Source organism: Mesoplodon mirus, assembly GCF_964341445.2.
Source record: "Mesoplodon mirus genome assembly, chromosome: 9".
NCBI classification, from domain to species: domain Eukaryota; kingdom Metazoa; phylum Chordata; class Mammalia; order Artiodactyla; family Ziphiidae; genus Mesoplodon; species Mesoplodon mirus.
The window spans coordinates 21,844,641-21,916,729 of record NC_138985.1 but is presented as its reverse complement, the minus strand read 5'-3'; the positions used below and the strand labels follow the sequence as shown (position 1 = coordinate 21,916,729).

Below are 72,089 nucleotides of genomic sequence, written 5' to 3'. Positions count from 1 at the left end.
CTCCTATTCCCCTACAAGCCAGAGACAAGATGAGATTTGTGCTAAGAGATGAGAAGAATTTCTATCCTGTTTGGATTATGCTGAGATGCTTTTGGAAGACGCGTAAGAGAAGAAAACAGAGAGACAGGGAAGCACAATTCCCTATCTACTTCTTTTCTGGATACACATTTATAAACCCTCAGCACCATACCCCAAGAAGGCAGGATTTCCAATCTGAAGCAAGCAGAAGCAGTAGCTTTTAAAATAGAACAGCAGGATTGCCTGGGAGGGGATCCTAGCTAGCGATAATGGCTGCCGTTTCCATGGCAATTGCAAGCACAAGTCAGATTCACCTGCAACACCGGCATCTCTGCTCCTTTTGTTCAGGGCAAACTACCATTTAACAGCAGACTGCACTGTTAGCAAGACAGACATTTAAGTGAATTGGATGTCACCTTTCTGTGTACAGATCCTTTGTCCTCTAATGAATCTGCAGCTCCTGTTTGCATAGTAACAGGAGGGGGCTTGAAAAAAATACTGTTCTGAAAATGTTTGTAGTCTCACCTGGGCCAAATTTTTCTAAGAGTTTGTCTTTAATTCTCAAATCCAGTGATTCCCAAACGCTACCATTCCTCAGAATCCCCTACATCTGCAAAATGCAAATTCCCAGGTGCCACCGCCCAGAAAATCTGATTTAGTAAGTCTGAGATGGGGCCCAGGACTCTGAATTCTTAATAGGTTCCCTAGCTGATTCAGATACAGATGGGGGCTTGGTTCATTACAGCTCGGTGGCAGGGCTCCCTCAGAGGGTACCCTATGCCTGCTGTTTTCATCCAGAGAAGAGACAAGGAACACTCTTCTGCAGCACCTGGCCAGCCAGCTTCAGAGAACAGGCAGGGGGAACTGTTATTTGCAAGTTCAAGGCAAAGAGATGAAGTTCGAATCGCGTTCCGCCCTCCTCATAACAGTCAGTGTGGGCTTCATCTTTAGGAAGGCCACAGCTTCACAGCTTTACGAAGGGAGAAAGTGTCCCTTTGATTTCCTGTTCTTGCTGATGCTAGGTCCCCACACCTTGGAGAAGTCTTCCTGTAGCAACCTCTTCCTTCATCCTTCTATTTTTCTAGGCTCTAGGCTTTAGATGGGCTAAGACAGTCTCTCCCCATTGCTTTCTTTCAGTTTCTAGGTTGCCCTAGAACCTCCTTTGAACCATATTCTGTTTGTTAAATAGACAAAGGATCTCCACAAGCACCCGCCTCCAGGGACAGCCTCGGCAAAGAGTCTGTCATGGCTGGGCAGCCTTTCTGCAGAGCCGGCATTGAAGGTAGACAGGAGTCACAGGCAGTGGCTCAGGTTGAAATCCAGAACATCCCAAGTGAAACTTTGCAGGGAGATGCTTCCCTTGCCCCAAGCCCGCAGTCCTCAGTTTCAGACATAACTTCATGTGCACGTGCCGAAGCGCTGCAGGTGGTATTGATGATTTTATTCAAATGCAGTTTCTCTTTGAAGGAGAACAAAGTAGATGTGAATAAAAGTCCTGTTTTTGGAAAGGAGAAGTAAGTGATGCACTGATAGATGCACTGATGCATTGATAGATATTTGGAATGTGAGAACTCTTTCCTAAGGCTTTATCCTCAATGACTTAACTTTTCTTACAGCAGGAGGAGGCCAAATCACAGAGAGGAAGGACCTGGAGACCGCTGTGTCACTGACACTTCGTGGCTTTTCTCGTTTTCACAAAATGGGAACAACAGGACTGGTTTCCAATGCGATGAAAATTCAAAATAAAATGTCACGTAGGCAGTTGTTGACAACTGCTTTATTTTTTAATCTACTAACTTTTGTGAACTGGAACCTCCCTTGTCGATAAGTGCAGGGCCAGCTTTGTAAACAAGTCCCAGTTGAGGTCAGAGCACAGGGTTGCTGGGCTATTAGCCTTGTCAAGGGAACTCCGTGGAGTTCTACTAAGAAGGCGACGGTAGCAGGGAGCAGTAAGATGTGGTGGTTAAGCCTGCAAAGCTTTGACACCAGGCTGCCTGAGTACTAATCCATACTCCCCACATACTCAACAGACTCCTTGTCTGTAAACTGGGAATCGTGAGAGCTACATCCTGTGATTATGGTGAGAGGCAGACAAGGGGATGCATGTTAAGTCTCTAGCGGAGGGTGGGCACTTAGCCAGGTTTGCTATCCTGAATGTGGAGAATCAAATGTGTGCATTTGATATCACTTCGTGGAATGCTTGAATTTATTTGGAAGATCAGGGAGACGGAGCTATCACCACTTAGACTGGAAGAGTTAGCTCTCTGGTTGCCATCTGTGTCCATGGGATGCAATTAGCCACCATGAATCCCTTCATCAAGCAAATAGGAGAGAGCATGTCAATAGCCTTGGACTTGACTCTAATCATTCCTGTTTCCGGTGGCCCAGGACTCCCCTTTTATCCACACCCAACTTCCATTATCAGATTCTCTTTAGCAGATCTTGTGCCTCACCCCTTTAATATCCGAAAGTCCCATTTCTTCTCAAGGTCTGCTCACTGCGTCTAAGGTAGAAAGAGGGGACACTATGCCTCAGTGGAGCCGTGTCCTCCTGTGCAGCTGAATGAGGTGGAGCGTTTTGAGTTAACAAGGACAAATCCAGCTCTCCTTGATGCTCCAGCTCTTCATCTCTCTCCCTCGGCCTCAGGTTGCTTGACTGCTGTCCTGCATGCTCAGTGCAACACGGTGGTGAGGAAGACAGGGACAGTCCCCGTCCTCGTGGAGCTTACAATCTAGAGGGAGAACGATCACAAACAGGTAAAGGACAAATAAATAATTTCATGTTATCGAAAATAGTCCCGTGAAACACACAATTACCTTCTGGCTCTAGACTTGCTCCTCATACTTTCTGGACTACAGAATAAATATGGGCTATTTTAAAATAGAACATTATCATTTCCTTTATAGATCATCTATTTTTATTTCTCTAATTACCATGTAAATGACCATCTCTAAGACGTTGAGCTACACAAACGAATATCAAAGATTTAATAAACTCTCAACATTTGAAAAAAGCTTAAAATATGTGTCACAACAGAAAAGGAAAGTTATATTATCCAATAACAGATATACATTATTTAGCATAGGCAATCATTAAAGATACAGATGTAACTGTAATTTTAACCTTTTAAGTGGACAAGTGGAATCATTGTGTGATTGTAAACATTAGTTGCTACACTATTCAGCAGCAGCAAAGATAAAGTATTTTATCTCATTGCTAATGTTTATATTATTGCAGAAAAATGCTAAACATGATAATATTACAGTTATTACTAAAGAAAAGAATTATTGCAACAAAAGATGAATATCTATTTAAATTAATATATATATTAATTGTAAAATGTAGAGAATATGAGGTAATTTTTAAATTATTATAAGACTAAAATATTCCATTAACATGTTTTAGTTAAAAATAATCATTCAGGGCTTCCCTGGTGGCGCAGTGGTTGAGAGTCCGCCTGCCGATGCAGGGGACACGGGTTTGTGCCCCGGTCTGGGAAGATCCCACATGCCGCGGAGCGGCTGGGCCCGTGAGCCATGGCCGCTGAGCCTGCGCGTCCGGAGCCTGTGCTCCGCACCGGGAGAGGCCACAACAGTGAGAGGCCCGCGTACTGCAAAAAATAATAATAATAATAATTCATGTTGTAACCAGAGCTTCAAAGGAAAGGTATTGGGATCATGTAAAGACCTTGTTCCCTCTGTGGCTCTGAGCTCCCCGGAACCCTGGTCCATAGCAGCACCACTGGGCTCCCCCAACCTCCCAAAGGGCGGCTCAGGCCCACGGTGCCCGTCCTCTTTCACTGCTGTGGCGTCCTAACCCGGACACCGACTCCTCAGGACAGAGGGCCTGTGTGAGATGTTAGGAGGAGAGCAGCCGGCCTGAGCTAAGGAGCATTGCTGCTGAGTTAGGGGACTGACTGAACTTGACCTTGGACGGAAGAAAAGCAGGCTATTCAGTCAGACAAACTTTGGCTTATGCTTTGCCTTTGCCACTTGTTAGCTGAGACACCTTGTACAGGGGATTCTCAGGCTCCCCTGAAAGCCTCAGGGAACCCTAGGCGCCTTTCAAATTTTGAAGCCCATCACCCTTGGATTTTTTTTTTTTTTTGAGATATAATTCACATACCATGAAAAGTGTACAGTTCAGTGGCTCTTAATAAATGCACTAGGTTGTGCAACCATCACCACTATCTAATTCCAGAACGTTTTTTTCACCCCAAAAAAGAGCCCCGTACCTATTAGCATTCACACAGCATTCCTCCCCACCCCACCCCCGGCCCCAGCCATAGCCCGCAGGAATCTACCTTCCGTCTCCACAGACTTGCCTATTGCAGACATTTCATATAAATGGCATCCTACAATATGTGGTCCTTTCGGACTGGCTTTTTTCCCTTAGCATAATGTTTACAAGGGTCATCATGTTGTAACATGACTCAGTACTTCATTCTTTTTATGGAATAATATTCTCCCTTGGGTTGAGTTAGCACCAGGGGTTGGCGAATTTCTATAGCGCCTACTTCTCTGCACAGATTTGCTATTGACAAGCAGTCAATACCCACCTTCCCCTGAACCTGAGGCCTGTGTATGAAGGCTTTTGCTTTTAGTGACTCCTAGGTTCTGGAGATGGGTCTTTCTTGGGCTTCTGTCAAGATGTAAAACAGAGATCATAGTTATTATCTCACAGGTTATTGTCAGGATAATTGAAACAGGTGATAGGAGCATCTACCCTCTCCCTTTGTATTGCCTATGCCTCATAGAGAACCCTCTGTTCCCACCTTAAATAAGACCACATCTAGCCTCCCTGCTCCTGTGACCTGGTCTGGTGCATGGGGCTCTCTGAGGTGGTGGGACTTATGATTAAGCTGCGTCCTAGGTTCTGGGGGTGCTTCTGACTCTGGTGCTGGAGATTATATATATATATATATATATATATATATATATATATATATATATATATATATATGGTGCTACTTGCTTTAGCTCCAGGGAGGCAGTGAGCAGTGGGTGTCTGGGAGAAGCTTGATTCAGAGAGTTTGTTAGATAAATGCCTGAAAGGAAAGCTAGCGAGTGTAAGTGACTCTGTGAGGCCCCCGTGTCTCCACTGAAAGTGCTGAGTGGTAGCTGGTATCTCTGTGCAGACACTTCCTCGTCTTACGCTGTGGGTCCTTGGCCAGCCAGTCACCCTTCTCCTTGGCACTCCTTTCCATCAGGGAGTGACACTTTGGAATTGTCTTTAGAATAGATGGGGGACACTTCTTGGGCACTGAGACTCCTGGCTGGGCATTGGGATTTGGCAGAAAGTTAGAGCCTCGAACAAACCAGCACTGTGGGACTCAGAAATTCAAGTTAAAAGGGAATGGTTTGGGGAAAGAGTGGAGAGGTGACAGTACACTGGTTCAATTTTGGGGTACCCCTCTTCTGTGAGCCACCCTTCGCATCATCTCACTTATCAGCCTCACTCATTCGTATCAGCTGGGGCAGTGATTCTACATCATCCCTGCGCAGCAGAATGGCCTGGGGAGATTTAAATCACCTGGGGGCCAGACAATCAGTAGGTCTAACAAGGCTTCCAGGTGTTTCTAGTGAGGCCCACGTTGAGGGGCACGGAGTTGGAGTTTCTCCTCACTCACCTCCGAGGAAGCCTCCTACAGGCTGCCGTTCGACAGGCAGCAAGATGCAGTCTTCTGTACATCTGGGAGAAAGCCAGCTCCAGGAGCAGAAGGGACCTCTGACCGAGCGGGCCTTCGTCGGGGGCATTCGTGGGACTCCATTCTCACCCTTTCGGTCCCTGTTACTGCTCAGCGGGCTCTGCAGCTACGGGCAGCCTCTCCTGGGGCGGGAGAGTCTTTACCCCAGAGCCGTCCTCGGTTCCAGTACTCGTGGAGGGCAAGTAGTCAGAAGCAGAGGACTTAGGCTCCAGGACCATCTCTAATCAGCTCAGATGTTTGATGGGCAAGTTATGTGACCTTTGCGAGGTCCACATTTCTAACCTGAACAGCCTCCCTTATATAGCTGTCGTGAGGCTCCAACAAAATAACGTAGTCACGAAAGGACATTGTAAATTGTGAAGTGCACTAAAAAAAGTGTTCATTCTATCATCATGGACCTCCAAGCCCCCTTTCCCTCTCAAGTCCTTCAACATCTCGCCAGTGGATCGAAACTCATCTCTGTCCCTGGAGTTGGGGGCTCAAACACCAAGGAGTTGGGAGCAAACCTGTTGGTGAGTAAACCTTGGTAAACAAGGTACCGCCAAACTGGATGGTGGGCACAGAGGTTTTGTTGTTGTTTTTCTGACAAAGGGGAAAAGGAAAGAAAACACGGTGAGCTCTGTGTGACTGAATTTGTCAGAGACCTCGGTTCCAATTTGGGCTGAAAAGATGGGAGAGGGGGAAACCAGGAAAAGGTGAAGACAGCAGGAGGGGTGGGCCAGTGCACTGGGGCCCATGGAGGCAAGGGCCTGGGGAGAGCCCTTCCAGGGTTGTGCCAGGTAACAGCGTGGTGCCGGGGGGCTGCAGCCTGAGTGCATGGAGAGGGAATGAAGCCAGGACCACAGCCTCCTCTGAGACCCTCCATAACCCCCCAGCTGCCTCAGTGCCCCTAAGGGAGCTCCAAGAGGGCCCCCAGCATTCCCTCTGGGCCTGGGGTGCCAGTGTAGCCCATCACAGGGAATCCCCACTGTTATCCCTGAGACCTCTTGGCCAAGGCAAACACGATTCCCACACTGGCAGGAGAAAGGGGCATCATTTGTTGCATCAAAGGTAGAGGCAAGTGGAGGGTGCAGTGGATCCGGCAGCAGGCCTGGTCCTCGTGAGTAATGCCCTTGATGGGGAAGTGGGGACATGAGGAATCCGAGCAGGGGGAAGTGGGTGGGGAGTGCGGGAGTCTGGAGGGCTTGTAGTTTGCTGTTGCTGGGCAGGGCTCTGAGGAAAGAGAGGAGGGAGAGAAAAGAGAGCCCTGGGCAGCATTACCACAGCCACCATGGCTTCTGCTGTGCCACAGCTCCAGCTCGCCAGAAAGCAAGTGGCACTCCTCAGAATGAACATTGCTGAGGCCCCCAGAGAGCTTGTATGTAAGCTCGCGTGTGCTCAAGTCCCAGGGATGCGGCTCTGCAGAAATACCTATATCCAACCCCACTCGTGTGTGATTCCTTCCCATTTATGAAATGCTTCCTCTTATAAATTTCTGATTCTCACAACAATCCTGGAAGTCCAGTCAAGCCACTTTTATCAACCCATTTTATAGAAGAGAAAACTGGGGTCCTGAAATGTGTAGTAAATTATCACCGAGTCCGGATTTGGAAGTGGTAGAGCTGGGAGTGCAGCACGCGTGTGCTGACCTGGAGTTGTTTGTCTCGTGCACTTCTTGGTTTTGCGTCTGCAGTGATTTGGAGGTGGCCTTACCGAGTGTGTGACGCTGCCAGGCCCTCTGGTGCGGCATCCCTTCATCCCGCCCTGCTGGGCAGGTGCTCCGCCCGACCACTTTTGTGTCTGGGCTGCTCTGGTGAGAGACTGTGGTTTGGCTGATGTGTGAACTTGAGCTCCTGCTTTTGCTCTAGGCATTGTGTGTATTTAATCATGTTTGACGGAATTTATTTTAGTCCAAGTTCAGGCCATTTGCTTTCTTCCTCTCATCGTTGCTTTCATTTTTACTCACGCTCCGTGCAAGTGATTTGTCTTCTCTTAGGCCTCAAGTACACACTTCCCTCCCCTTGTTACCGAGTCCAAGATTGAGTGCTTGCCTCACGGCAGGCCGATAAATCGAGAGATGAGCTGTTGAGGCAAGGAATAGCGACTTTATTTGGAAAGCCAGCAGACTGAGAAGATGGTGGACTAGTGTCCCAAAGAACCATTTTGCCCAAGTTTGGTTGCTAGTTTCTTTTCTAGAACAAAGAGGAGGAGGTGAGGACGTAAAGTAAAAAGGCAATAAGTGGTCGTAAATAGTTTTTGGTTCCGGCCAGACTCTGGAGGGGCTGTGTTATTTTTTTTCTTTCCTGCAGCCTTTCACAGGTGGGCCTGGTCAGGATGTTTCCCCTGTGCTAAATAAAGGTATTTTAGCTTAACACGCAGGCATGGGAGATGGGGTTCCTGGAGATGCGCCACTGTGTATACTTGAAGCTATAGGCACCATCCCTTTAGTGAGTAACTTGTAGCAAAAGCAATAGAATACAAAGGTTAAAGAAAAAGAAACAGATCCAGTATGGAGTCAGATTTGTTCTTCCTGATTACACCCTCACCAGCCCCGACAGCCAGAGAAGATGCTCTCCCTCTTCCCCTTGGAAGGGCCTTTGCTTGTGAGACAGACTGTTGCCTTGGGAAAAGAAGCCAGAGTTCTCTTAGCTTCTTGGCTCTTTTTCTTCTTTAACCTGAAATTTGTTTTACTCTTCCTTTCTCTGGCTCAGGTTTTCCCAGGTTCCCTCTTGGACTGTCTTGAGACTTCCCTGGTAGAGACCGCCTGAAGTTTTCCTGCCTCTGGACACTTTCCCATTTAATTATTCAAACTAAGAATTTTAATAACTGCTTGCTCTGGGTTAAAAAGGAAACTAGGAGCCAACATTCATAACGTGCAGCTCCCTTCTGAGCTCTAGAGGTTGCCAGGGGCCCGATTGCATGATGCTTGCATTTCCTGGTGCGTCCAGGTTTGCTGAGTGTGTTCGCGTGATTGCCACAGCAATGACGTGAAGCTGCCAGAGAAGGAACTCTCATACCTGTTTTACAGAGGAGGAGACAGAGGATAACAGAGTCAAGTGTCATCTGACTTCATGTTTTGACCTTAAACCTATGTATCTGAATTTTGCATAAGAAAACCCATTGTTTCAGAGTAGAGTATAAAAGTTCAAATAGAGAGCCTAGGTTAATACTGGGTGTTGTCTCAGTCTGCTTGGGCTACCATAACAAAATAGCACAGACTGGGTGGCTTAAACAACAGAAATTCTAGGGAATAATTAAACTCAAGGTGTGGTCTTGAGAGCTCAAGGTATTAGGGGACTAAGGTAGTTTATGAATGGTCTTCTGCAAAGTGCTCCAGAAAGAAAGTGGTGACACAAGTGACTGAGTTTGAGGTGAACGTGTAGTGAGGTCAGAGTCAAGAATGACAATGAGAGACTAAAGGCAGTATTAAAATTTGGAAGTGGAAATGGTAGGATTTTGCACACAAGCAGAGCTTGAAAATACAGCACAGCTTCTACCCCAGATGACTGCAGAGAAGTGGGAGCCTCTGCGAGACTGGAGACTGGAGTTTCCTTCTCTGCAAGGATAGCAGAGGACATAGAGGGCAGGGAACATCTTTGAATAATAAAAGTGTTTGTTTACCATCAAACAAGGAATGACAGCTGACAGTAGGTCTTAAGATGGAGGCGAATAGTGGGAACTTGGGCTTGAGGAACAGAGTGGGGAAGGGAATAGATGATTAGAGGGTTTTGCAATGTTGATAATGTCCAAGGATGGTGGTAGTGGGGTTGCTGGAACTCAGATGCAAGTTGGGTTAACGTTGGTGCCGCAAGCCTGGTTGTTCTCCATGCATAGGGCCCTTTGCTGTTCTTTGTCCTTCTGTGGGCAAAAGTGAAGTCGATGGGGACACAGGAAACTCTGGGACTTTTGTTTCCTCCTAAGGGAGTAATTTTCCACTCTAATCTAAAGAAGCAACTCTCCTGATAGGGATATCCACCGAGGGATTAAGTGTTAATCTGAAATTTTAATGCCATAAATACTTTAAACATTAAGCATTTCTCAACTGTTTGCCTTTGCTACACTCTATAAACTGAGGTCAGATAAAAATGTGCACCTGTGAAAATGGTTTTCTGAAGAGTGTTTCTCAATTATAATTTAAATTTATATAAGGAAAAATTTCCCCTGAAAATATACATATTGTGGTTTTGTAACAAGGAGGAAGAATTCTGCTGGTGTGAATAGAGGGCCTATTTGGTCTAAGTTGGCAAAGCAGAAAGGAACATTCTTCTTTGCTAAAGGATTAGGGAAGACTTAAAATAGTCATCAAAATTGTCAGATCAGGAATGTTTTTGTGCAATATACAAAACGTTCATTAGCTTACTCACCATGATTTTGACATCATCTTCTCTCTGTCATTCAGACCTACTCCTATATCACCAGGTGATGAGGAGTCAAAAATTATTTGGGGAAAGCCCCAATTCTCTCACAACAGAAAAGTGATTACTCTCCAGGGAAACAGAGCTGAGGGTTCTTGAGCTAATGATCAAACCCCTGAGTCCACAGCTAGTTTGTTCATTCTGACCCCTGGGGGTCGGCTTCTGCAAATGCATCTACACGCTGGGACAGTATACACGTGACTACACTTTGGCTGGCACTGCCTTTAAAAAGAACTTTCATTGAACTGGAGCATGAATGTGGAGCCATTTATTACCAAACTGAAGAGAAAAGGGGTATTAAAAGGCACCTACATGCAAAAGTGAGCTCATTGAAAAAATAAAACCAAACAAAGGACTCTGGAATTTACTGGCAATTATGATTCCCCAGAAAAGGATGTATTATTTTATAGGGTGGTTAGGGAAGGCTCTATGATGAGGTGACTACGTCTCAGCTTTTCAAAACAGAAAAAAAAGATAACCCAATGGCCAGTAAGGTGTTAGTTGATTGGCCTAAGATGTCGCCTGTCACTAGAGCATTTTATTCAATATTTGACACAAAGGGCATTGGGATAATCCACTTGCTCTCTACATGTGTCTGGAAAGCAGGCAGGGGGTGAATACGTGTGAGATGTAGAGGAGGATTCTTGGAGAAGACGGGCTTTGAGCTGAGCTTTAGGGAATGTGTAAGGTTTTGACAGAAAGACAAGGGAAAGAATGACATTCCAGGCTGAGGGAAAGAATGACATTCCAGGCTGAGGGAATGACTTCAACAAAAGCCCAGAGGTACTGGAGTACTTACTGTGCTTATTGCTGTTAGGTACAACAGACGGTGTTCGTTTTTTATGACCGTGGGAAGAGGGAAGAGGGCATCGTTCTCAGTCCGGAAAACACACGGCACCTGAGGTATCTCAAAAGGAGAAAATTTAAGGCAGAAAATTGGTTACATGGCCAGTGGAAGAGCTAAGAAGTCCAACAGAGGTGGGGAGACAGCTCCAAGTTTAGCAACAGCAGGAAGCTGCTACCTGCAGTCGGGCTGGAGGGACAAAGAGTGGTGTTACCAGAGCCTGGGATCTGGGACCATCTTGTGGGAGCAGCAACCAGAGTAGACCTGCCTACAGACGCTAGGTCCATGGAAGACCATGTCCCACGGCAGCTGGCGATACAGTCAGATGATGATCTGAGGCCAAGAGAGAGGGAGAAATACCCTGGCTTCTTCCCAGCTCCTGCCAGGGCTCCTGCTGGCCAACTCCACCCGGAAGCTGAAGGGCAAGGGAGCTTGGGAAATGTAGTTTCCTGTGACAGAGCAAAGGGAGAAGGGCAGGGAGTGGATCTGAGAGCGGACAGGCAAATTATCCCCAAGGGGGTGAGGGGAGCAAAAGAGGAAGGGCAAGGCAGTTCTGATTATAGGAGATGATAGGCTGAAAGGGAGGGGCGGATAAGAAACAAATCATGGCAGCCTTTGGTGGGCTAAGGAGTTCGGGCTTTATTTTTTTCTCCAAAAGGAGCCACAGCAGGATTAAAAAAATGAATTTCTTTGAGTTTTTAAAATTATAAAAATAATATACATTCATTATAAAAATATTCTAACAGCACAGGAATGTGTAATATAAGAGTAAAAAGGAAAGGTTCTTGGTTTCCTTTCTGAGTGCCTTGCTTCCTAGCCACCACCCCACTCCCCAGAGGTTAGGAGTTGGGGATACTACACAGACACTCTTGAAGTGTATACAAATACTACTGACACACACACCCCATTATTACTAGTACTACTGCTACTGACAGATATAGGCATAATATGCCTCATTCATGTATTTTAATATGTATGTATTTTATAGATATAGGCATAATATGCCTCATTCATGTATTTTAATATGTATGTATTTTATAGATATAGGCATAATATGCCTCATTCATGTATTTTAATATGTATGTATTTTATGTACATATGAATACATAAATAGGGCATATTTAGATTGCATATTTATATGCAATATTATAATGCATGTTTATATAGATATTGAAATGGTTAAATGGACTCATATTCAACATTCTCTTCTGTCATTTTGTTTTTTCCACTAAAAATACATCTTGGGCATTTTCTGTGTCAGTAAAGGCAATATATACATCTACCCTTGGTTTTATTAATGGCTGTATAGTATTCTACAGCATGGAATTTATTTAACCAGTGCCTTATTAACAGGCATTTAGACTGTTTCCAGTATTTTGTTCTTATGAACAATGTTGCAATGAACATCTTCATACATACTCTTGTATTTTTGTCCAAGTCTGTAGAAATACAGTTGCTGGGTAAAGGGGAAAGTACATTTCTAATTGAAAATATATGATCAAATTACCCCCACTAGCAGTGAATCAAAGAGTTTCTCCCACCTTCTCAATGCTGATTGTTATAAATGAAGTCTTAGCTAATCTGATAGCTTATGTTGATATTTAATTTTGTTTAAAATTTATACTTATTGAATTATAAAGAAATTAAATATTTTCCCTATATTTATTAGTCATTTGTATGCCCTTAGTGCATTTTTCTATTGAAAGGTCAACTCCTTTCTTACTGATTTTTAAGAGCTCTTTGTATTTTATAGAAATTAGGCCTTAGACTTTCACTTGTGTTGCAAATATTTCTCTCTATTTGTCTTTTGACTTCATGATTTTTCCACCAAACATTTGCTTCTAACTTTCCCCCCAAACATTTGCTTTCAATTATAGTCAGTAGTTTTTGAATGCCTTCAGAATTTTTTTTCATCCTAGAAAAGCATCTCCCAATACTGTAAAAATATTCATCCATATTTCCTTCTATTACTTTCATTTTTTATATTTAAATCTTTGACCTATCTAGAAGTTATTTTGATATAATGGGTGAGTTACAGATTTTATTTTACTTTTTTCCACATAGCTGCTGAATTGTTCTAAAAATAGCTATTAATAATTTATTAATAATAACATTTTTTCTTTACTAAGTTGAAATGCCACCTTTATCATACACTACATTTCCATATATATTTGGGTCAATTTCAGGAAAAAATTTTATCTGCCTCTTTCTACATGAATCCCATATCATTTTACTTAAAGTAGCCTTATTTTTTTTTAATTTTCATATCTGGTAGGGCTGGTCATCCCTCATTCCTTTTATTTTTCAGCTTATTACACATGTATTGTTACATATGCGTTCTCATGCAAGGTTTTCTGAATAGAAGACAACCACTCATGATGATGATGCTGATGATGACAATGCATTTATTGCATGCTTATTAAGTGCCAGATATTGTTCCAAGTGCTTCACTATTATTGATTAATCTCTGCCATGTTGTGAATACTAATATTATTATCATTTCCATTATGGACATGAGAAACTGAGAGGGTGAGGCCCTTATGCCCTCCTCAATATTTCTTAGTTTAAAAATTTCAAGACAAGGATTCATCTTCATCAACTTTCTATGCCAGGATAACCGATGTGTCATTAGCCAAGCTATGGACTGGCTCATATTCAACCGTCTTCGGGTGAGGTCACAGTCTCTTGGAGCAAAGCAGAGCTCCTTAGCTTGGACTGTGGTGAGACAGGCATCATGGCTGATATATTTGGTACATCCTCTGAATTACATCATTTGGGGAGTGCTTTCTCTTTTTGTTTGTTTGCTTGTTTTGTTTTTATTTGTATTTTATTGTCTGCTCTTGGAAAAGAAATCCATGTCTACTTAGGGGTTTTGAATATGAGCAAATGAACTTCAGTAAAACTTCTTGGGGGCAGAATCAACCTGCCTTACAGGAGACATAGGTGAATTCATATGGGATCAGGGTGTTTTGTCATGGCACAACTATTTAACAGGTTCACTAGAACTGCTGGGCAGTCAAACTTATTAGCGAGCTTTATCTGGTTGGCCTATCCAAGACTAAACTCTCAGGTTTAATAGTGGATATGATATTAGGTTGCAGCATTAGTAGTTGAAGCATTAGAGGAAAATGAGAAAATATAATGGATATGACACATGGTACAAATAGATGGCATTCACACTCAGAGTATTAAGAGCCTTTATAACCATCGTCTAAAAGAAAAGGTTTTTCTATAACTCTGCCAGAGAGAAACCTCACTGTTTGCTTTGAGAGAACGTTCCATTAATTCTGTAGTGCGTAAAGGGAGTTGGAGTTTTGCGTTTGTGAAAGTCTCAAATGTTTATGCATGCCATTGGTGGATATTAAGGTGTTAGTATTACCTATGTTTTTGCGGAAGCTATCTAAAGAACGATCCAACTGTTGAGAGAATCTAAAAACACCTGGATCTTTTAAGCTCATAGAGAATTAAACAGTTTTCTAATAGAGTCTCTGGCTTATTTTTGAAAGCTTCCTCTGCTTTTCTGACTTATCGTGGTTTGTTCTTTTAGAGGATGCAAATCTCCCCATGAAAAGAGATCAAAGCGCTGGCGTATCAGAGGGCTTGAGTGTTGTCTTCAACCAGGACAGCAAACTGGAGAAAATGATATATAATAGTGTGTAGAAGATCTCATTTGGGGATGATTGTTTAATATTTGCATTTTATTCAAATTTATTCAAATTCTTAGCAGCTACTGGGAATTAAACATGGAAGGAAAGCTGTAGGAAAATCATCAACTGAATACCCATGCTGATGGCTGACACTTGTCATGCTCTGCCTTGTATCCAAGTTATTTGTGCCCTTTATCCCCTCATTAGACTCTAAAAAGATCCTCGAGAGTTGTATCTAAGTCATCTTCTTAACCCCCCCAGCGATATAAAGTATTCAATAATCATTGTGCCGAAATGGAATTTCATTTAAAGACAAAAATTTCACAATTTTAAGGAAACTAGGATTCCATGAGCATAAGCATCTGAAAAAAAAGCACAACTTAAGGACAACATTATCTGGAGAAAGGGCTATCTTAGTGTGGCAAGCTCTTACTGCATTAAAATGAATTATAGTTATTCCGTGATCAAACTTTTCTAGATGAGGAATGCCTCAGCCAAAACACTCTAGGACAGCTTTGGAGACAATGCATATAAAGTATAACCTGAGGGCAGGCTACCATCTAAATATGCTGGGTAGAAGGAAAACTGATAGAACCCCAAATTAAAAGCCTCATATTAGTTTTTCCCCGCCACTCTTCTCTTTCTCTTTTCTAAATACTTAGAGAGCTCGCCTCCCGCAGGAAACGTTATTTTTTCAGCCCCTTTCCTCACACTCGCCAGTCACTGGTTTCAGATTTTCGGAAGACTGTGGTATCTTAAAAGCTGCGGATACTAAAGGCATCTGGCAAAGAGAAGTTAATAACCTTAAATTAAGGCACTTAAAAGCACCCATGGAACGAAGAAAAGGACCTTTTGAGTTTGGCAAAGCTGTAAAATAGTAATCAATATCATATCATTTTTTAAGATGACACTGTTTCTAGTAGGTAATAATTTTCCTTTTGTATGCAGTTCATTTGCCGCAGTATCCCTTGAAATTGATAGGGTCAGATCATCTCATTTTAGAAATAACAACAGGGAGAAGTGGAAACAGAGAGCAAGTAACTCATTTGTACAGCATCACTCTTGTCCTAAATTATCAATAAGATGTGAGACTTTTGCTCAGCATTTGCAGTAAAGAACCAAGCCCAAGATGAGACCAATAGAACAGAGGCATAATATGTTAGTACCAGAGTCATAGTTCTAGAATAGAAAGAGATCAATGTTAGCCTAACATCTAACGTGAGGTTGGCCTTAGGGAAGTCTCTGTTGGTTCCTGGAGTTGCTGTCAGAACTGGAGTGGTTTATTGAGGCACCTCGTGTGTGCTTTTTTTCTTAAGGGCCAGTAAACAGAACAGATTTTCATCTAGTGTCATTACACAGAGGTCACACCTGAAAACAAGATAGGTAACCTGACTTAGTAAATTGTTGACTCTTCTGATCTTAAGTTTCAATGATAGGAGCATTGATTTTCCTGGTATTATCTCCAATTTGCATTTATCTATCTATCTATCTATCTATTTATTTTTATTGAAGTATAGTTGATTTCCAATGTTGTGCCAGTCTCTGCTGTACAGCAAAGTGTCTCAGTTATACACATACAAACATTCTCTTTGATTTACCGTTTTTAAATATAAAAGTTTTATTGAGATATAATTCACATACCATACAATTCACCCATTTAAAGTATAGCAACAGAGTTGTGTAACCATCATTGCACCCAATTTTAGTACATTTTCATCGCCTCAAAAAGAAACCCCATAACCACGAATAGTCACTCCCCTACCACGCCCTGCCCCAGGCCTGGGTAACCACCAATCTACTTTCTGTCTCTATAGATTTGCCAAATCTGGACATTTAACATAAATGAAATCATACAATATGTGCCTTTTGTGACTGGCTTGTTTCACATAAACTTGGTATGATGTTTTCAAGGTTCATCCATGCTGTAGCATAAAAGTACTTTATTCTTTTCATTGCTGAATAGTATTCAGTTGTACATCACATTTTAATCCATTCACCAACTGGTGAATTTTGTGTTGTTTCTAATTTTTGCCTGTTATGAATAATGCTGTTATGAACATTTTGTACTAGTTTTTATGTGGACATAGTTTTCATTTCTCTTGATATATAACTAAGCGTGGAATTGCTGGGTCATATAGGAACTTGATGTTTAATCTTTTGAGGAACCATCAGACTGTTTTGCAAAGCAGCTGTGCCATTTTACATTCCCACCACTAGTGTACGAGGGTTTCAATTCCTCCACATCCTCACCAACGCTCATTATTCTCTTTTTGATTATCTGTCCTAGTGGGTAGGAAATGGTATTTCATTGAGTGTTTGATTTACATTCCCCTGATGGCTAATGATGTTGAGCATCTTTTCATGTGCTTATTGACTATCTCATATTTTCTTTAGAGAACTATCTATTCATATCCTTTGCTCATTCTTAAATTGGACTCTTAATTCTAGTCCGTTGATCTATGTGACTATTCTTATGTCAGTATCACATGGTATTGATTATCGTACCCTTGTAGTTAAGTTTTGAAAATGAGAAATGTTAAGTCCTCCAACCTTGTTTTTCTTTTTTGAAATTGTTTTAGCTGTTCTGAATCCCTTGCATTTCCGTAATTAGAATCAGCTTGTCAGTTTCTACAACAGAGCCAGCTGGGATTTTCCTGAACATTGTCTTGATTCTGTAGAACGTTTTGGGGGAGTATTGCCACCCTAACAACGTTATCTTCTGATCCATGAGCATGGATGCTTCTCCATTTATTTAGATATTCTTTAATTTCTTTTAATAATGTTTTTATAGTTTTCAGGGTATAAGTTTTGCACTACTTGTTAAATTTATTCCTAAGTGCTTTATTCCTTTGGATGTTATTATAAATCAAATTTTTTCTTTATTTCTTTTTCAGGTTGTTTATTGCAAATGTATAGAAATACAATTGAATCTTGTACATTAAATTTACTTTTGCTCTAAGGCAAACTTACGCTGGTAGCAGAAAATAGCTGGAAGATATATTTTTTGTTCTAAGGAGATTGTGCTAATGAAATAACACATTATAGCCCAAGCAGTGTCTTTGTTTTATCCTAACGACTGAACTATGTCATCAAAAAGCAGATGCACAATGCAAAGTCATTTAAACATATCGTATTCATCCCATAGATGGTTTCTGACGCTCAAGTACCCCGGAATAGGTGAATGGCATCATCTATTTCTACAGGTACTTAATTTTCTCCAGCAACAGTTGATAATTAACTAAGGGCTGGCGTCCTAATTCTCTTACTTCAAGTCTTGACTCTGATGTTAATTCCCCACAGGGCCCTTCCTGACCCATCTATGTATGGTTGTCCTGCTGCATTTACTTGCTAACAAATCACCTTGTTTATTTCCTTAATGACACTTACACTCTGTAATTACCTCATTTGTTTACTTTTTGTCTCTACCATACGATGCAGGTCCATGAGAACAGGGACTTGCCCTGTATTTGTTCACTGCAGAATCCCCAGTGACTAACTCATACTAATTTTTGTTGCACAAGTGAATAAATGGACTTTCCAAGTGTAAAAGCATAACATAGACAACTACTAAGCATACAAAGCAACAAACAAGTGACGCTACATCACACTTGTATACGCTTTTGATGGACACCCAAAAGGATTGTAGAGATGTGGATGTGATGGGTCAAAAAGACTCGCTCATTAGCTAAATACCTCACCTCCTTATATGAGCCTCACAGCTTGGGTTCAAAGTTGGTTTCCTACACACACACACACAAAATCAGTTAATACATACACTGGATCTTTAGAGTTGCCCATCAGTAATTGAACTCATGGATGTTAGGTCTGCTGGTGTCCACGGTGTATTTTGTGGTTGTCTAAGGAAAGTTCATGAGATGATTTTTTTAAATCTGAATACATTTAGATCCTAGTAATTCTAGTTGTCACAATATCAGCCGTTTGATTATTTAGTCCAATTAATTAGACATTCTGAAATCTTTGATTCTGTTTTGCAGTTTTTCTATCCAAAACTGCGTAAATTCAAAGTATTCTCAAGTCAATTGACATACTTGGTGAAGACAAAATATTCCAAAAATTCAAAATATGCCCTACATATTTCACTGAGATAAATATAAAATTTTAAGAGAGTTCCAGGAAATTTGAGAAAAAGGGAATGCAGCTTTTAGTTATGAATCAATAGCATATTTCACTTGTGATTCACAGAAACAGAGGATTGAACTTAGAGGGCAGGGCCTCTAAGAAAATGATGAGCCTTTATTGAATTTTGCAGGTGAGCTGATGGTGGTTCTTGCTTACACAAATCCTATGTTAATTTGGGTTGCTGGCTCTATTTTCCTTCTAAGAAGAGCAAAGGCTAGGAAGGGTAACAATCATTCATCAGTGATAAACATTTGAAGAACTTGAGCTCTTGTGTTTTAGAATATTTGAAAAGCCAACTTGCTGCAAGAAAGTTTTTCCTAAATACTACTTTATCCAGATTAATTAGGCGATGTGATTTTTTCCTAAATGTGAGCCAGGAAAAGATACAGTCAGGAGACTTAATTACTCTGTCTCTGAAGGAATTGTCTGTTATTAATTCTGAATTCCAAAGATTTTCCATGGATCCTGACACATACGTGTTTGATAATCATGTTGAAAGAGAAAGGACATTATCGTGAAAGTAAATTGGATACATTCAGCCTTGACCTCATGGCATCCTAAGTGGTGAGGATGACTTCAAGTGGAAATGGGGGACTTGCTTAGTAAGGGGTCTGGAGTAAGTGTTGTTCTGGCTAATATTTCTTTCTCTTGTCTCTCCAAGACTAGTCACTGTTATAGTTGTACTCCTGACCTGTTAAATAGAGTCATGCAGTCTCTTCCATATCTTAGAATGATACCCTCTTTCCCTGTGTGATTTGCTTGCTTTTCATTTGTTCTATTGATGTTGGACATGAAGGAGGACCCTGAAACCAAGATACTGAGCTGATGCCTTAAGATGTCAAGAGTTCCCAAAGAAGAAATAACATGGACCTCCCAAGATAAGCATCCCTAAATTAGAGGAAAAGGTTAAAGAGGCAGGCTGATTTCTTCCAGATAACAGCCCTGGTTGTTATGAAGGTGGGAAGGGGAGGAAACAGGAAGAGGACGGTGGAGTGCTGCAGTGGGAGGAGTTACTTATGTAAGTCTCCTGGTTCACATTATATCCCTTCGAGCCAAGTAGGAATCATCCTCAACCTTGCTCCTGTGGCACTTTGGGAATCAAGGTATCAATAATTTCCTAAAATTATGTAAAATCTGATAGGTTGGGTTTGTTTGTCTTTGTAACCCTACCCAAGGACTCTATAAGATCATAGCTATTGAAAAAGGTCCTGGAACTGACACTAAATATGAATGGCTCTTTTCCAGGCCATTTTAATCTAATCTGAACATGAGAGCATTGGGAATTCAGATTCAAATAACTAATGATAATCAGTGAGCTATCTCCTCTTGTTGCCTGGGGAACACCCACCGCCCATTCTGATATACACTATAGGGCTTCATCCACTTCCCTTTGGTAAGCCAGAACTGGCAAATGCTTCAAAAACTGCCAAAAGCTACCTGGGAGAATCTTTCTCATAGAACCAGCCGGTAAAGAAAGACTTGATACTACATAACCTTAAGCAAATAAGCCCAGTCACTGCTCCTACAGCTACAGCTGAGAAGCCCTGGACTTGACCCTTTAATAGATGGCCTGGGCAAGGGGTCAGGGGGAGAATTCCCAGGCTGCAGCACCTGCTTCTTGAGAAGGTGCATGTGCAAGTTTCTTTAGAAAAGGTTTCCAGGGAAACAATATAACTTCCATTCTTTTTTTCTTAAATATACTAAGCACTAAACGTGCCTGCTGGTGCTTGGAGTTCTCGTTTGAAGTCAGAAGCTGCTGAAGAAGAGTGTTTGCATGAAACACACCCACATAGTCAGAAATCGTTTTTTATGCTTCCTTCACTAAATGTCAGCTGCATACTTAGCTGGAGAGAAGTAAATGACCTGGGTTCATTTGTGCGGTGAAAGATAGAGAAGATTAACTTGACTTGGTTGAATTGCCTTTCTTCCTTGTCATTGTGATGGCTACTAATTAATGATAGTGATGTTTGCATTCAGCAGTTGTGTCCTACCAGTTAGATCCTATATTAGGCTATGTAGAAAATGTGAATACAATAGAATGTCTTTATGTATATTTTTTAATATGCAAAGATGTATTCAAGCAAGAAAATCAGAAAACTTGACCAAAATGTTTCTATACCTACATATCTCCATTCATGGCCACAGACTTTCAGAAACTTAGCCTGTTACCCTGCTCTTGTTTCCAGTGTAGTAGGGATAAATCTTGGCATCCATGTTTTCACCATGTGACCCTCACATCCCTAATCATAACTGATTGGCCCTGAGGTGGACACCTGACCAAAGCTGAGCCAGTCGTAACCTTTAATGCAATTTAATTGGACCTTAAAGATGCTGGAGGTTTAAACTAGACCATCAAACCAGAGGAGAGCTGAGAGGCAGCCCTGCTTAGTTACTGCTCAACCAACAGGAGGAAAGCTGGTTTGCAGGGAGAGAGAGTTTTTTTGTTTTTTGTTTTTGGCTCTAGAGTGAACTTCAAAATCTGACCAGAAAGTGAGCCTTCCTAAATTATATTTTATTAGGCAATATAGATGAATCTCAAAAGCATTATGCTATGTGGAAGAAGCCAGGCACAGAAGACCCCATACTGTATGTTTCCATTTATATGAAATTCTAGAAAAGACAAAACTAGTGATAGAAACATTTCAGTGGAGAGATGGGAGGGTACTGACTACAAAGAAGCATGAGAGAACATCTGGATGATGGAATGGTTCTGTATTTTGATTGTGGTGGTAGATACATGGGCATATACATCTGTCAAAACTCATCAAATTGCACATTTAAAGTGGTAAATTTTATTTTATGTAAATTAATCTTCAGTAAAGCTGGTGGAAAAAGGTAAATAGGAATTAGTAGCCTTGCCAGTTGATTCCAGTTGGTCTGACTTGCTTTAGGCTCAGAAGAACCCAGGGACTAATTTCCATTGATTAGAATAACTCATCAGAGAAAGATGCTATTTAGATTTCCTTGGTATCTGATGTTGGCATAGAATAGAAATTATTTCTCCTTTGAAGTCCTACTCAGAAGACACCATACTCAGAAAGTTGTTAAGATTTCCATCATTGTAAATACTCCTGAGTCACACTCCAAGGATGATGCCATTGAACTTTTCATTTCGATTTCTCAAGATTCTTCAGCCTTGCTTGAAAAGGAGCAGAGAAGTGGCAGCTTTCATTTATTGAGCAATAACAGTAATGTAGAGCCTGACACTCTACTTAATGCTTCACTTTCATTATTTCGTTTCATCTGCACAGTAATCCTGCAAATGAGGTACTGCTGTCCTCCCAGTTTACAGAGGAGAGGGCTGACATTTAGAGAGATTAGACAGCTTTTTCACGTGACAATCAGTGCTTGAATTTGGAATGGTCCAATGCCAAAGCCACTTAACTACTCTCTTTACTGCCGCACCTACTCCAGACTTCTCCTGCAACATCTGGCACAGACTCTCGAATGGATTACCGCCAAGGTACTGGCTAATGGTCCAGCATTTCCACTAGGAGCTCTCGAGGCTCAGACTGCTTTCAGTCTCCATAGATTAAAGGAGTCAAAACCATCTACCCAATGAAACCTGCAGAATATTCTCTGTCACCGTGAAGAATGATTGTCTAGGGCTCCCCTGGAGGCGCAGTGGTTGGGAGTCTGCCTGCCAATGCAGGGGACACGGGTTCATGCCCCGGTCCGGGAGGATCCCACATACTGCGGAGCGGCTGGGCCCGTGGGCCATGGCCACTGAGCCTGCGCGTCCGGAGCCCCGCGTACTGGAAAAACAAAAACAAAACAAAACAAAAAAAGAATGACTGTCTAAGCAAGGAGGTGCTTCCAATAATTATCTTCTCTGGTTTCCAGAACCATGAGTTGGAGAGAGGTCAGGGGTTTGGCAGTGGTTTGTGGACATGGGATTTCCCCAGTGGAAGCCCTCAGTAGCCACAGGCCGGTTGTTTTGTAGCACAGGTGCTTGGTGATGATGCAAAGGCAAGCTGCTGGGTGGGAGGCCCAAATGGTCCCTAACAGCTGGTGTTATACATCTGGCAATGGGAGGTGCTGTTCAGCCACAGACCTTGCACGTGTCTGGAAATGGTGGGGGTAATGGTGGGTGCATCTCTGCAGACAGTAGGGACCTATTTTACCTCTTCAGTGTAATCAAAAGAATTCTGAGTTTCATTCTCTGAGTATAAAACTTCTCCGATGACTGGCCATCTGCTGTGAAACACAGAGGAGTGCTGTTGAGGTGCTGCAAAGGGATTTTATGTTCCTTGGTAGGTCCCCATCCCCATTACATCCTCCAAGTTAGATCGACCCGTGCATGGTGAACTCAGACTCAGAGCCCAGCTCCCAGAAGAGAAAATTCTTACCAAAGCAGCAGGTAGTGAGATGTAAGCTGCACTAATAAGGAAAAAAAATCTGACATTCATGAGAAGTGAAAATGAGGCAGTTTGCACCTCCAAGGGGAGCCTTAACCATGAGCTAGAGAGCTCAGCATGGCCAGACGGGCTGCACAGGTTTGAAGAGCTGAGAGGAACTGAGCCGGGCAAGGCATCGCTTAATGATTGAAGAGGGCAGCCCTGGAGGCCCCCCTCCAAAAGCACTGACACTTTAGGGGATGGATGGGGCGAGCTTTAGCATAAACAGATCACAATCAGGCAGGGTCCTGTAAGACAGGAGGCTTCGCCAGTGTCATCTTTATGCTAAGAAGTTCCAACAACAGCTTTGATGTCAGTGCTTGATAATTATTGACTTTACGTGATTATTTTCCCTCTGAGAAACAAAATTTTCTGAGCTTTTAATGAGGCTCCATGTAAGCTAAAGGATAAGGTTATCATGCAGACTGCATTTTTTCCCAGAAATGAAAGACTTAATTTTTTTATCCCTTGTTAAGAAATTCAACTAATAGAAAGTCAAATTCCCCAAAATCCAAGAGAAAAAAATGAATGCAAGGTAAAAAAAATCACTACTAACAATTTGGTGTGAGTATATCCCCCAGCCTTTAATGCACATGCAAACCTACATGTTAGCTTGAACGTAACTTTGATGTAACACTGTCCTGTAACCACCTTGTTTCACTCCTCAGCAGGTCATAGATGTACCTGGTGGTCAATAGATTTTGATCTGCCTTTTCAAGGGCTTCTTTGCGGTCCAGCATATGGATGTGATTTAATCAGTGTGCTATTGAGAGGGGATTTTCAGTTGTTTCCAATTTTTGGTTATTACAAAGAGTGCTGGCAACTGTTTTTATCCATAAGTCTTTGCGTACTTGTCCAAGAATTTCTGAAGGATAAATTCTTGGATGTGGACTTGCTGGGTCAGAGAATAGATACCTTCTTCATTTTCTAAATTTTGACAAAATACCAGGCATGAATTTACCAACATACTCTGCTTTCAACAGTGTGATAGACTGCTCTTTCAAAGTATCGCAAACTCTGGGCATTACCAATATTTACTTATCTAATGGGGAAAAGGAACTTAGGTTTTAATCTGCATTTGTTTAATCAACAGTGATTTGGGGTCTGCTGTCATATGCTTAATGGCCACAATGCATTTTCTGTGTGTGAATTAAATATTTTCTAATGAGGTATTTATCTTTTACTTACTGAATTATTATAAATTTTTAATATATTAAGAACATTAGCACTGTTATGTATTTTGCTCACAATTCAATCTTGTTGGTAACAGCAGAAAATATCAAACAGTTTTACTTACCTAAACTATGTGATCCTTTAACCCCAAAAAAACACCCACAAAAATTTTCATTATTGACACTATATTAGTTTCCTAGGGATACCATAACAAAGTATCACCAACTGAGTGGCTTAAAACAATAGATATGTATTCTCTCACAGTTCTGGAGGCTAGAAAGTCTGAAACCAAGGCATTGGCAGGGCCATGCTCCCTTGGAAGCTTCTAGGGGAGGAGGCTTCCTTTCTTATTCTACCTTCTGGTAGCCACAGGAGTTCCTGGGGCTTGTAGACACATGATTATAATCTATCTCCGTTACAAGGCATTCCTCCTTCCCTTCCTTTAAGTATGCCACTCATGATGGATTAGGGCCCACCTCATCTTTTTTTTTTTTTTGCGATACTCGGGCTTCTCACTGCTGTGGCCTCTCCCGTTGCGGAGCACAGGCTCCAGACGCACAGACCCAGCGGCCATGGCCCACGGGCCCAGCCACTCCGCAGCATGCGGGATCCTCCTGGACCGGGGCACAAACCCGCGTCCCCTGCATCGGCAGGTGGACTCTCAACCACTGCACCACCAAGGAAGCCCCCACCTCATCTTTTTTATTTTTATTTAAAAATTTTTTACATTCTTTTTTTATATTCTTTTCTTTATATTCTTTTCCATTATGGTTTATCACAGGATACTGGATATAGTTCCCTGTGCTATACAGTAGGACCTTGTTGTTTATCCATTCTATATATAATAGTTTGCATCTGCTAATCCCAAATTTCCAGTCCAGCCCTCCCCTGCCCCCCTCCCCCTTGGCAACCACAAGTCTGTTCTCTATGTCTGTCAGTCTGTTTCATAGATAAGTTCATCTGTGTCATGTTTTAGGTCCCACATATAAGTGATATAATATGGTATTTGTCTTTCTCTGTCTGACTTACTTCGCTTAGTATGAGAATCTCTAGCTGCATCCGTGTTGCTGCAAATGGCCTTATTTCATTCTTTTTTGTGGCTGAGTAGTATTCCATTGTATACATGTACCATATCTTTTTTACCCATTCATCTGTCGATGGACATTTAGGTTGTTTCATGTCTTGGCTATTGTAAATAGTGCTGCTATGAACATAGGGGTGCATGTATCTTTTTGAATTACAGTTTTGTCCAGGTATATGTAAGGCCCACCTCATCTTGATTACATCTGTAGACCTTATTTCCAAACAAGTTCACATTCACAGATACCAGGGGTTAGGACTTCAACATATGTTTTGGGGAGACACAATGTAACCCACAGCAACCCCCATCGTGAAGTGTCTACTCTCACCAGCAAATTATAAACTTTTTAAGGACTGGGACTGGGTTGGTCTAGTATTGGATACGGTTGGTCATATCCAATACTTCACACAGTGTCTAGTAAGTAGTGGGCACTCAGTAAAGATTCCTTGAAAGAAAATTTGAATTTTAGGAATATCTGAACCTTCAGACATTGAAAAATGTATGCAGAGAACACACGATATCAGATTCCTTCTTTTATTTAAATTTACATTTAACAATTTGCAATGAAAATATAAATGCAAGTGGGGAGGATGGGACTGTCTGGAAGAGGGAGTGGCTAGCTCTCTGGGCTCACTTAAGCCAAGGTGTATGCTTTAGTTCCCCAGCATCTGTCCTGAAGATGAGTTTTTGGAAAATGCAGACAAGCACCCAGACTAGAACCAGATTTCATGACCGGAATTATTCGGTTGGATTAAACAGAAAATAATACAGCAGAAATTTTAAAAAGCCAAGTTTCTTTTTTCTTTACATAGTAAAATATAATTGACAATTTATTTCACAAGTCAAAGAGAGCCTCACTTACCAAATAAAGGCCAGAATTTGCTGTAGAAACTTACTTTCTAAATTATTTTTCAGACTCATTTCAAAAAATAACTAATTTCCATTTATATAGCACTAACAGCCTCCAAATTATGCAGAATTCCGACATCTAACCTTTCTTTAAAAAATAATTCGACTCTTGTAAACGATATATTTAACAAAGTTAATTTTTTAAAATTAAGAGTTTGCTCTAGGAGTTGATATATTTTATTACAGTTTCCACTTCCCCCTACTCTCACCAAAGTATCACCAAAGCCAGTCAAATGCAGTCATGTGGGACGGGCTAGAACAGCCCCTTTGCTTTACTTTAGTGGCCATAGTTCCAGTTCCAAAGCCATGGGCCTGTGTTTTAGGACTTCATGTACAGCCGTAGAGATGAGGTATTTCAATTAGAGCAGAAGCAACATTTTGATCTGGAACGTTAACCTGCACTCATACAGGTGTGGTCTAAATGTAAGCTGAGCACCGAAGCCATTGTTCAGATGCGCCCAGTGTCAGCTCTATGGGCTTGTGAGCTGGGCAGTGACGCACGCTCAGAAGGTTTAGTTCTCTGCTGTTGCTGTCTTGAGTTTTGTAATGATTGGTGAACCACGGCCCCTGTGTTTTCATTTTGCCCTGGGCTTGCAAATTATGTAACCCATCCTAGATACACATATAAGCTGCTTCGGCCTGAACCATCTGACTTGTGATCTCTGTTTTCATCTGGCACTGAAGATAGCGTAGGCGTAGTTCCCCAACATCTCCTCCCAATAGCAAGATGACCCAGGTTCTAGCACATTTTCAAAGGTATAAAAGTTGTGGGTCATCGGGGACGATGAAGGAAGCACACAAAGGTGGTTTTTGTTTATTTGTATGTCTACAGAGTTAAAATTGTACCTTCAGTGGAATATGGATGAATCAACCCCAATGTGATACATATATATACAAAAACAGCGTAACAAAAGAACTTGTTCTTTGGAAGAGCAAATTTGTACACACGTGCACCAATAGGCTAAATATAAATACATTCCTCTGTCATTCTTCTATCATTAAGATGATTTCTTGAGCAATTCAAATAAAAAGTGGAATTTGTGCAAGGTCTGAGCTTGACTACACTATATAAGAATAAAGAAACATCCTCTTCTGAATGAGAAAGCAGCATTCTTTTTGTTCTTCAAAAGAATGGTGGGGAATTGTTGGTTTAAAAATGCTATAAAATGTCGATTCTCTATTAACACAGAGGAATAAATATTTCGTTACAGGCATGGTCCTCTGTACAGAGTGCTAAGTGTGATTTTAAAAGGATGAGTTGTCAAGGAAGAGGAGCTTTTTCTGGATACCTTAGGAGCTGGGAAAAGGATCAGGAGACAAGGAAGCAGTGTCACCTGCACCTTCAAGGGTCATGCAGGGCTTTTGAACCCTGCTTGCATATTAGAATCACCTGGAGTACTTAGACAAACACTGATGTCTGGGCCTCATCCCAAACTAATTGATTACAAGCAGAGGTGGATGCTCAGGCAGAGTACTTTTTTTTTTGTGTGTGGTACGCGGGCCTCTCACTGTTGCGGCCTCTCCCGCTGCAGAGCACAGGCTCCGGACACGCAGGCGCAGTGGCCATGGCTCACGGGCCCAGCCGCTCCACGGCATGTGGGATCTTCCCGGACCGGGGCACGAACCCGTGTCCCCTGCATTGGCAGGCGGACTCTCAGCCACTGCGCCACCAGGAAACCTCAGGCAGAGTACATTTTTAAAGTAACCCTGGTGATTCTGATTTGCAGCCAGAGTTAAGAACCACTGGGCTTTTGCATACTCAAAAGGAAAGGTTTGGGCTACACCAAAGTCCAACAGGTATCTATTTAGAAAACTTAAAAATTAAATATATATTTATATCTCATTAAACTTAAACATAGACACCATTAACAGAGTTATTTCTATGTCAACTATTAACTATAGGTCATTTAAAAATATTTTATAAATAATTTAATGATCTTTCTCTGTTAACACTTCCAATAAATAGAAAATATTTAAGAGATGAAAATAGTTTTTAAAGAAGACATTTGAATTATTTTTAGAAAATCTGAAGAATGTGTTGGAGTGTACAAGTCCTTTAAACTGCAGGATGCATAGGGCAAGTAGTGTTCTTCCTAACTTGGAGAACTGTTTTAGATATTAAATATCTTCTTCCATTAAAAAAGAAAGAAAAAACTGCTGAGACCAAAATTTGAAATGAAGGCATTTGGAAACATCCATAAATTCAGGAATGTCTCCTTTAATAATGTACTTTTTAAAAACTCCACCAAACATCTTTACAAATAAGTACCTAAAATTCTAGTATCCCTAGAGGAGAAATTCTTTTCAACTAATTTTGAGTTCTAGGGTAAAGGTATTCTTGAAGATTTCACAACTCTGCATAAAGAGCTGTGAGAATGTGGAAAGTGAGGAAGAGAGGCAGGGAGAAAGGCAGTGGGGGTGTGTGTGTGGAAATATAAAGGCCCCAAATGAGTCCCTTTAGTTATTTCCTGTTTCTATGCTGAGAAGGCTATCATAATTGCACTTGAGAGTTTGCCCTGTGGGCAGAGTTGAGACAAATTTTGCTCTTCTTAACCCTGGAACCAGACCAGCAGAGAAGGGCCAGGGTACAAAGGTTCAGATGTTCCATTTTGTGTTTGTTGAGTCTCAATGGTAAGAGAACCTAATTACAAAAGACCCTGAAAAGACTAGCTCGCTTTGCTTGCTTTTAGCACATCACTAACATCTACAGCCATGGAGGGGATGTTTGGATGTGTCATTTACGGAATGAGACAAAGGTTACAATGCTCGTATTTTTTTCTTCTGAAAAGAGTCTGAGAAACACAAGGATAACCCAAATTGAGAAGAAGCCCAGATGAAAAGAGATGCTACCCATTATTCTAAAGAATTTCCAGAAGTACTCAATAGTATGATAGTCAAACCATCAGCCACAGTGAGGGAGGGATTAGGCTGTTTAAACTTAGAATGTTCTCCAACATCATGGAGACAAATGAGAAAAAAACAAACCTGCAAATAAGGCTGAAATTGAACATCACCTAAACAATCAGACATGCCAATATTTTTCTCCAGTGAAGAGTTCAGCTAGAGAAAGAGCTATATTTCTCAAGTGGCAGCTTTCATAATGTCCTATGACATTTTAAATCAAGTTTGAGGACCGCCGTACAGATTTAAAGCTTTTAAATTCTAGCCCAACGTATTAGGCAGAATGTTTCTCCCCTTGTTTGATGCCAAGGACAAGATGTAGGAACCAGTTAAACTGCACAGTCCATCCTTTGTCTCTGCAAACTTCAATCTGATCCAGAAAATACTTCTTAGCATCCTCTTCATTCTTCCCCACTGTCAGGGCATCACGAATGTATTCGATATCTTCTTTGCTGGTTAGCTGGGGCATCCCTGTCATCAGCATCATGGAGAAGAGGATGATGAGTAGGTTTGTGTGATGACGAAGGGCTAGGTAAGCCTTGACGCAGACATCCTGGATAAAGGGAAAGAAAACGCTGTTAGCTGTTGTTATGGCATCGAAGTAGGCTGAAGACCAGCAGGCTGTTTTGGAATTTACATGGCATTATCCTGTCCCTGCGAGGAAATCATCACAAGCAAGGCAGGTCTCCTGCCTCAGATGAAAAGCTTGAGAACATAGACTGCTTTTATAATCTCTGAAGCAATGTAGTGTGGTTGCACACACCCAGGGTGTGCTCAAGGAAAACTAACTGATACAGTAAGTTTCATCTTATTTCTTACTCTTTTCACTTCAATCTCTTTTCTAGGCAAATGAGGGTGGAAATTTCTATAGTCTCTGAAGAGGAATGAGTCAGTTTTTGAACACCATCCAGGAATCACATAACTTTATGTAAGCGTAAATAATGTTTGCCAAGAGCTAACGGAATCCAAAGAAGGGACGGAAATGTGGTGTTTGAGATTTAGGTAGTTTTCATCTTTATTTTCCAATGTGTCCTATACTAAGAAAGCAGATGAACTAGTTTTTCATTGTCTGACTCTCAAAATTGTTGAATGACCTTTGGAAATTTAAAATAAATTCTGAATACTGAGTGAGAGAGGGCTTTCAACAATGCTATGGCTGGTGCCTTCTCTAAAAGCCTTGGAGTAGGTGACAGGTGAGTTAAGCCCACTTCTGAAGCAACAGGCATGCTCGTGCCAATTAAATTGTTCCAACATGAAGAAAAAGTTGCAAGCTTCCCAATTTTACAAAATCAGAATAGTCCAACCTTAATATCATAATTTGGCAAAGATGACATATTAAAGAAAACTGAAATGAATGATTACAGGTTTAAATATTTCAAATAAAATACTGAGTAAAATGTTAAGAGAATAACACTCCATAGGCAACTAGGGTTTATCAGAAACTTGCAAGAGTAGTTCATCATAAGGTACTGGATTAAAACCCACTTTTGATTTTTATAAAAGTAACCTGTAATTTAACATGTGACAAAAATGAAATGATGTGAAGAATGATCTGAAATTACCAGTCACAGTCATTCTGAATAATGAGTCTGGGAAAAAGAAATGTATAAGATCAGAAAAGTGAAGGTAAAATCATTAGTATTTGCAAATAACCATTGTGTTCTAGGAACACTGAAGGGGAAGAAAACTAAAATACTATTGTAACTAGTTTTTATTAAACTAGCTTTCTATAAAATTAATAAATAGAATGCTATAGGTAGGAGCCACCAGTTAGAAAGTAAAAAGACAGATGCTGTGAATAACAGTAACAAAACCCCCATGATTCCTGAGATAAACACCTACACAAAACATGCAGAACCCATTTTTTAAAAACTGTAAACATTTACTGAAGTAAGTAAAAGAAAACTTGAACATGTTGAGTGACATGGCATGTTCCTCGGTGATAAAACTGTTTATTATAAAGATAAAAATTTTTCTCCAATTAATCTATAAATATAATGAAATTGAATAAAAATTCCTATTGGCTATTTAAACCCAGATATGTTTTTAAGTTCATCTGGGATAATTAGGGCCTGAGAGAACATTCTGAAAAAGTATAGTAACGAAAAACAGTGCTTGCCATCCTAGATATTAAAGCACATTATAAAACTACAATATTTAAAACTGTGTGATATAGTACCTATTCTTCTCCAAAAAAGATAAGAAATTTTGTGGAACACAATGGAAAGTTCAGAGACATATCTAAGTACATATTAAATATATAATAAAGGTGACTCAGATTAGTTGGGGAACAGATTATTTGATCAACAGGGGTGGTACAATTGGCTCATAATTTGGGGGGAAAATAAAGTTTCTCCCATGTGATATACCAAAATAAATTCCAAAAGAATTAAACATTTAAATGGAAGAAGGGAAAATATTTAAACAATCATGGAATGAGAAAGGAAGGGCTTTCTGAAGCTGATTTCCAAGGTGGAATCCATAAGGAAAAGATGGAGAGATTACGGAAACTTCAAAATTTGGACAAAAAAAAGCTATAAACAATATTAAAAGAATCAAATGACAAGAGAAAACATATTTGCAACATGACAGATCACTTCTTCATCCCTAGCCCCTGATAGCTCTTACAAAGCAATAAGAAAGAGATAAACAGTCGGCTAGAAATGTAGGCCAAAGATATAGTATATCATACTATAAGACATAAAGCCAGATAACAAACATATGAAAAAATATGCAACCTCATTAGTAATCAAATAAATGTAGCTGAACATGAGATGGAAACATTCACATACCAAATTGAAAAATCTTTTTTTTTTTTTTTTAATTTTTAAGGATAATCTCTAATGTTCACCTTTCATAGCCTGATGATAGATGGGACTAGATGGCAGATGGTATACTTTTCCTAGCAGACGACTGACAACATGCATCAAAAGCTTTAAAATACTTATAAATGTTATATAACTTAATTGTGGTGGTGGTTACATAACTGATACATTTGTCAAAATTCAAAGAACTGTACACCTGAAAAGGCTGAATTCCGCTCTCTCTGAATTATGCTTCAATAAACTTGACTTAAAAAATGTCAGAATCCTTTTACCCAGCAATTTCCAGGCTAGGTATTTATCTTTTAAAAATTTGGATAATTTTGCAGTGATTTATCTACAAGAATGTTCATTAGAACATTGTTTAACATTGTGGAAACTTGAAAGCAACTTAAATATCCTACACTCGGAGACTGATAAAAAGGGTTTATAAAAGTATCTACATAGCTCTCTGTAACTATTAGAATGATCCTGTAGAAGAGTATTTAATAAGCATGTAAAAGCGAGTTTTAAAAAGCAGGTATGAAACATCACATTTAGTACAATCCCATTTTGGTAAATGGACACAAAATACTTACATAGAAATAAAGAATATAAGTTTACTGGTCAAAATTTTAATAGTGATTTTTCTTTTTGCTTTTAGACGATCTTGTCTGTGTCACCTGAACGTGGCAGGGTAACCCCAATGATAGTGGGGGTCAGGCCTGTGTCATTCTGTATGTCAAGGCTGGATTGTGTATGCATCACCCTGTCCAGGTACAAAAACCCATGGACTATTCTGGCATTTTTAAAGTCAGACAATATATATAAAATGCTCAACATAGAGGGTGGTACGTAAGGAGCATTCAGTAAATGTTAGTCCTCTCCCTTCCCTACCTGGAGGGGAGATGAACTCTGCATCTCCTCCCTGCTTACTTAACACAAAGCAGGAGACTCAACACTATTTGGGCTGTTCCTGCCTTGGTCCAGGCACCTCTTGCGCCCTGGAAGCGGCTGTGATGCATTAGCGCTTTTGCATTCTTAATGATTCCACTTACGTCCGGAAATCATTTTCTTTTGCTCATGCCTAGGACCCACTGAGGTCTCTCTCATTTCTTGGCAATTACACAGGCTAGGGGCAGACTTCACCCCAGGCAACAGTCTCATTAATTGGCCAACTCGTACAATTTTCACAAGGGCAGATATGGGGATGCCTTTTGATTTTGAATTAGAGGACATTCTGATTTTTAATTATTTTCTAGCCTTCTGTACAATGGGGGCTCCGGGCAAATCCCCTGCTCTCTGAGCCTACTGTGTGGTCAAACTCTTGAACAAGAAAATTTTGAGGAGGAAAATTAATCTGGGGTCAAGTCATTATAACACCAATCCATGGGTGCTTAGTAAATATTTAAGTTGCAATGCACCGATTCACCAATCACTGTAGCCACAGAGAGACATATGAAAGGGAAGAAACTGTCCTGTTGTTCTCCAAGGCCACCTCTCCTATATAAGGAATTTCTGCTGGCTTGAATTTATTCGGTTAATTCTAATTTTCATACCCAAGGGTCACTTCTATGAGAACGAAATTTCATCTCCAAATTTAACCACAAGCTCCCTACTGGTCAGACACACTGTGTAAATTCTGTTTGGCGGCGCAGACTTAGAGGTGTGGTACAGACTTAATTATCTTTTGCTTAAAGGTGTGTGGAGCAGGGGTTAAAAGCGCACAGTCACACCTCACTGCCTGGACTCAACTCGTGGCTTTATTATCGACAAGCTGTTTGTCATCAGAGAAGTTACTTAACCTCCTGGACCTTGGTTTCCTCATCTTAGAATCAGAATAATAATAACAACAGTACCCGTGTCACGGGATTGTGGGGAGATTCAAGTGCTATGTAAAGGGTTGGCTGTTATTACTGACAGTGTAAGAAGTCACACACTTCTCTCATCACTGAGGAGGTCACATTGCCATCTAGACCACCTGTCCAAAAAGTCCCCTCCGACAGCAGAGACCTAGGGGTGGGCTGGGCCAGGGCAGGAAGGAGATGAGCCCCACTCCCACCAGAGTCAATGGAGGGGGTGTCTTGGCGCTGGCCCCAGGAGGTGAGGGGGATGATGGAAGCATATAGCACACTGGATACATAGCAGATGGTTCTCTTGCTAGGAGGGGCCCAGGTGGGCCCTTGCTCTGCCTGCTCAAGCCCCAGGGGTTTCATTTCTGCCCTTGGACTCAGCCATAGGGTCTGTCTGAGCTTCCTGACCATGCTGCCTCAGCAGAGGCCTGTGGTTTGAGGGGCTGTGAGGATATGGCTTGGGGAGCTTGGGGGGAAGCACAGCACACAGAAGTTATTGGCTGTAGCAACAGAATTTTCCCTTCTGCCGGGGCTGCTGGCCACTGACCACATGCATCCTCATCCTGTCCTTCTCAGCTGAGGCTTCGTACTATGGAGCAGAGAAGAAGGGGGAAAGGAGGAACCTGATGTCCAGGACTTGGTTTAAGATACTTGTTAACTAGTGTGAATGTGGAGAACAGTGTAACATTGTTACTGCCATTGGCTGGACCACTACCCATTAGTAGCTAATAAGTAGATTGAGCCTATATAGTAGGCAATCTGCTCTTTATTTCAGAGTTGATTCAGATGCCTTAATTACAGCAACCAGTACCAAAGGAAAGGTTGCTTTTTACAGAGCCACCCCTCTCTCATAAGCCTTAAGAACAAAGGAAACTATTACCATTTCAGGGTCAACACTTTGACTTGATTCGTTCACTGGCCCAACTTATCAGTTTACTATACTGAAAACAAAGTCCTTTCTATGCATAATTATTAATTTTTTAACCACCAATGAACTGTGGCTGCTTTAGACAGTCCAAGGTCATGTGGAATAGTCCTAATTTTTCTTAAAACCAAACGCCTCCATTCTCATCTAGAAACAAAGTGGAAGTGAAATATTACTGTACACAGCTACAAAAATGAGGAAGTAAACTCGGGGCCATAAAACAGAAACTCCAGAAAAAGAATCCAGGCTGAGAGGAGAGAGAGAAACAACACTCACATATACTCATCAATGAGAAGAAATGTCCTCACCCACCTAATTTTCCTAAATAGTAATGCAGCCTCTGTCTGCCACATTACTATTACTATTAGTTTTTCTCCCCTGTCTCCTTCCTCAGAGACAGGGGAGAAAAAAATAAGATTTGTCAGAGAGAATTTCATTTTTTTTAATAAAAATCAATGAGTTGGCTAAGCAATGCCTTTAGAAGTTATTTTGGCAAAACAGAGAAGGTCAATGATTAGGACCTAGTAATGCTGGAATCTGGTAAATCTGAAAGAAGAGTGTGTCCAACACTTGGTCGTGCATTTGTGGAGTTTGACTTAGGATTGCCATCTTTAAGGACTTAGAAATGATTCCCAGACTGGCTCTGTCTACCAGGGGGAAGGGCTGTACTGCCATCTTCTCAAATATTTAGCTAGAAGCTCATTAGAAACCTAAAGCTACAATTAAACTGTTCTACTTTAGTCAACTATTCTAAACAGACTGTATGTATGTGTGTGTGTTTATTTGTGCCTTGTTTCAAAAAGGGTTGAAGGTGCATTATTTGGATACACAAAAGTCACAGTAACATTAATTAAAAGTGGGTAGAAAAAGCAACGGGATCCACAATGGGTTTGGAAAAGAGACTAAAGCTATACATCACAAATCCTATATTCTTGCTAAGGGCGGCCTTCAAATGTATCTTCAGCCAAAAGGGAAATTGAATCAGTTACTTCATCCAATGTTCAGAAGATTTAAAAAACTGTTTGTTTGGGAGAAACACAACTTTTCTCACACCTGATAGAACTTTTGCAAGAGGATCTTTATAAAAAGCACACTTTGTAACGTGGTGAATAATGTCCTCGATAATATTCTGTTGCAAGACAAAACAATTCTCTAAGAGAAACTAAACGCTGAGAGAAGGATGCCAGTTAGAAGGTTAATCTCGATAAATGTTTAAAAGTAACAGGGGTCTAATCTTAGGAACCGAGTGACACCGCATGCTGGTGGATTAATGCACAAATCCAGTCCAAGGCCACGTTTCCAGTCTTGTGCTCATATCTTTTCCAGAATAGTGATAAAATTTGGCAAGCTCATCTAAGTCCTAACAATTCTACAAGCCCACACAAGTCTGCATCTGGCAGAGAAATCACACCGACATAGGCAAGCTTCTACCCATGGCTGATGCGGACACTTCTCTGAAGGCATCTTCTGATGGAGAGTGTGGACAGAGGAGGACGTACTGGAGTCTTCAGTACTGGAATACAGGAGGCTGAGCTCGACCTCGTCAGTGGGCCAGGATGTAAATCCCAAGAGGATGCAAATCCGTTATCGACTCAATATATTAGGAACAATTCAACAAACTCATCTCCCTGTTCACTTATAATAGGCCTTTATTACATTAATTTGTGATTAATCATTTGAGCTCCAAGTGACTTTTTTGCTTGGCTCTCTACGCCCTAATCCAGCCCATGCACTGCTTCAAATTGGATCCAAATTTCCCTTCTCGCCTCAAACTCCACTACACACGCCCACGCATACCTAGGTTCCATCCATTCTGGACGACTGTACTCTGTGTCCCTAAAATACTGATACTAAATCCTAACGTCATGCCCTTGCTCATGTTCTTCTTTCTGACTTCCTGCATCTGCCAGGCAAAATGAAGATGAACTCGGACCTTAAAGCCCCCGATAAAAACATTCCCTTCTCTCCACGGCCCTCTTCTACCCGCCAGGACAGGAGTCATTGCTCCTTCTGCAAACCGTTGGTGAAATCCTCACTACAGAGCTATGGGCGCATCTCTTCGGCTGAGCTCTGGGGCCATGCCCCTGCTCACGTCACCTGGGCCCAGCAGTGTGTCTAACACACCGCAGATAATCCGCACATGCACGACGAATGAATGCTTCATGTGACGAAGTCAAGGTCAATGTGGGGCAAGATTCATTGCTTTAAAATCAGGGTGAATTAGGGAACAGTCATATCTGAAGGGACTTCAACTGCTAAGACATAAGCCTTCCCTGGGCCTGGCACACGACCTGAGAGGTAGTCGTGTGTTGAATGGGTGTGCCATCTTGGATAGGGACAAACAGGGCCTGGTGACTCAAACAGGGTGGGGCAGGAGGCTGAGAAAGCCCAGCCAGGCAGGCGCCAGGTACAGGCAGTTGGAGGTATAGACACGTGCAGGCGAGTAAGGGCCGTCAGAGCCTAGGATTGGGGAAGAGTGTCAGAGGTAAGGTCTCCGCGGCCCCCTGGTCCCTGTGTCTGGGTTAGGGAGAGCACGGGAGTCTCCAGCAAGGCGAATGGCAGGAGGCAGCGGGACCTCAGGCCTAGGGGCAGGTTAACAGGAGGACTGGAGGCAGAAGTGGTAATAACAGCCTGGCACCTGAGGTGAGAGCGAGACCACTGCAGAGATGGACTCTGAATGTAGGTTCGTCGGAACCCGAGCCAGGACTCTGCGTAGAGACTGCGGGCAGGGCTGAGCCTGCTGGGTGAGGGGCCTGGGGATGCCCTGGCTTGGGGACAACCCTGCCCATGGTGGTGACCCGGCGGGGGCTGATGAAACTGGCCTCCTAGATGAAAGCAACACCGTGTAGGGGCTCCAGACTTCTATCAAACCCTACTTAAGAGTGACATCTAGGGGCAAGTGCCTTTTAACTACGCTCATCGCCGCCTACTGTGCACAGCTGTGCATGTGAAGGGGTTACTTGACTCCCCTGATTTCTTCAGCTGCATCCGACAACACACATTTGCTTAGTTCCTACTGTGTGCAGAGAACATCTTCACAATGCTTGCTTGCTCCTACAAGGCCAAGTTTCACACTCCTTGCAAACTGTCCTATGTTGAACGTACACTATAGGTTTATCCTGAGTGTCCCATCGGCACGACTACTGCTCTGACTGGGAAAAAAAAACAATGTTTATGTCACTAAGGAAATCGCCGCACAAATATGACTAGGCACCAGATGACACTTACAGGTCTGTATTATTTACCAAAACAGTAGATTTCATAATTAGGCTTACTTCCTCTCTGGATGTGTGGTATTTAACCGCATCTTGAAGGCTTATTAACTGACAGCCATGCAATGGCAGCTTGTCAATCTGCACCTGAGTTACCACTTCATAAACTCACAGAATACGATGTACTGTGGGGAAGGAAGAAACCAGAGGGGTTCTCTAGTCTCATTCATCTCCTCCCCGGGGCAGGAATTGCTCCTCTACTGACTGGTACCTACTGAGGGCATCCTAGGTCTCAGGACCCACATGTGGGATGTAGGTCAGACATGGCCCTGCTGCCCAGAGCTGCTTCTGGGAAGGGAGAGACAAGCAGCAGATGGTGCCGGGAACTACCTGCTGTGATGGATGCTCCGAAGGCAACACGCGGCGCGCTGTGGCCAGGATAACACGAGGGGCCACATCTAGAAGAGGGCTTTGAGGGATGACATTTGGGCAGAGGGCAGTGAAAGGCGTTCCAGGGAGGAGGCCAGGACTGGGGGCAGGTGCAGAGGAAGGCCGCCCGGACCCAGTGAGAGAAGGAAGGCTGGTGCCATGGGGAGAGGCTAGAGGGGGCAGGGGCTTGTAGGGTGAGCTTAGATGTTCAGATATGATTCAAAATGAGATGAGAAGCCACTAAATGGTTTAAAGTAAGGGAGTAACATTGTGTCTGCTGTTTAAGTTCAGTTTTTAACCAAATTCTGATGAATTTTGTCTTTAAGGTGATAATGGTTGAAATGGGACTAGAAGTCAGATCCAAACTCAAATTCAGAGTTTTTCCAATTATGATGTCCCCTCGTCATCCCTTTCCTAATCAAAACAACAAGTGAGAAGTACCGAGTTTGAAACATTTAAAGCTACAATGATACCATTGATGAGAGAGCTTATTTAGGTAAAAGACCAAATATTTACAGAATGAAGGAAAACCACTAAAATGTTGACAGTGTTATTTTTGGAAGGTGGGATAGTGGGTATTTTATATCCTGATATTTTTAATATTTCGCTGGCTTTTTTTTTTAAGGAAGCATTTGCTACTTTTAAAATTGAGAAAAAAAAACCCACGTTCTTACATAAAAGTAAATGAGAAGCCAAATTTCATTTGCCAACGATATCAATGTATTTGCATGTTGAGTATGTCTATCATTGTTCAGGGACATTTCAAATAAAGTGGTTCTAAAATACATTACCAGTGGGAAAACCATTGTTTAATTTTTTCTCTCTTTAGTAAGGGAGAGATTTTTTTTCTGTAGAGAATTGATTTATCAAAATCATCATCATTGCGATATATCTGTTTAGCACCCTGTGTGTAGGATGCTGCTCCAAAGGCAAACAGATAATCTTGGGTTCAAATAGTAGGCTTTGGTTTTATGTCTTTTTGTCTTATTATGGCTTGTTTGTGAACTCTGCCCTCTTTAGAAATAGCTCATGAATCTGGTCCTAGGCTAAACGAGCTACCTTGGACAGAAGAGGGAGGCGGGACAGAATCACACTTTCTTCTTTCAGTTCCCCTGACTCCGTCCTCTTACCATGAGCTGGGTAGGTTTTTAAGTCTTGGTGGAGAAGCCTCCCCTCATGCTCAACAAAAAGTGGGCCATCTCTTCTCCACCCTTCCCAACAGGTGATTCAAATGTGCTGCGTGCATTCATGAAACTTATCAATGCAAAATTAGTGATTTGCTGGAGACGATGCCTTTCACTCAAAATGTAACTATATGCAACATCTTCCAGCCTACCTAGAAATGGCAGCTTTGTTTTACAAGAGCCTGGGATGCTATTTAGAGAGTTGAGAGACGTGCTCCCTGACCTTGAAGGACTTCATCTCAAAAAGAGAGCACACACGAAGAAACAGAATATCTTCTGGAAGGCTTAGTAGTATGTAAAAAAACCAAAAAACAAACAAAAAAAAAACTGTCAGCAGGTCTGAGTCAAAAGATGAAAAAACTCGCTGCTCATCTTTGTCAAGATGGAAACTTTAGAAATTCTGCAGATGTAGCATTGTACACATATATGTATATGTGTTCAGCCTTTTTCCTGATGTGACTGAGGAGGGTGGGAAAGGCTTGGAGACCAGCAGATAAGGGGGCAGGTGGGGGAGAAAGAGCTGGAACCCCTCATTTGCTCTCCAACGGGAACAATGCTACTTCGTTGTGTTTTATGTGTTACAGATCTGCTTGAGATCTCATTTCATAGAGGGCTTCTCAACCTAAACGTTTTCAAAGTTTGAGGACACCCTGTGATGGATATGACAGTGGCGGCTCCGTTGATTGAGTTCCTGCTGTGGACTAGGCACTAGGCCAAGCTTTCTACATATTTCACATAAATAATCCCTAACAAAACCCCCACGTGAGGTGGGCCTTAGAATTCCCACTGCACAGATGAGGAAACCAAGGTTCTGAAAGGATAAGCAATTTGCATCACATCCATAGCGATGAAGCAGCAGAGCTGGGATTCAAGCTCAAGGTGACCTGCTCCAAAGCCCATCCTTTCAACTACAATGCCAGGCTGATCTGTTTAAGGCTAAAGTCCGTACCTTCGATCAAAGAGTATGCCAACACTGCAAAACATAGACATATATATATAAGTACAATAAAATTTACCAAGGTGTGTTTTTGGCAGTACGCATGCTGCCTAGATGTTGCTTTAATGAAAGAGGTTCTAAATGCTCAAGAAGCAAGCTTTGGTCACAAAAAGGATGGAGAAATGCTCCCAGACGGAGAGGACAGCCTCCCTGCAAAGAGTTGTTGCTTTGGGGGGAAGCTGCCCAGATGGGGAGGCAACCTCTGGGGGGCCTCCCCAAACCCCAATCTCTTCATTAAAGAATACTTTGAAACTTAAAATGACAACATAAAAGACTATAGGAGAAGTACTGCTGGGATTTTAGGAGTGACACGGGCACTATAGGGTCTATGGGAATGTTGTCAACAACAGGACAGATGGGCAGTCGTTCTGGAGAAAACCACTGGCCAAAAAGACCTCGTGTCTGCCTGAGTGTTCAAATGGCATTACTGCTACTGTGTTTGTTCAAAGGAGATGAACCCCACCTCCACGAGAGGAGAATTTAGTATTTCCCGCCTCCCCTTTAAATGGTAAAACTCTTCCAGGTTTGTGTGTGTGTGTGTGTGTATGTGTGTGTATGTAACCATTTTTCTCTTCCAGGAAATTGTCACAATGTGTGACTTTTAACCTTAAAGAAACACAGGACTGAAATGTGTCAAATCCCTGGAAATAGTCTGAAACCCAGTTGAGTTTACGCAGAAAAACACACTAAAAATCCTAAGACCATCTGGCCGTAGAGATCTCAGTTTCTCTGACAACCACCCCTGGAACTGTGAAGGGGAAGTCTGGTAACCACCACATCGAAAATCAGCCAGGAGAACAAACAAGCACAGACAGGTTTCAAAACAAGACATCCCAGTTCCTGTTCCACTGAAGGTCAAGGCGCATGTCATCTCTCAAGGTTAACGTGGTGCTCAAGTAGACACGCAGGAGGAAGAGTCAGTCCTGAAGTGCTGGTACAAATCAAACCATGTTTCAGAGGCGCTAAGGGAGGGGGCTATTTAAAGGGAGCCTGAGACAAATGTGCACATAAAGTAATCACTTGTTGCCTCTACTGATCTGTTTTGTGTTTGTATGGCTCTAAAATACGTATATTGCAGTAGCAATGATGACTTTTCTGAGTTACGTTCATTCACAGTTATTAAATTTGCAAGAGTGAACATTTTACTCCTTGGGTATTTGAAATACCAGTTGATAGTCAAAAGTGAACGTAGACCAGGAAGGAATAGAAAGAGAAAGCCGAATGTGGACGCCCCCTCCAGGGAGCTGGGAGCCCCGTGGAGGACCTGGTGGACAGGTGAAGTGGGACAAGCCAGGGCTCTCAGGACAACCTGTAGTTGAGCTGACGAGGTTTCAAACGAGAGAAGGGACCCTCCTTTACAAAAAGAGACAAGCAAGCATTTCCTGTGTTAGTAACTGATAAACACACACCTGGAGCAAAAATCAAGAGAAGCTCACCATCATTGGCGAGTCCTGAAAAATATACGTAAAATTTGCATCTTCTAGGCAACATCTTGATTAGGTAAATATTCAAAGGCTAAGCCTGCCTGCCAGGTGCTCTTCCTTAAAGCCCTGTCCTTCAGGGCCGTGTCATCCTGCTGCGCTAAATTCGCCAGTCTCACTGATGATGGAATGCTTTTATTTGCTGTCTGGTTTTAGGAGAGGGGCTTACTGAGAAGCATCATTTTGCACTTGGGGAAGGAAGAGAGGCGACTGGGGGGAGGGGGTGGGTCACACCCGAAGCGGGTGGGCAGAGGTGAGGGCTGCAGGCGCCATCTGGTTGATGTTCCTGGTAGGTGGTCGAGGGGGAGGCCAATTACCTGAAATTTCTGGAAGTGTAGACTCGTCTTCTTTCCAGAAGTCCCCATCACAAACAGGAAGTCTGGAGTTAGCACAAATGGCACTCTCTCTTTATTAATGCCCAGGAAACTTTTGTAATTCCCAAGAATGTGTCCAAAGTCAATATGAAACAGATTTCCTTAAGAGAAGAAAATGTCTGACGTCATTATACTGGCATCAGCACTTGCAAACAACACCCTGGTTTGTTCATTTCTTGAAATATTTTGAAGTTGCCTGAAAATGAGCTATCTTGGGTGAGAGAGCTATTTTTACTCTTTGCTTGTGATGTGTTTTGTCTTAGCAGGTGTGTGTAGTAGTAGCCACAAAGCATTCTTTGAAACAAGCGTAGTTTTGATATCCTTCTGGTGTTCTTTCAATGACAGCCAAATGCCATTAAAAAAATTCTTGTCTCAGAATTATTCTTACAAATATAAACCAAAACTCTCTGGCTTATATGTCATCATTATACCCAAGGCTCTCTTAGGCTCTTTCTGTAACTCAGGAGAGACTGATGTTTCGCTCTGTTTGGGGGAGGGGCAGTTACCTTTTACTTTTGAGTAGCAGGCTAGAAAGAAATCATTTTGAATCTCCTTTGGGTCAATTTCTACCACTGGCACCATCACCACCACACTTCCCTTCCTCTCTTCTCATTTACAGAGCTCTCTATCATACGAATGATCCATAAATGCATTATCTCTTGATTCCCATACAGAGTTAGCGATTTACCCAGATACGGTGTTTTTTTCCAGACTCTACTCTTAAATTGGTCCAGATTTCTTAGAGGAAAATGTCATGGTATGCAGCCAGTACTGACCACTGTCAGAGTAGACAGTGACCCAGCGAGGAGCAGTAGGTGAGGAAGGCACGGCATTTCAGATTGAAGGGTATCAAAAAAAGGGTGACTCTTTTTGTTGCTTCTCTGCGCCCTCTGACACTGTTGATCACGCCCACCTTCCTAGCTTTCTAGCTCCTGTCTGGCTTGTCCTTCTTAATTCTCCTTTGCTGCATCTTCTTCTGTTACTCACTCCTGGGTCCTCCGTAGGGTGGTCACAGCCTCTGTGTCCCTATACAATAATGACCTCTAGATCTTTGCTCCAACCTTGAGCTCCATTTAAAAATTACTCTGTGCTGGGGAAGGCAGGGATGGGGGGTTAGTGTTTAATGGGTACAGAGGTCCCATTGGGAAAGATGAAAACGTTCTGAAGATGCATGGTGGTGATGGTTGTACAACAATGTGAGTGCAGTTAATGCCACTAGAGTACACACTTAAAACTGGTTAAAATGGTAAATTTTATGTTATGCATATTTGACCACAATCAAAACACATGACTCTATAAAAAATAAACTCACCTGTCTCTGAGATCATAATATTGTCATTGTGTCTGTCACCTATTCCAAGAACAAAGGTTGCCACACAGTAGCCAGCGCAGGAATAAACGAATCTCTCCACCGCCACCTGAAACTAGTTAAAATGCAACCAAATATTAGTTGTGTCCTAACTACAAAGAGCAGCGTGAATCTATTACAAAGGACTCCCCAAAAGACACTGTTCTGGGAATCATTTTCAGAGAGCAAGTTGGTGGTACCTGATACCATTAATGTTCTGTCTATTAGGAGCCAACTTTCTCATTGCTCTACTTACATTTTAGGTGAAGATACAATGAATCACAGTAGCATGAGGAGGAAACAACAGTCAAAGGCCAACAGTAACTTAATCAAAGGGTTCACTGCCTTTCCATGCATCATTTGCCAACGCCAATACAGAACCTGTAATGATTCCTCCTTCATTGGTGAACATATGTTTTGCTTGTAACCTCTTAAAAGTACGCACGGGTTCACAAATCCACATTTTAACAGACTAATAAATGCTACTAATTATATTTCCTCCCCGAAAGACTGCTACCCACGCAAATGAGAAGTGCTAATCCTCTACAACAGAATTTTAACCAGCAGCTGAACAGCTTGTGAAGGACTCAGCGGATGTACTTCTGAGGAATGGAAGTGACATTTTGAGCATCCATAATTTACCATTTAAATTAGGGTGCCGTGGTAAATTATAAATTACTTTTTAGGGTCTGTAGTGTTCCCAGGTAGTAAAGAGTTTATCTGTGGTAACTGAATTTTTCTGCTCAATGACAGAAATAGTTGGTCATAAAAAGTGCTAACAAGTTATTTCCCAGAACCAAATTTTATGCAAAGCAGGCCTGATAATCAAAGGAGAAGCAAATGCTCAGTGAGGTCTGAGTGAGCACCTCCGTTTTGCACAGATCTGCTGTGTCACCAGGGGAAAGCGCTTAAACCCCAAGGAGCTCAGGAGGAAGGTGCTTCACCAGTGAGTCAGGAGGCATGGCACTGGTAGACCCCTTAAAAAACATGTCATTATTCTTCTGTATCATGATAACTTGTCAGAAGCCTTCAGATTGGGGAGAAGCAGGAGCCCACCTTTTCCTCAATAGGGCATTTCTCTTTGAGCCAGTGATTCAGGACTTCATCTTTAAAGGCGCCCGTGTTGCCCACTGTGCTTTGCTGAATTTTGGCGATCGTCGTGGCGTCTTTCACGATCTCGATCATTCCTGCAGGAAGATGCACAGAGTCTGATGTGAACTGGGGCTGAGTGCCTGACCCAGAGGAGGAATGGCTGTGTCTTTGTAGAGTGGAGGGCAGAGAGCTTTCTTAACCACAGGGTTATTTTCCAGGTTCGTGCTGGTGGTTTTCTTAGGAGGAAGAGAAAGAAAAGGAGGCGGATAGGGAAGTAGTGTGGGACCTGTTTTCACTCTCCCTGAATGAAAAGAGGAAAGGGTTGGTTTTGAATAAGCAAAAGCAGTAATGTGCCAAACACATCCCTCTTCCCTTGGCAACCTTTTCCTTTTCCTTTTTTAAATTTCAGGGTCAAATGGGAATGATGTTCTCTACTTCTCAAATTGGAAACTTGACTAAAAATCTGTTTGATTGAAGTTAAAATGTGAAATGTCTGTTAAAGCACCTAAGAGGAGAGTATGTAATAGCTTTGATAACGTAAAGTCTGGGATGGTGAAACAAGGGACAGATTTTTCCACCTACTTTTAAATGTTATTTGTGAGAGAGAAGTTTACTGTGCAATGAAACCAGTGAAAATTTAGCGGTGGGGAAGTAAAGAGGAAGGAAGAAGTTCTCACTAAAATCATTTCCATGTACAGTCAGTCACAAGGAGTTGAATCATGCATTCATATATTTTCAACATGTCCGTATTAAACTGAGTCACATGCACCAGCCTTGGGACATCTTCTTCCTTTTTACATGGATCATGATTGTAAATTTTCCATTATTAAATGCCTACACTGAAGGGATGATGGCTGCTTGGCATGCGGGATCTTAGTTCCTCAACCAGGGATCGAACCTGTGCCCCCTGCAGTGGAAGCGCAGAGTCTTAACCACTGGACTGCCAGGGAAGTCCCATGGGATGGCGGTCTTTTAAAATGAGATGAGCAGTCTATTCATCTTCTGAGGTCCCCACATACCTATTTTGTCGCCAGTTGAAATGCAACCATATGGCAGGAGGCACAGATCCAAAGATTCAGTCTCCCAAATGGACTCCATGATTCGTAGAATCTGGGCATCAAAACACAAAAACGTTTCCATTATAAATATGTATTATTCTCTGTTAAAAACAACAACAGTCTTCTCTGGTAACACAAAATATTGAAGTGAACATAAAATATGTAAGTAACAAATGTACTTTTATTTATCAACCTGGTACTCTCATGTTTCCCTTCCTTGGGAGCCTGTTAATTTGGGTCCCTGAGAGGCACCTTGGGGAAGAGAATAGTTGGATTTCTCTGGGGGTAGGTTTTAGCCATGATTTATCTATTATTCAAATGTTCCTAGTTATGTGTATTTTACCACAATAGAAAAAGTTCCACTCTAACATCTTTACACATTTTTATCCATAAGGCACTCTTGGGCTACAACCAAGGCAACAGTAACGACGATGATAATGATAGCTGACATTCACCGAGGACTGTTTTATGTTGATCCTTTTTATTAACCCCCTAGTGTGGGTATGATTACTGTTCCCATTCTTTTTCAGATTCTTTTCCATTATAGGTTATTACAAGATATTGAGTAGAATTCCCTGTGCTGTACAGTAGGTCCTTGCTGTTAATCTATTTTATATATAGCAGTGTGTATCTGTTAATCCCAAACTCCTCATTTATCCCCCCACCCTTTCCCCTTTGGTAACCATAAGTTTGTTCTCTATGTCTGTGAGTCTATTTCTGTTTTGTAAATAAGTTCATCTGTATCATATTTTAGATTCCATGGTTTGCCTGTTTTAAATAAATCACATGAAATATTAGAAATTATGTTACTTCTACAGTATTAAACTAGGGTATAGAGAATACTACTTTACAAATCTGCAAAGCTAACGTTTATGTTAGATAATATGAAAATGATCAACATTGATACCTTCACCATCCATCTTCTGTTCTAGTAATCTGTTCACTCTTGTTATGTAACCGCATGAATTCTCCAGTCACCTACCTGTTCATCTTCTCCCTCCTTCCTATCACATCATTCACTTCAGTTTGTGTATGTGGATGTGTACCAAAGGTGATGTATCTAAGGAGAGCATCCGAGAGTGTCTGGCTATGTCTATGGATATGAATAAAGTGGATACTTGGGGGTAAATAGGTTTCTATTCCATGTTACCACACTGGGAATGTGGTATATAAGAAAGAGGTTAGGGGAGGGAAGTGTATCTGGCTATTCGGGAATGCTGGGTATGCATCTCCTCAGGAATGCACAGAACTGTGAGGCTCACTAGATTTCATATCTAATGGTCCACGGCTATATTCCCCCAGTGAAAACTCTATTATGTCACCTTTGATCACTGTTCATCATACAAAATAAGAGAATGGAACAGGGTCAGTAGAAGTCATGTTTTTAGATCTAGTACAGAATTCTTGTTTCAGATAGCTGAAAACAAAATTCCTTAACAGCAGCACACCTGTAAAATCAGCATGTCCTGGCGCAGATCGTCGCCGTGTTTAAAGATAATTCCAATTGTTTCATTTGACAGAGCTGTAGGGTCGGCACATTTAAACTCAAGCCACAGGGGCTTTTTCTTGGAGGCCATCACTTTACATTTTTCAATCTGTAAGAAAACAGCCACATGTTTCCCACAAACAATTGAAGACACATGGTGGAGATGCACACCCTCTTGCAAAGCATCTCGGTAAACACCTAGGACAAAGTCCCAGTTGGAAAAGGATTTTCAATGATTTGTGTAAAAATGCAGAAGGCATTTTCACCAAATCCAAAAATGCTAGTGAGAGCAAGTTACAACACTTAAACCAGTGGCTTTCAAAGTGTGTTGCAAGGAACCCTAAGCATCTGTGGAGGTGCCTAAGAGGTGTGGCATATCCCATCGTCTGTATACCCCCCTCCCGTAGGACTCTTGTACTTCCATGTCCTCTCTAACAAAGAGCAATTGTGCTGTTATTTGTCTATACATATCTGGCCTCCCTCTAAGAATTAGTTTGAAAAAAAAAAAGAGTTCTGTTGCTACCATAGTGTCTAAAAATGGTTGTCAAAAATCAGATGCAGTCTAATTCCAGGCCAAATGTAACAAGATGAAATTTAACAGCAATAGATGAGACCCTAGCACTCAGGCACAATGCCTGTCCCCTCCCCCAAACCCCCACACGTCGAAATACATTCAAGGTGGGAGAAAGGTGGTTTAGCAGCCACTCATTCGAAAAGAGAAAATCTTAGGAGTTTTAGTCAAAAGTAAATTCACCAAGGATCAAAAATGTGACGTGGTCTTTAAACAAAAATCCAAACACAATTTGAAGCTGTATTAATGTATCATTTTTCCTACCAATTTCTAACTTCAAAAGGACAGTGGATAGTGTGTGCTTTTGCTAGAGAGCAAGCTTACTGCTAATTGTATATAAAGTTAAACATGGATCAAAGACTTAAATGTGAGATTAAAACTATAAAACTTCTAGGAAAAAATATTTGTTACATTGAATTAGGCAGGGTTTCTCAACTTTGGCACTGCTGACATTTGGGGCTGGATAATTTTTTGTTGCAGTGGGGACTGTCCTGTGTATTGTAGGATAGTTAGCAGCATCCCTGGTCTCTACCCACTGGATGCTAGTAGCATTCTCCCAGTTGTAACAATCAAAAATGTCTCTGGACATTACCAAATACCCCTTGGTGGAGGAGGTGGAGGTTCACCCCTGGTTGAGAATCACTGGATGAAGCAAATATTTCTTAGGACATGAAATTCATGAAGCATAAAAGAAAAAGTGATAAATTGGACTTAATCAGAATTAAAACCTTCTGCTCTTCGAAATACATTACTAAGAAAATGAAAAGGTAAGCCACAGACTGGGAGAAAATATTTGTAAATATATACCTGATGAAGTATCTGTATCCAGAATATATAAATAACTCATAAATAAGAAGGTGGTAACCTAAATTAAAAGTGAGTGGAGGGCTTCCCTGGTGGCTCAGTGGTTGAGAGTCTGCCTGCCGATGCAGGGGACATGGGTTCGTGCCCCGGTCCGGGAGGATCCCACATGCCGCGGAGCGGCTGGGCCCGTGAGCCACGGCCACTGAGCCTGCACATCCGGAGCCTGTGCTCCGCAACGGGAGAGGCTACAGCAGTGAGAGGCCCGCGTACCGCAAAAAAAAAAAAAAAAGTGAATGGAAGATATGAATAGAAACTTCTCAAAAGAGCATGAAAAGATGCTCAACATCACTAGGGAAATGCAAATAAAAACAACAGTGAAGTACCACTTCATACCCATTTGAATGACTAAAATTAAGAAGACTGATGATAACAAGTGTTCTCTAGGATGTGGAACAATCAGAACTTGCATACATTGTGGTGGGAATATAAAATGGCATGGTTGCCATTATAAAATGGAAAACTAGTTTGGCAGTATCTTATATACACACACATCCCATCTGACCCAACTATCGCACTGTTAAATATTTACTCAAAAGGTAAATGGAAAACAAATTGTGGTATAACCATACAAGGGAATATTACTCAGTCATAAAAAGGGATAGATCACAGAGACACACAGCAACATGGATGGATCTTAAGAGCATTATGCTAAGTAAAAGAATCCATATAGAAAACCTACATACTGTATGATTCCACTTCATGACATTCTAGAAAGGGCAAAATTACATGATAGAAGACAGATCTGTCATCCGGGATGGAGGATGGAAGGAGGAAAGGACCAACTGCAAAGGGATATGAAAGAATTTTTTCTATAAATTTCTATGGAAATATTCTATATCTTGATTGTGGTGATGGTTATATGGTTGTATACATTTGGCAAAACTCCTTGAACTGTACACTTGCAATGGATACATTTTATTGTATACAAATGGTTTCTCAAGAAAGCTGATTTAAAACAAAATGGATGGAAGATTGCCTGGTGTTGAGGTTTTTAGTATCTAGCAATTAGGGAAGGGCTTCTTGATGGAAGCCCATCTGGGGACTTTCCAGCTTCCCTGTCTCTCTATAAACGTCAGCTTTTATCCACTAGGCCCAGCAAAGCAGGCAGAGCCATTGTCAAGACATAAAGACCATGGAGAGACATCAAGGCGATACCTACCACCAGTGCTCCTGCTTTCAGTCCAGGGTCATACGGAACTCTGAAGCTTTGGGGGAGATTCAAATTCCGTAGGATTTCAAGCTTTTGCTTAAGTTGGGAAATAACTGTAATTGTCAAACGCACACAAGAGTTTACGTGAGTTCAAGAAATTACCAATATCATCTCTAACATTTCCTGAGGCCGCAGGTATTGACAACATTCTATATATTTGGTAGGGTGAGGAACAGGAGAAGAGAGGCTAGGTTTCTGTCTTTGAGGAACTAACCATTGAGGGTGTCAGGATAAGTCAGGCTTACTGGGAGCAACATAACCACGTACACACATTACAACAGGGGACAGAAATATCTGAATATATATGGGATACCCAGACAGTCAGAGGGAGAAGGATGCTTTATGGATAATGGTAAGAAATTACTGTAGTTTTCTTTCCAACGTGTGAAGCTTTAAACTGCCCTCTGATTTGGGAAACAGGTATCAGAAGACCATATTAAATGGAATTCGGTTAGGGTTTGGGAAATTCTTTTCAGAAGAGGAAGTTAGGTTGTGTGGAGGCAATATGACAGCCTCAAAATTGTGAAGGCAAAATACATAAATTAAAAACGACTGCCTGGGTACAAGACAGACTGGAGGCTGGTACAAATGTTGCTCTTTCGTTCTTACAATAAAAATAAAAGCAAGATTATTATTACCATTATTATTTTTAGGAGAGACCATTATTGGTTTATTGGAAAAGACTCAAAGGCAAAAATGGCAAATCAAAATATTCAGAAGTTTAAAATACTCGCTGAGTATGTTTGTGAGTGTCCATTATGAGCCATAGTGGTGGATCGAGATATACAAATGTGAATAAGAGATAATTCCTAGCTTCAAGGCTCATACAGTTTAATAGACCAGAAAGATATGTTAATGACTTTAATTTAATGTAGTATCAACCAAAACCTATGGGAATACAGATAAAGAGTGATTAACCTTCCTAAAGCAGGGACTGAGGGACAGGATTTCTTAGGGATAAGAAGACAACATTGGAACACAGAGGAGGTGATATATATGTTTATATAGGAAGAACATATATATAAATATATATGTACATATAGCTATATATGATGTATATGTATACATATATACAAAAAATTTAAAATAACTTCTCAATAATACATTACTTTAAAAGACTGAGGACTTGAAAATTAGATGCATGTATTGAAAGATGGGGAAGAAAGGATATTTGGAAATAACTAATCTTTTTTGTGTGTGTGCATAGTTGCTCTTAAAAAATACATCTTACATCTGCATAATGCTGTTTTAAGTTTTCAAAGAGTTTAACATCTATTATACATTCATCATTAAAATATATATGTAGTTTTAAAAAATATTAACTTGTAAAGGGGGAACTTTAAATTCGCTTACTCCATGAAGACAGAAGATTAAAAAATGTATTCTTGGCTACCTTGAGGAAGGTGCGACTTGCGTTCCAGAAGGAGGAAGGATCACAGGACTGATGGCATTTGGAGACAAAGGCATTTGGAAAGAGAACCAAGAGAACAGAGCCACCGTACCTTGGGAACTGACGTCATACTTTTCAGCAGAGAGCGATTTAATATCAATGGTGACCTTTTGTAACATGTCAATTACTTGGACTTGCTGGGTGAAGTCGTGTAGCATGGCCGTGCCACAGCCCCTCAGATAGGCTTCCAGGATCACTGCAAACCTCTGCTGATAGTGCCTGGACTGGGCGATCTCACTTCTCAAGAACCAAAATAAGAAGTGACCAATTCGTTTGTTCTGAGGGTGAAAGCAAGAAGGTTGCCATTATTATGACTAATGCTCCAAATCTATCAGCCAATTCTCTGTAACTTTTTAAATGTCACGCTCTTATCAAAATGGAAGTACTTACTCTTAAACCACGCTTCAGCAGAAATCTGGCAAGGGCACTGTCATGGTATGGTTCAAATTTCACAGCCTAAAGGAAGAACACATTGGCATTTGTGGGATTGCATTCTCCATTGATTAATCGGGAAACAGGAAACGGAGAAAAACTCGTGCTCTGCCTTAGTGGGTTTGTATGGATAGGGCGACGGGAAGTTGAGCAGTCACTTAAGTTCAATCCTTTCTTTTCAAGGACAGTTTGGGCCAGGGTGAACCACTTGCAGAAGGACCAGGATTAGAAGCCAGAACTCTGGACTCACAATCACGTGCTTTTGATGACTTCAGAGAGAAGGGGTGAGGGCTTTTGTTCCCATGAAGGCTTACCTGATTTGTTGGAAAGATAGAAGGGAAAGATGGAGATGGCTATAACACATCTATAAAGGTGGAAGGGAAGAACGTTTGTTGGAAAGAAAATAGACAGTGGGGATACTGTACATGCAGGGAGAGAAATGTTTGTTAGATGTGAAGATCCTAAAAATCCTACAGCTTCTCTTCTGCTCAAGTTGTGTGGTTGGCCTCTCACTGGCGAGTCACTGTACTGCCTCCCAGGTTCCTACTGCAACGGAAGGGTCATTACTCCCCGCCATAATGCAGTGTATACAGGGCTATTTGTCTGAAAATCTCTTGTTTTATCTGGCTCCTCAGGTTCAGCAGTGTTTAGTAGTTTTCACATCACTTGGCTAATAACAGAGATATTCACATAGGTGGCAGCCCTGTGACTCAGGAAGAAGAACCAATGGCAAGTGAAAAATAGGGGCTGGACCGAAAACAGGGCCCAGCTGGGTGGCTGCCCCAAGCTCGCCCCCCACCCCCGCCCCTGCCCGCTGCAGCCTAGCCAATTAAAAATAAAACATAAAAAATAATTAAATTCTGGTGGGTGCATGGATATTTGTTACACCATTCTCTACTTTTCTGCAAGTCTGCGATAGTGCATAATTTTAAAAGCAGTAAGACTAACAAAAATTGATTATTAGACATGCACATATAAAATTACAGGGTAGATGTCATGTATAAGCATAAAGGGAGGTTTAAAATTAAATATCTCAGAGTATCTCCTTTATAAATAGATACGGTCTATCCTTTTTTCCTAAGAAATAAGAGATATTCCCATTCCACTTTCTGTTTTAGGGCCTGGGGGCTTTTTGGTATGATTTCCAATCCTTACTCTGGTTTTTCAGTTGGGAAATGATCAGAACAGTACCGACTTGATAACATTTCAATTATCCCCATGCTTTCAAAGGTGAGGTGTGCTCTAACTGGTGTCACAGTAACTGAAGCTAAGATCTGAATTCTGAGACTGTGGTTATTTAGCCACCAGTAGTCACTTCAGAAATGTTAAGTTTCTAACCCAAACGTGAGCCTTTTTGACATTCTTCGTGTTTCACTTCTGTAAAGATGATGAAGATCTCAACCAGGAGACCATTTTAATTAGGAATGAATGAGTCATTTGGCCATATCTGCAGTGTCTCAAATAGTTTTACAAATGACTTCTCTTCTTCAAATTTAGGACCACAGATTCAATGTTAATATTACTTATTGACCTCTTTCACTTAAACATTTCCAAGAAGAACACTATTCATTTTCCAACGCTGCAAAGTTTCCTTGTGAAAATGACAATGTAAAATAATTCATGATAGTCTTGGGACTTGGAACAGATCTCATACAAATTTGTTTTATTTTCTTTTTGTTATGGAGAGCTACAAAACTGAGGATACTTTGATTTTTCTAAAATTTTCATTAGTGTTTATGCCGGCCTCTGAACTCATGGCAGAGAAAAACATCGGTTATATTTGACAGATGAAAGCAAAGGCCAAATATAATGTTTAAAGTATCTGCCTAATGGGACGGTGAAGATTCAAAGTTGAGAGTATCCAAAATTCGCATCAGAAAACTTCAGAAACTTCCTATAAATATAGATAATGATTAGACAGTTTGGTGTCCACCAGTCAGCCTGGCTAATCCTAACCATCTCAGATCAAACATCACCAACTCAGAGCTGTCCCTGGCTTCCTCAATCTAAATCAAGTGTCCCCAGAACCCCTGACTCTTTTCTCATAACACTCTGTAGCTTTTCCCCAAGTGTCTGTCACAACATGTTACTCAATATCTGCCTGTATGTGTACTCATTTGGTGTCAGTCTTCATGCACCACAAGCTACATTAGGGAAGAGTCCAGCCCTGTTTTGATCACTGCTCTATATCCAGCAACCAGAACAGAGGAAGCATTCAGTCTGTGTTGTTGAATTAATGAATGAACACTTCTGCTCTCTAAAATAGAATTCCCTTCCAAGTCCTTTCCTTCCTCTTCCTTGTCAAGCAGCACAATATAATTTGAGAATGGCTATCGTGAGCAAGAGAACTCTTCCTCCTTTCTTTAATGTCCTAAGGAAACCCTTGATTTAGTCAAGGGTTTAGCAAATGATTTAGTCTCTCTGGACCCCAGGGAAAGGCATGTGAAGAGGAATGGACACACAGTACCAGACCTATCTAAAGAGAGGGGCTTTCAAGGTCCCATGTAGATATGAGATGTTACTCTATGAATTGTGATAAATACAATCAGAGAGTATGACGTTTTTCCTCTAGGACACACTATCCTGACACTGCTGGGTTGATGCCAGATATTGGGATGCAGTGAAAAGAGCAGGGCCAGGAGTCAGACCTCCTGGGTTTGAATTTGTCTTTCAAAGTAGGTGACCTTGGGCACATTACTTAGCCTCTCTGTGCCTCAGTTTCCTGATATATAAAATGCAAATATTAACTTGACCTCTATCATCGTTGTTGGGAGAGTTAAATGTGATAATACACGAAAAGCATGTAGATCACCTGCAGCCTTGGCACAAGGGAGCATTTGATAAGTCAAGTCTATCATTGATACAGTAAATGAGAACAAAGTATTCCCATGGGAACGGTTCTCCTAAAAAGCAGAAATATTAATGTCATCAAAATGCTTGTCAACAAGCCCTCAAAGACAGTAAAAAAGTAAATGGAACAGCTTACTACTTTTTGAGGTAGTTTCATTAGATCTCCTTTGACTGATCGTGACTCTCTGGACAAGGGGCATTGGAAGACAGCTGAATGGGGCACCTGTGCATATGCAGATAAATCCCTTGAGATGAGTGCATCCCCTACCTGGACCAGCTGGAGCAGGTAATGTAGCACGTCATCGTCCTCCAAGCTCTCCAGTTTCTGAACTGCAATGGCTCTTACATTTTCATCCGAAAAGTTGCAGTCCAGGAGTTGCATTGTTAATCCAACATCCAAAGCACTTTGATCCCAGACCTCCCTTCTGGCTAACAGTTGATATGTTTTGGCCACAATTTCTTGCTGTCCCCATTTCACTGAGCTAAAGAGCTTAGGATACGCTTTGGGATCCTTCAGAGTTTCATATCTGAAATGCCAGAGCAACTCTTTGTCTTCGGCTGTGAGAGGGTTAAGCGGATCAGTGGCTATGATCGCCTCTAGTTGCTTCCGAAGCTGATTGGGCATTTCTGCTCGAACCCGGTCCCCTTCCGGGTCTGGGGTGGGCCGATGCTTAGGCAAGGCTATGGGGTGACAGTAATTGTCCAGAAGAATGGAGATGGACATTGAGTTCTCCTTGTCCGGGTTGGTGGCAGACGTGAGCTTGTCAGCATTGAAGCTGCCTTGGTCTTCCGCCTTCCCGGATAGCTGCCACATGTGGAGCACATACTCCCCGTGGCGCAGGAGGAACCGGTGGTCTATCAGCAGCAGGTTCACGTAATACAGAAGCTGAGCTTTGCCTCTGGACTCGGGACTGGGAGTCTCCACAGAGGCCTTACCAGACAGAGCTGGAGCTTTGCCGCAGTAGATCTGGAGGTTCAGCAGAGCCCCTTTGGGTAAGTCTTTGATCTTGATACTGAACTCAAGCCACACATTCCAGAGCACCTCTTCCGTGAAGGGTTTGGGGCTGGTTCTCCTTTGGCAAAGGACTTGCTGCCCATACTGGATGTTTGCCTCCACAAAAACCGTGAGGTCCGTGTTCCGGGGCAGGACAGGGATATCAATGCCTCTGATTTTTACCCTGAACTTGCGGTCACAGTCCCACAGGGACACGGTGAACACGCTCTCATGGTCCTTCCCGTGGATGGTCAGCTGCTCATGGTAGCCGGTGACTCCAGTGCAGTCGTCCACCAGCGGCCACTCTTCCTTTCTCACCTCGTCCAGGGCTGGGTCTGGCGGAGTGTCAAGCACCAGGTGAATCTCTTCCCCATTCTTGAGGCACTGCCTCACCCACTGAAAGTTTTTGATGGGCGTCTCACCCACCAGGTACTCATCCCGGCCACAGACGCGCAGCACGAAGTCCTGTTCGTTCTGGCTTTCAGGGATGTCCATTAGGGACTTCTTCTTGGCCATCTTGGTAAAGAAGCTCTGGAGGATGGTGCCCGGGGTGTCATCGGCCGAGACCTTGACGGTCTGGCTGGTGGTGCTGCGATGAATGACAATGAAGATGTAGTTGTTGGTGATCTTCTTCAGCAGGTACTCGGGGAGGGGCTTGGACGTCACCCAGGGGTGCATGGCGTAGAGCTTGGTGTCGCGGCCGGCCACCTCGGCCATGCGCGGGGTCAACAGGCGGCGGCGTGTGAACTCCAGCTCGTCGTCGTGCACGTTGCTGACGTCGGTGACGTCGTAGCCAATGAGGGCCGTGAGCTGGCGCTGGAAGGCCAGCGTCTCCTCTGAGGGCGCCAGCCTCTGCACCACGTGGATCTGCCCGGGGCTCCGGTGCAGCACCTTCCAGTAGCGCAGGCAGTCCAGGGTCTGCACCACCTGGTACTTGTCGTAGATCTCGTACCACTGCCCTTTCTTCTGGTAGAGCAGGAGGAAGTGGTCGGGGCTGAGCCTGTGGTAGAAGTCGGTGGCCACGCTGGTCTCCAGCGCGCGCAGCCACACCTGGGCCTTCATTTGCTCCACGTTGCCGTGGCCAGCCACGTGCAGCAGCGCCGTTTCGGGGGTCTTGGTGTTGCGCTGGCTGGTGGGCAGCACAAACTCGATGGGGATGAGCTCCATGGAGGACAGGCTGGCCGCTGCGCTGCGCGGCTTCATCCTCCGGCGCCTGCGGCGGTTGTCCTCTCTCAGCACCACGTGCTGTTCATGGTTCTCCAGCTCCATGCCCTCTGTGACCTGGGAGCGGAGAAACAAGAGGGCTCAGTCACAGGGCAGGCACGTGCCCTTTATGGTTTCCCACGAGCTGGCAGAAGGAGAAGCTGTAGACGAATGACGAGGACATGCGTACGAGGGTACCGGGGCTTTGGAATCCTGGCCCCCGCCACTTAGAACCTGGGGCATGAGCCCTTTAAATAATCTCTGAGCCTGTTTCCTATCTGTCAAATGGGGTCAGCAATACCTCAGAGGGGTAAGTAAGGTGACAGTTAAATAAGGTAATATACTTGTTGAGTATGGGCCATGGGTAGATGGGGATTCATGAATCATTCTCTCTGCTTTCCTTTTGTTTGAAAATTGAATTTTCAAAGAGAGAGGTAAAGCACTGATCTAGCACTGTGTCTGACCTGCTGTCATAGTTCTAAGTGGTAATTGTTGTTAAGCATACTGAAGCGCATGGATGAGTCAGATTATCCAGTTAAAGGATCATGTCCTGGTTTATAAGGTGCAACGGGAGGTGCCGAAAACCCCCCTCTGAAAAATAGGCCTTTGACTTATTTCCTCTTCGTTTAGTCTCATTTGTCTCCTAGGGGACCCAGATACCTTGCCCAACTGGCCTCACAGTCCCTTTTCAAACTTTCTGGATCAGGTATCTGTTCCCTAGTCAACTTCCTGTCTTTGTTTTCTTTTCATTTTTTTCTTTCTTGTTAGGAGAGGTAGTCATTTCATTGATAAAACTCAGAAAGATCAGAATTGGTGAAGTTGCACTCAAGAACATTTGCAGATATTTAAAACTGTGAATCATGAAATGTGTAAGCATCGTGGCTGTCATTGCTCTGTTAGGGCAGTATCTTAGGGGAGTCCCCAGGGCTGTACTCTCCAAATATGAACATTCAGGTAATTTTAACTTTGTATCAGTTCATCCCATCTGCCTCTGGAGAAGCCACAGGATGGAAGGAAGGACCTGCTTTTGGGCCCCAATCGATTATTTAACTTCTTTTTGCTCTAATATTTTCATCTGTATAACGAGAATTCACCAATTGATTCTCAACAATTTATCCACTCTACCTTCACAAAGCATTTAAGGATAAATGTGACTTACTGCAGTAAGAAACTCTTCAAATAATGATTGAAATGCTAAACATCTTAAAATTGAAATATGAATAAGGTATTTTGATTTTACAATTTAGTATCCTTTAATATTTTGTAAGATGTTCTAAATAAGAATCAACTAGTGAAACAAAAATTAATGTTTCAGAAAATATTATTTACTTCTTAAAGGACTAATGTCAGTGACACTCATAAGTACTTATTTCCTTAAGAAATAGTGGAGCATTTGACACATACCAGAAAGGAGAGTTTGATTAAAGGGTAAGAAAGGCAGGTTTCATTAGATCCAAACTTCTGTACTCAGTTTAAACTTACTTTTAAAGTCAGTAGTCCCTCTCTTAAAATATTATGAAGTTACACTTAGTAAATACATGAAATCAACTGTCCCAAAGGACTGTCTCTTACAGCTTAAGACCTTCACTATTTGCTCTCTTGCTACTTTACAGAATAACAAAGAAGAGAACTGTAAGTTATGGGAATATTGGCACTAGCTTGAAATAAAATAGGTCCAAATTTAGGCAACATGCAAATACACAGCAATCACTTCTGCCTCCATGACATCAAATACACTTACAAGATACGAGGTGCAGAAGAAAACTGGCTGACTCAATACTCACTGCTTTCCTTCATGGTTGAGGCTGTGAAGCTTTCTCCTTTTACGAGAAGATGTTAGAAACACTGTTCAGTACACTCATCGCGAAGTTTGCACTTGTAAGAACGTGAAGGCTGCTGACACAGCCCCCCGCGCCCTCCCTCTTCCTCCCAAACAAAAACAAAAAAGGACCGATGCACCTGCAAAGCTATTGCCGGAACCTTGTGGATATCCACACACACGGGTTGGACTAGACAATGAAACAGACATTCAGTGGCCGTATCATCAGGTGAAAGACAACAGTTCCAGACAAAAATCTTCTGGCTGAGAAGGAAGTGTCACTATGCCGAGTCAGACCCAACAAAGGGCAAAAAATAGAAGGAAGCAATACCTGATAAAGCAGCGGAGGTGATGATGTTGAAGGATCATTTGTTTAATTTCTGAAAACAAAACAAATTCAAACCTACCCAGTGTGCTTCTAAACTCTTCCGCTTTTCTGGGTCTCCCTTCATATCCAGATGCAGAGGAAGTGTTGCAGTTACCAGGAAGGAAGTTTTAACCAAGTTGATTATACGTGTGATTGCTCATTTAAAAAGTGTCAGAAATGCATTTCCTGTTAAAGCACACACAGAGAGCCCAGCACGAACGTGAGCTAAGTTGACTATATATGTTTTTACTCTTCGAACTAATTTTGTCAAAAGTGTGAGAGTGGAAATGAATTAAAATGATGTAGACCTAAACCAAAAATACATTCATGAGACACAAACACACAGAATGTTTTTCTGGCTAGTTCTCAGTAGAAGGAAAGGCCTCATAGCCACAATATTAGAGAAACAGCCCGGTGGGGAGATTTTTACTTACATTTTTATTTTTTAAAACATCTTTATTGGAGTATAATTGCTTTACAATGTTGTGTTAGTCTCTGCTGTATAACAAAGTCAATCAGCTATACATATACATATATCCCCATATCCCCTCCCTCTTGCATCTCCCTCCCAGCCTCCCTATCCCACCCCTCTAGGTGGTCACAAAGCACCGAGCTGATCTCCCTGTGCTATGTGGCTGCTTCCCACTAGCTATCTATTTTACATTTGGTAGTGTGTATATGTCCATGCCACTCTCTCACTTCATCCCAGCTTACACTTCCCCCTCCCCATGTCCTCAAGTCCATTCTCTACATCTGCGTCTTTATTCCTGTCCTGCCGCTAGGTTCATCAAAACCTTATTTTTTCTTTTTATATTTCATATATGTGTTAGCATACAGTATTTGTTTTTCTCTTTCTCACTTACTTCACTCTGTATGACAGACTCTAGGTCCATCCACCTCACTACAAATAACTCAATTTCATTTCTTTTTATGGCTGAGTAATATTCCATTGTATATATGTGCCACATCTTCTTTATCCATTCATCTGCTGATGGACACTTGGGTTGCTTCCATGTCCTGGCTATTGTAAATAGAGCTGCAATAAACACTGTGGTACATGACTCTTTTTGAATTATGTTTTTCTCAGGATATATGCCCAGTAGTGGGATTGCTGGGTTGTTTGGTAGTTCTATTTTTAGTTTTATAAGGAACCTCCATACTGTTCTCCATAGTGGCTGTATCAATTTACATTCCTACCAACAGTGCAAGAGGGTTCCCTTTTCTCCACAACCTCTTTAGCATTTATTGTTTGTAGATTTTTTAATGGTGGCCATTCTGACTGGTGTGAGGTGATACCTCTTTGTAGTTTTGATTTTTATTTCTCTAATGATTTGTTATGTTGTGCATTCTTTCATGTGTTTGTTGGCAATCTGTATATCTTCTTGGAGAAATGTCTGTTTAGATCTTCTGCCCAAATTTGGATTTGTTTGTTTGTTTATTTGTTTGATATTGAGCTGCATGAGCTGCTTGTATATTTTGGAGATTAATCCTTTGTCAGTTGCTTCATTTGCAAATATTTTCTCCCATTCTGAGGGTTGTCTTTTGGTCTTGTTTATGGTTTCCTTTGCTGTGCAAAAGCTTTGAAGTTTCATTAGGTCCCATTTGTTTATTTTTGTTTTTATTTCCATTTCTCTAGGAGGTGGGTCCAAAAGGATCTTGCTGTGATTTATGTCCTAGAGTGTTCTGCCTATGTTTTCCTCTAAGAGTTTGATAGTGTCTGGCCTTACATTTAGGTCTTTAATCCATTTTGAGTTTATTTTTGTGTATAGTGTTAGGGAGTGTTCTAATTTCATTCTTTTACATGTACCTGTCCAGTTTTCACAGCACCACTTACTGAAGAGGCTGTCTTTTCTCCATTGTATATTCTTGCCTCCTTTATCAAAGATAAGGTGACCTGACGCACGGCTGGGTGGGGCTCATCATGGTGGTGGAGAACCAGCACCCCAAGTCTTACCTGCACGTGCAATGAGACTGCTCAGACAGCTTCAATGTGGTGTCCACACATGGCAGCCTGTGCACCCAGGACAGTGTGCTGACTTCTCCATCACCCACCGCCTGGTGTACTGCAAGGCGGCCCAGGCCTTCCTCAGTGACTGGACAGCCTCCAAAGGCAGCCACAGCCCACAATTCATGCCCGAGGTCGGTGGCCTGCATAGGCCCCGGCCGCTGTGACCACCCTGCCCCCCCTGCCTGCCCCCATACGCACTTTACGAGGGAGACCCCAACACAGGATGCTTGAACCAGAATCTCAGGATCCCCACCCAGGGAGCGCCAGCGGCATAGCGCAGCTTCTCCTGGGCCTTCCATCCTGCCCCTCCCTCCTACCCAGGGCCTCATAGCCACCAAGCAAAATATCTCAAAGTGGCCTCTAGCTCGAGGGAGCTGTGTGCCAGCTACTCTGACCAGCCCACCTTGAGGTCTGGCTCAGACTGCCAGGGCCAAGGTGAGGCTGCTCCTTCCCCATGGGCCTGGGGCCTCCTGCCTGGCTGAGGCAGCCAAGAGCTCCATTCACAAAACCAAATCTGGGGGTCAGAGGCCAAGACCTTGGGGTGAGCAGGGACCACCCCCGCACCTTGTGGGGTCAGGCCAGGACCCCAGGTGAGGACAGGGACAATCCCTTTTTTGGGGGGTCAGAGGCCAGGACCCCAGGATGAGAGCAAGGGCCACCCTCTTGTGAAGGTCAGAGGCCAGAATTCCAGGTGAGAACAGGGACCACCCCCTTTGTGGGGCACGAGGTCAGGAGCCTTTTCTCCCCAGTTTGCCCCTAAGTCCCATCTCCCCCCAAGCCCTCATGAGGCAAGCAGGGGTTCCTGGAGTCTCAGCAGTGTCCCAGGAAGCAGGTGCCTGGTGACCATGGGCTCAAGCAGGGGTGGGGAGGGACACTATGCTATTCCTGGAGTTCCAGCCAGGATCGAAGCCATGCCCCAGGCTGGGATTGCGGCAGCGGGTCAGGTGGACCTGAGCCCGGGCCCAGCCCTGTGCTTGGTGAGGGGGTTTGTCCTCAGCACCACCTGACCTCTGCTGGGAGGAACAGAGTCCAGGAGAACTCTTCGGCCAGCCCTATCCAGGCACATGCAGGGTGCAGCCCCTCCCAGCCCCACCCCACCTCAGAAGCCCAGCGTCCTCCCTGTGGCTGTTCAGTCCTGAGTTCTGTGTCTGCCCCAGGATGACTGAGGCCGGCTTCCTGGGCTGCCTGGCCTCACTGCCCTGCAGCCACCAGGCAGCAGGTGGCCAAGTCTATGGCCTCTTGCTTCCCATGAGGCTTGGAGAAGCACCCAGAAGCACTAGACTCGCCTTTGGGCCTCCTTTATATTCCTCCTTCTACTCTGAGCTGTGAGTATTTTTAACCCTGTACATACGGCAGCTCTTCTGACACAGAGGCTATTTTATCAATTGTCAGTACCATCCCTGTAGGATGATTCTCCATGGGTGTTTCCAGACTCAGGTTCCAATGGACCAGATAAAAATGTTTTGTTTTGTAAAAAAAACAAAAAACAAAAACAACAACAAAAAAACATAAGGTGACCTAATGTGCATGGGTTTATCTCTTGGCTTTCTATCTTGTTCCATTGACTGTATTTCTGTTTTTGTGCCAGTACCATACTGTCTTGATTACTGTAGTTTTGTAGTATAGTCTGAAGTCAGGGAGCCTGATTCCTCCAGCTCTGTTTTTCTTTCTCTAGATTGCTTTGGCTATTCAGGGTCTTTTGTGTTTCCATACAAACTGTGAAATTTTTTGTTCTAGTTCTGTGAAAAATGTCATTGGTAGTTTGATAGGGATTGCATTGAATCTGTAGATTGCTTTGGGTAGTATAGTCATTTTCATAATGTTGATTCTTCCAATCCAAGAACATGGTATATCTCTCCATCTCTTTGTATCATCTTTAATTTCTTTCATCAGTGTCTTACAGTTTTGTGCATATAGATCGTTTGTCTCCTTAGGTAGGTTTATTCCTAGGTATTTTATTCATTTAGTTGCAGTGGTAAATGGGAGTGTTTCCTTAATTTCTCTTTCAGATTTTTCATCATTAGTGTTTAGGAATGCAAGAGATTTCTGTGCATGGATTTTGTATCCTGCTACTTTACCAAATTCATTGATTAGCTCCAGTAGTTTTCTGGTAGCCTCTTTAGGATTCTCTGTGTATAGTATCATGTCATCTGCAAACAGTGACAGTTTTACTTCTTCTTTTCCAATATGGATTCCTTTTATTTCTCTTTCTTCTCTGATTGTGGTGACTAAAACTTCCAAAAGTATGTTGAATAATAGTGGTGAGAGTGGACAACCTTGTCTTGTTCCTGATCTTAGAGGAAATGGTTTCAGCTTTGCACCATTGAGAACGTTGTTGGCTGTGGGTTTGTCATATATGGCCTTTATAATGTTGAGGTAAGTTCCCTCTATGCCTACTTTCTGGAGGGTTTTTTATCATAAATGGGTGTTGAATTTTGTCAAAACCTTTTTCTGCATCTATTGAGTTGATCATATGGTTTTTCTCCTTCAATTTGTTAATATGGTTTATCACATTAATTGATTTGCATATATTGAAGAATCCTTGCATTCCTGGGATAAACCCCACTTGATCATGGTGTATGATCCTTTTAATGTGTTGTTAGATTCTGTTTGCTACTCTTTAGTTGAGGATTTTTGCATCTATGTTCATCAGTGATATTCGCCTGTAGTTTTCTTTCTTTGTGACATCTTTGTCTGGTTTTGGTATCAGGGTGATGGTGGCATCTTAGAATGAGTTTGAGAGTGTTCCTCCTTCTGCTGTATTTTGGAAGAGTTTGAGAAGGATAGGTGTTATCTCTTCTCTAAATGTTTGATAGAGTTCACCTGTGAAGCCATCTGGTCCTTGGCTTTTGTTTGTTGGAAGATTTTTAATCACAGTCTCAACTTCAGTGCTTGTGATTGGTCTGTTCCTATTTTCTCTTTCTTCCTGGTTCAGTCTCAGAAGGTTGTGCTTTTCTAAGAATTTGCCCATTTCTTCCAGGTTGTCCATTTTATTGGCATATAGTTGCTTGTAGTAATCTCTCAGGATCCTTTGTATTTCTGCAGTGTCAGTTGTTACTTCTCCTTTTTCATTTCTAATTCTGGTGATTTAAGTCTTCTCCCTTTTTTTCTTGATGAGTCAAGAAAATCAATTTTGGTTATCTTCTCAAAGAACCAGCATTTATTTTTATTGATCTTTGCTATTGTTTCCTTCATTTCGTTTTCAATTATTTCTGATCTCATCTTCATGATTTCTTTCCTTCTGCTAACATTGGGGTTTTTTTTGTTGTTGTTGTTCTTTCTCTAATTGCTTTAGGGGTAAGGTTAAGTTGTTTGAGAGTTTTCTTGTTTCTTGAGGTAGGATTATATTGCTGTAAACTTCCCTCTTAGAACTGTTTTTGCTGCATCCCATAGGTTTTGTGTCATTGTGTTTTCTTTGTCATTTGTTTCTAGGTATTTTTTGATTTCCTCTTTGATTTCTTCAGTGATCTCTTGGTTATTTAGTAGCATATTATTTTTGTGTGTGTGTGGTATGCGGGCCTCTCACTGTTGTGGCCTCTCCCATTGCGGAGCACAGGCTCCGGACGCGCCGGCTCAGCGGCCATGGCTCACGGGCCTAGGCGCTCCGCGGCATGTGGGATCTTCCCAGACCGGGGCACGAACCCGTGTCCCCTGCATCGGCAGGTGTACTCTCAACCACTGCGCCACCAGGGAAGCCCTATTTAGTAGTATATTGTTTAGCCTCCATGTGTTTGTATTTTTTACAGTTTTTTTTTTCCTGTAATTGATATGTAGTCTCATAGAGTTGTGGTTGGAAAAGATACTTGATATGACTTCAGTTTTCTTAAATTTGCTGAGGCTTGATTTGTGACCCAAGATATGATCTACCCTGGAGAATGTTCCATGAGCACTTGAGAAGAAAGTGTATTCTGTTGTTTTTGGATGGAATGTCCTATAAATATCAGTTAAGTCCATCTTGTTTAATGTATCATTTAAAGCTTGTGTTTCCTTATTTATTTTCATTTTGGATGGTCTGTCCATTGGCGAAAGTGGGGTGTTAAAGTCCCCTACTATGATTGTGTTACTGTTGATTTGCCGTTTTATGGCTGTTAGCATTTGCCTTATATATTGAGGCACTCCTATGTTGGGTGCATAAATATTTACCATTGTTATATCTTCTTCTTGGATTGATCCCTTGATCATTATGTAGTGTCCTTCTTTGTCTCTTGTTACAGTCTTTGTTTTAAAGTCTATTTTGTCTGATATGAGAATTGCTACTCCAGCTTTCTTTTGATTTCCATTTGCATGGACTATCTTTTTCCATCCCCTCACTTTCAGTCTGTATGTGTCCCTAGGTCTGAAGTGGGTCTCTTGTAGACAGAATATATATGGGTCTTGTTTTTGTATCCATTCAGCCAGTCTGTGTCTTTTGGTTGGGGCATTTAATCCATTTACATTTAAGGTAGTTATCTATATATAGTTCCTGTTACCATTTTCTTAATTGTTTGGGGTTTGTTTTTGTAGGTCTTTTCCTTCTCTTGTATTTCCTGCCTAGAGAAGTTCCTTTAACATTTGTTGTGAAACTGGTTTGGTGGTGCTGAATTCTCTTCACTTTTGCTTGTCTGTCAAGATTTTAATTTCTCCGTCAAATCTGAATGAGATCCTTGCTGGGTAGGGTAACCTTGGTTGTAGGTTTTTTCCTTTCATCAGTTTAAATATGTCATGCCACTCCCTTCTGGCTTGCAGAGTTTTTGCTGGAATATCAGCTGTTATCCTTATGGGTAGGGGGTGGGAAGATTTTTAAAGAGCCAAATTAAACCCATTAGTCCTGCAAAACCCATCAATTAATTTTCCCTCATGGGAGTGCATGTGACTCCTTATTCATACCCTGTAACAGAGGGATAAGGGAAGAGAAACCCAGTGATCCGGGGGATTGAGTTGTGAAGCTGAACGTTTTCAAATACAAAGTCTGGAAGTTCACTTCCTTAGGCTGGTGAGATAGTTCTCTATTTTTTCAAAGCATTTGGTCTCCAAGATATCACTGGCTCAGACTGAAAATACAGTGTGCATGTGTTTGTGTGTCTGCTAGGGGTGGAGACTTACTGAGAGCAATGATTGACTGCAGACAAAATAGAAGGAGGTTTCTTGGTGTCCCGGGGATTGGAGGCTGAGCACTGCCCCACTGTCAGCCAGTGGGTCACTGGGAGATGGAATCCTGATTCCCAGATGAGTAGAGAATCCATAGAAAAGCCATCCTCCATCACTTTTACAGCAGCTCTGTATCTCCCAGGTGACCTCTGTTCCTTCTGGATCCTGAACCAGTACCCCCTCTCCTCCATCCCAGGATTTCCTATACTAGAGTTCATCCTCCAACCTAGGCTCTTATGGACTCCAGCTGAGGCCCAGGGACAACAGGGAGAATGCCCTTGGCCTCACGGTTTCTTGGATATGGATAATTATGAGTTCCTCTCAGTTATTCTGACATCAAGATAAATGATTGTGTCATCTGATCTATTTCCTTTCACAGTAGTCCTCTTGGATTTTAGCCTTCTACAAACAGTGCTGTAATAGTTGACATCAGCAGGCAAACTATTTAACTCAAAGGCTGCCTCCCTCCCAAATATTTAGAGGGATCTTACCAGTTTCCCAAAGTATATAGGAATACACCCTTAGGAAACTGGCGGCTTTAGAAGCCTCAAAGTTGGCATTCTTATTTTTTTTTTTTTAATTAATTTTTTTTTAATTTTTTGCTTTATAACAAATTTAATCAGTTATACATATACATATGTTTCCATATCCCCTCCCTTTTGCGTCTCCCTCCCACCCTCCCTATCCCACCCCTCCAGGCGGTCACAAAGCACCGAGCTGATCTCCCTGTGCTATGCGGCTGCTTCCCACTAGCTATCTACCTTACGTTTGGTAGTGTATATATGTCCATGCCGCTCTTTCACTTTGTCACAGCTTACCCTTCCCCCTCCCCATATCCTCAAGTCCATTCTCTAGTAGGTCTGTGTCTTTATTCCTGTCTTACCCCTATGTTCTTCATGACATTTTTTTTTCTTAAATTCCATATATATGTGTCAGCATACAGTATTTGTCTTTCTCTTTCTGACTTACTTCACTCTGTATGACAGACTCTAGGTCTATCCACCTCATTACAAATAGCTCAATTTCATTTCTTTTTATGGCTGAGTAATATTCCATTGTATATATGTGCCACATCTTCTTTATCCATTCATCCGATGATGGACACTTAGGTTGTTTCCATCTCCGGGCTATTGTAAATAGGGCTGCTATGAACATTTTGGTACATGTCTCTTTTTGAATTATGGTTTTCTCAGGGTATATGCCCAGTAGTGGGATTGCTGGGTCATATGGTAGTTCTATTTGTAGTTTTTTAAGGAACCTCCATACCGTTCTCCATAGCGGCTGTACCAATTCACATTCCCACCAGCAGTGCAAGAGTGTTCCCTTTTCTCCACACCCTCTCCAGCATTTATTGTTTCTAGATTTTTTGATGATGGCCATTCTGACTGGTGTGAGATGATATCTCATTGTAGTTTTGATTTGCATTTCTCTAATGAGTAAAGATGTTGAGCATCCTTTCATGTGTTTGTTGGCAGTCTGTATATCTTCTGTGGAGAAATGTCTATTTAGGTCTTCTGCCCATTTTTGGATTGGGTTGTTTGTTTTTTTGCTATTGAGCTGCATGAGCTGCTTATAAATTTTGGAGATTAATCCTTTGTCAGTTGCTTCATTTGCAAATATTTTCTCCCATTCTGAGCGTTGTCTTTTGGTCTTGTTTATGGTTTCCTTTGCTGTGCAAAAGCTTTGAAGTTTCATTAGGTCCCATGTGTTTATTTTTGTCTTTATTTCCATTTCTCTAGGAGGTGGGTCAAAAAGGATCTTGCTGTGATTTGTGTCATAGAGTGTTCTGCCTATGTTTTCCTCTAACACTCTGACAGTGTCTGGCCTTACATTTAGGTCTTTAATCCATTTTGAGCTTATTTTTGTGTATGGTGTTAGGGAGTGATCTAATCTCATACTTTTACATGTCCCTATCCAGTTTTCCCAGCACCACTTATTGAAGAGACTGTCCTTTCTCCACTGTACATTCCTGCCTCCTTTATCAAAGATAAGGTGACCATATGTCCGTGGGTTTACCTCTGGGCTTTCTATCCTGTTCCATTGATCTATCTTTCTGTTTTTGCGCCAGTACCATTCTGTCTTGATTACTGTAGCTTTGTAGTATAGTCTGAAGTCAGGGAGCCTGATTCCTCCAGCTCCATTTTTCGTTCTCAAGATTGCTTTGGCTATTCGGGGTCTTTTGTGTTTCCATACAAATTGTGAAATTTTTTGCTCTAGTTCTGTAAAAAATGCCGGTGGTAGTTTGATAGGGATTGCATTGAATCTGTAGATTGCTTTGGGTAGTAGAGTCATTTTCACAATGTTGATTCTTCCAATCCAAGAACATGGTACATCTCTCCATCTATTTGTATCATCTTTAATTTCTTTCATCAGTGTCTTATAATTTTCTGCATACAGGTCTTTTTTCTCCTTAGGTAGGTTTATTTCTAGATATTTTATTCTTTTTGTTGCAGTGGTAAATGGGAGTGTTTCCTTGATTTCACTTTCATATTTTTCATCATTAGTATATAGGAATGCCAGAGATTTCTGTGCATTAATTTTGTATCCTGCAACTTTACCAAATTCATTGATTAGCTCTAGTAGTTTTCTGGTAGCATCTTTAGGATTCTCTATGTATAGTATCATGTCATCTGCAAACAGTGACAGCTTTACTTCTTCTTTTCCGATTTGGATTCCTTTTATTTCCTTTTCTTCTCTGATTGCTGTGGCTAAAACTTCCAAAACTATGTTGAATAAGAGTGGTGAGAGTGGGCAACCTTGTCTTGTTCCTGATCTTAGTGGAAATGGTTTCGGTTTTTCACCATTGAGGACGATGCTGGCTGTGGGTTTGTCATATATGGCCTTTATTATGTTGAGGAAAGTTCCCTCTATGCCTACTTTCTGCAGGGTTTTTATCATAAATGGGTGTTGAATTTTGTCAAAAGCTTTCTCTGCATCTATTGAGATGATCATATGGTTTTTCTCCTTCAATTTGTTAATATGGTGTATCACGTTGATTGATTTGCGTATATTGAAGAATCCTTGCATTCCTGGAATAAACCCCACTTGATCATGCTGTATGATCCTTTTAATGTGCTGTTGGATTCTGTTTGCTAGCATTTTGTTGAGGATTTTTGCATCTATGTTCATCAGTGATATTGGCCTGTAGTTTTCTTTCTTTGTGACATCCTTGTCTGGTTTTGGTATCAAGGTGATGGTGGCCTCGTAGAATGAGTTTGGGAGTGTTCCTCCCTCTGCTATATTTTGGAAGAGTTTCAGAAGGATAGGTGTTAACTCTTCTCTAAATGCTTGATAGAATTCACTTGTGAAGCCATCTGGTCCTGGGCTTTTGTTTGTTGGAAGATTTTTTATCACAGTTTCAATTTCAGTGCTTGTGATTGGTCTGTTCATATTTTCTATTTCTTCCTGGTTCAGTCTCGGCAGGTTGTGCATTTCTAAGAATTTGTCCATTTCTTCCAGGTTGTCCATTTTATTGGCATAGAGTTGCTTATAGTAATCTCTCATGATCTTTTGTATTTCTGCAGTGTCAGTTGTTACTTCTCCTTTTTCATTTCTAATTCTATTGATTTGAGTCTTCTCCCTTTTTTTCTTGATGAGTCTGGCTAATGGTTTATCAATTTTGTTTATCTTCTCAAAGAACCAGCTTTTAGTTTTATTGATCTTTGCTATCGTTTCCTTCATTTCTTTTTCATTTATTTCTGATCTGATTTTTATGATTTCTTTCCTTCTGCTAACTTTGGGGTGTTTTTGTTCTTCTTTCTCTAATTGCTTTAGGTGCAAGGTTAGGTTGTTTATTCGAGATGTTTCCTGTTTCTTAAGGTGGGATTGTATTGCTATAAACTTCCCTCTTAGAACTGCTTTTGCTGCATCCCATAGGTTTTGGGTCGTCGTGTCTCCATTGTCATTTGTTTCTAGGTATTTTTTAATTTCCTCTTTGATTTCTTCAGTGATCACTTCGTTATTAAGTAGTGTATTCTTTAACCTCCATGTGTTTGTATTTTTTACAGCTCTTTTCCTGTAATTGATATCTAGTCTCATAGCATTGTGGTCGGAGAAGATACTTGATACAATTTCAATTTCAAATTTACCAAGGCTTGATTTGTGACCCAAGATATGACCTATCCTGGAGAATATTCCATGAGCACTTGAGAAAAATGTGTATTCTGTTGTTTTTGGATGGAATGTCCTATAAATATCAATTAAGTCCATCTTGTTTAATGTATCATTTAAAGCTTGTGTTTCCTTATTTATTTTCATTTTGGATGATCTGTCCATTGGTGAAAGTGGGGTGTTAAAGTCCCCTACTATGATTGTGTTACTGTCGACTTCTCCTTTTATGGCTGTTAGTATTTGCCTTATGTATTGAGGTGCTCCTGTGTTGGGTGCATAAATATTTACAATTGTTATATCTTTTTCTTGGATCGATCCCTTGATCATTAGGTAGTGTCCTTCTTTGTCTCTTCTAGTAGTCTTTATTTTAAAGTCTATTTTGTCTGATATAAGAATTGCTACTCCAGCTTTCTTTTGATTTCCATTTGCATGGAATATCTTTTTCCATCCCCTTACTTTCAGTCTGTATGTGTCTCTAGGTCTGAAGTGGCTCTCTTGTAGACAGCATATATATGGGTCTTGTTTTTGTATCCATTCAGCCAATCTGTATCTTTTGGTGGGAGCATTTAGTCCATTTACATTTAAGGTAATTATCGATATGTATGTTCCTATTCCCATTTTCTTAATTGTTTTGGGTTCGTTATTGTAGGTCTTTTACTTCTGTTGTGTTTCTTGCCTAGAGAAGTTCCTTTAGCATTTGTTGTAAAGCTGGTTTGGTGGTGCTGAACTCTCTCAGCTTTTGCTTGTCTGTAAACGTTTTAATTTCTCCATCAAATCTGAATGAGATCCTTCCTGGGTAGAGTAATCTTGGTTGCAGGTTTTTCTCCTTCATCACTTTAATTATGTCCTGCCACTCCCTTCTGGCTTGTAGAGTTTCTGCTGAGAGATCAGCTGTTATCCTGATGGGGATTCCCTTGTGTGTTATTTGTTGTTTTTGCCTTGCTGCTTTTAATATGATTTCTTTGTGTTTAATTTTTGACAGTTTGATTAATATGTGTCTTGGCGTATTTCTCCTTGGATTTATTCTGTATGGGACTCTCTGTGCCTCCTGGACTTGATTAACTATTTCCTTTCCCATATTAGGGAAGTTTTCAACTATAATCTCTTCAAATATTTTCTCAGTCCCTTTCTTTTTCTCTTCTTCTTCTGGAACCCCTAAAATTCGAACGTTGGTGCGTTTAATGTTGTCCCAGAGGCCTCTGAGACTGTCCTCTGTTCTTTTCATTCTTTTTTCTTTATTTTGCTCTGCAGCAGTTATTTCCACTATTTTATCTTCCACCTCACTTATCCGTTCTTCTGCCTCAGTTATTCTGCTATTGATCCCGTCTAGAGTATTTTTTATTTCATGTATTGTGTTTTTAATCAATGCTTGATTCATCTTTAGTTCTTCTAGGTCCTTGTTAACTGTTTCTTGCATTTTGTCTATTCTATTTCCAAGATTTTGGATCTGGGAAATAGAATCTTGGATCATCTTTACCATCATTATTCTGAATTCTTTTTCAGGTAGACTGCCTATTACCTCTTCATTTGTTAGATCTGGTGGGTTTTTATCTTGCTCCTTCTCCTGCTGTGTGTTTTTCTGTCTTCTCATTTTGCTTATGTTACTGTGTTTGGGGTCTCCTTTTTGCAGGCT

The 72,089-nt window shown here is 41.7% G+C and overlaps 1 protein-coding gene across 1 annotated transcript; it reads right to left on the bottom strand.

Moving 5' to 3' along the window:
• Window positions 1–29,485: 29,485 nt before the first annotated feature.
• On the bottom strand, window positions 29,486–57,103 carry PIK3CG (phosphatidylinositol-4,5-bisphosphate 3-kinase catalytic subunit gamma; the record flags this gene model as incomplete). Its single annotated transcript, XM_082632398.1, has 10 exons — window positions 55,097–57,103; window positions 51,937–52,002; window positions 51,599–51,824; window positions 50,046–50,149; window positions 47,414–47,560; window positions 45,927–46,017; window positions 44,872–45,002; window positions 43,780–43,891; window positions 42,411–42,568; window positions 29,486–29,764 (listed from the first exon to the last, which is right to left on the bottom strand). Exons 1-10 carry the CDS (start codon window positions 57,089–57,091, stop codon window positions 29,486–29,488), a joined length of 3,309 nt encoding a protein of 1,102 aa, XP_082488524.1. The 5' UTR covers window positions 57,092–57,103.
• Between the last annotated feature and the right edge of the window lie 14,986 nt (window positions 57,104–72,089).